Consider the following 72,089-nt stretch of genomic DNA (forward strand, 5'->3'; position numbering starts at 1 on the left):
AATGCATGAGCCAAGAACAGAGAAACAAGTCCGTGGTTTCTTAGGGAGGTTGAACTACATTGCAAGGTTCATCTCTCACCTAACAACCACGTGCGAGCCAATATTCAAATTGCTGAGAAAAGATCAGGCTATCAGGTGGAATGATGATTGCCAAAGGGCTTTCGAGAAGATAAAAGAGTATTTGCAGAATCCTCTTATCCTTATGCCTCCAGTCCCAGGGAGACCGCTGATTATGTATTTGATAGTACTAGACAATTCCATGGGTTGTGTTCTCGGTCAACACGATGAGACAGGTAGGAAAGAGCATGTCATCTACTACCTGAGTAAAAAATTCACAGACTGCGAGTCGAGATACTCAATGCTTGAAAAGACATGTTGTGCACTTGCATGGGCTGCTAAGCAATTGAGACAATACATGCTGACTCACACAACCTTATTGATCTCCAAGATGGATCCAGTCAAGTACATATTCGAGAAGCCAGCTCTCACCGGAAGGGTTGCTCGTTGGCAAATGGTACTGACAGAGTATGATATCCAGTATACATCCCAGAAAGCCATCAAGGGGAGTATTCTGTCAGACTATCTTGCTCAGCAGCCGATTGATGATTATGAGCCGATGAAGTTTGATTTTCCAAATGAAGACATCATGTTCCTCAAGATGAAAGACTGTGAAGAGCCAGTTATTGAGGAGGGACCTGATCCAGACGAAAAGTGGACTTTGTTGTTTGATGGGGCTGTCAATGCTAGAGGAAGTGGAATTGGCGCTGTCATTACTACTCCGAAAGGTGCCCACATGCCTTTCACCGCTCGTCTGACTTTTGAGTGCATAAATAATGAAGCTGAGTATGAAGCCTGTATCTTGGGTATTGAGCAAGCCATTGATTTGAGAATCAAGACTCTGGACATCTTCGGAGATTCAGCTCTAGTGATCAATCAAGTGAATGGTGATTGGAACACCCTCCAGCCCAATCTGGTCCCTTACAGAGATTACACGAGAAAACTATTGACTTTCTTCACAACAGTAAAGCTGTATCACATACCTCGTGATGAGAACCAGATGGCAGATGCTCTTGCCACTATATCCTCCATGATCAACGTGATTCAGTGGAACCATGCTTCCAAGATCGATGTGATGCGCCTCGACAGGGTCGCGTATGTGTTTGCTGCTGAACTGGTAGTTGACGACAAGCCCTGGTATCACGGCATCAAGCGCTTTCTGAAGAATCAAGAGTAGCCTGCAGGGGCATCCAACAATGATAGAAAGACTTTGAGAAGATTGGCAGGCAGTTTCTTCTTGAACAAAGATGATGTGCTGTATAAGAGGAACTTCGACATGGTTTTGCTCAGATGCGTGGATAGACACGAAGCAGACATGTTAATGCAGGAAGTTCATGAAGGCTCCTTCAGTACTCATGCCGGCGGACATGCAATGGCTAAGAAATTGTTGAGAGCGGGATATTACTGGATGACCATGGAATCTGATTGTTTCAAATATGCTTGGAAGTGTCATAAATGCCAGATTTATGCTGATAAGGTACATGTGCCGCCAAATCATTTGAATGTGATGTCTTTGCCGTGGCCTTTTGCTATGTGGGGCATCGATATGATTGGAAAGATTGAGTCGACCGCCTCCAATGGGCATCACTTCATCCTTGTTGCCATCGACTATTTCACCAAGTGGGTCGAAGCAGCATCGTTCGCGAATGCCACCAGACATGTGGTTGCCCGTTTCATCAAGAAAGAAATCATTTGTCGCTATGGGATTCCCGAAAGAATCATTACTGATAATGGTTCTAATCTCAACAACAAAATGATGAAGGAGTTATGCCAGAACTTCAACATTCAGCATCAGAATTCTTCCCCTTACCTCCCTAAGATGAACGGTGCTGTTGAGGCGGCAAATAAGAACATAAAGAAGATTGTGTAGAAGATGGTCGTTACGTACAGAGATTGGCATGAGATGCCACCCTTCGCCTTGCATGGGTACCGTACTTCAGTACGTACATCGACCGGGGCAACCCCTTACTCCCTTGTGTATGGTATGGAAGCAGTCCTACCTGTTGAAGTGGAGATTCCTTCTCTAAGAGTCCTGTTGGATGTCAAGTTAGACGAAGCTGAATGGATTCGGACAAGGTTCAATAAGTTGAGTCTTATCGAAGAGAAGCGAATGGCAGCCATTTGTCATGGGCAGTTGTATCAGAGTCGGATGAAGAGAGTCTTTGATCAGAAAGTGCGTCCTCGATGCTTCCAGGTCGGAGATTTGGTGTTGAAAAGGATCCTTCCTCCTCAGACAGATCACAGGGGCAAGTGGACTCCTAACTATGATGGACCATATATTGTCACCAAGGTTTTTGATGGTGGGGCCTTAATGCTTGCAACTATGGATGGTGAAAACTTCACTTCCCCTATGAACTCAGACACAGTTAAAAAATACTTCGCATAAAATAGACCCGCTGGACAGTAAAAAGAATAGTCCAGGCAAAAATGGGCATCCCGACGAACCAAGAAAATGAAAAGGTTCGGGCAAAAATTAGGGATTAAAAATGAAAAGATCATACACCCGGTAAGTTGAAAACCTGAAAAGGCAACTTAGGCAAAAATGGGTATCCCGGTGGATTGAAAACCCAAAAAGGGCGATCCAGACAAAAGTTAGGGATTAAACGAATGACTGCGTTCTGAGTAGTTCTGAATCTCATCTCGTGTCAATGACTGGAAACTTTTGAAGGATAGGAAACAGTCCAATCACTCTTTTCAAAAAGCTGATCATCTGGAGGATCTTGAAGACGAGCAAGTCATAGCAGAATTGGAACCCAATAGAAATCCATTTCACATTGCCATTAGATTAATTTCTATTTTTATCTTTTGTGCGATTACCTCTTTCCAGGGATTGCTTCCTGATGTAAATGCCTATTCAGAGGCCATTCAATCAATAAAATCATGTTATTCAGTATATCTCTGTTTTCATTTTCATTTTACTGTTTTGTTTGCAAAAATGACGTCCGAATTTTTGATAAACATTGCATCATGAAACATAAGAGCTTTACAGGTACATGCTTAATAAACATTTAAAATTGTTGTAAATGTTAAGTGCTTTAGATCGTCTATTCAGAACAGGTACCCTCGGGGCATTTCCTTAAGGTTCCCAGCCGATGATCGCGAATGTTTTCCCCCAACAGTCGAAGTTGGTATCTTATCTCTGCAGAGCTGATCAGAGCATTGGATTTTTCGATCCCCAGCAGACTCTCACTGCTGTACCTCCCCCAAGCGGTTGTTTCAGAATATACACTCCCTAGTAAAGTTGACAGTGCCAGACTATATATCCCCAGCGGAGTTGACAGTGCCAGACTGTATCTTCCCAGCAGAAGCGGCTGCTCCTCAGGGTTCGATACCAGATCGATGATCTCGACGCCAGATCCATGGTCTCTTTCCTTGAAGCAGAATCTCAGTACCGTATCGGTGTTTGCTTCCCCTGCTAAGTCGTCTCTCTCGTAGATTATGGTTGCTAGAACCACTATCGCTTTCCCCAACAACAGGTTTTCAGTGCCGTTCTCTCCCCAGTCAGAGTCTCGGTATTTCGTCATTGCTAGAACACCGTGTGGCGGGTCATTTCCCCACAGAGTTCTTTGCGCTGTGCATCCCCAACAGCCTTGCCAGGGTCCAAAAGATGGTGATCATTTCCCCAGCAGATTCCCTTGCCTCGACTTGGCATTCTACCCAGCATTTCGTATCCCTACATGTAGAATCATATTGTATTGCATCCTCCCAAATCGCGTAGCATTTCCATTTTCATGGAGCATTACGCCATTGAAAAATTCAAACATACGCATGTAAGCATAAAACATTCTCGGTATCCCAAGTGATAAGCCAGAAGTTGTTTCTAGTACTCAGACTGGAGATTGTTCATGACTTACCTTTATTATCCCCAGCAAATGTCATTGGCCCATGCGCCGCCTCTATTATCTTTCCCTATTTCTGCCGATGCTGACAGGCATGAAGTTTTTCCGATATTCAGACCGAAGTGGCATTCAGGCCAATTTTCCGATGTTCAGATCGAAGAAGTTTCCGACATTCAGGTCGATGCAACTTGTGGCATTCAGGCCAGTTTCCGGTATTCAGACCGAAGTGGCATTCAGGCCAGTTTCCGGTATTCAGACCGAAGTGGCGTTCAGGCCAGTTTTCCGATGTTCAGATCGAAGAAGTTTCCGACATTCAGGTCGACGCAACTTGTGGCATTCAGGCCAGCCTCTCGGTGTTCAGACTGATATTAATAATCTCATATCTTCCGATGTTCAGATCGAAGTCATTTCCAGTATTCAGACTGATGAGCGACATTCAGGCCATGGTTATTTTTGTGTTACCATTTATTTTGGTATCCAGGTTAACATTCTTTTTCGGTATTCAGACTGACTCTCACTGTACCAGACAGATTCTTCTTTCAAGACCACCTCTTTGCCGATTCTGACAGGCATTGTTACTTCACTTCACTTCAGTGCAAATTTTCGGGCTTTTATTGTATTCAATCCCTTGATACCTCGAAAGTGCGAAAGTCGCTGCTATCTTCTTTTCGGGTCTCCAGTTGATTGAATAGGGGCAGCTGTAATACCTCAAAATTTGCCCCCCTCATTCATGCATTCATTTTTAGGTCATTTAACATTTCATATTGCATTTCATCATGTCAATCGGAATTAGATCCAAGAAGCTTGAATATCATCCAAGACACTTTGTGGATCCTATCTGGGTGATCAGTCAACACAAGGGAATGGCTTGAGATACTTCCAACATGTTCAAATGGGGTCTATTCATCAGTCAAAACGTTAATCTTGAAGGAGCAAAAGTTTGTTCATGAGCTGTCATGCTCGCTAGGCGAGCATAATGGGTCGCCTAGCGAGTCCCAAGAAAAGCCACCAGAATCACCTACGCTCAGAGGAATTTCTTGAACTGTCATGCTGGCTAAGCGAAGCCCACGCGTTTTGAAAATAGAAAAAAATAAAAAAAAATAAAAAAAATAAAAAAAAATAAAAAAATAAAAAATAAAAAAAATAACAGAAAAAATTTGGACTTGGACCTCTCTCACTTGAGCCCACAAAGCCACGAAAATCAGGTTATAAATTCTAAAAAAAATTCAGTGGAAAAACCCTAGAGAGATTCTAACTAATTCAGAGCAACCTCCAGAGACTGAAGGGAACTCATCTGCAAAGAACCAATTCCCTCTCATATAAACCCTAAGATTGTTCTGCAAAGCCAACGGTGCAATTCAATTTCAATCGATCCTCCCCAATCAGGGCTCAAATGACTCCTGAAAGGATAGCTTACTTGGCATTCCACTTTATTTGTGGAATACCATTTGGAGATTTATTCCGATTACCTGTATTGACTTGCTTTCTTTGATGGTGCCAGCTCGAGGGATCTCTGGGTTTCTTATTTCTTTAGTTGTTATTACTTCGGATCTTTATCCGTGTGGTAGATCTCTTGATCCTTTATCTTTCCTGCATTTTATCGCTTTCTTAGCTGGAAGACCTCAATAGGAGGCAATGTTTTCTTTTGTTTGTTTACTTTTGTGCCCAAAGACCTCCAAGAAGAGGCATCAGTGCTAAAGACCTCCCTGAAGAGGCAATTGACGGATAAAAGGGATTAGTAATCAATCCCTTGTTATTCAGTGTGTCGTTTTTTATGCTCGCACTACGTGTCGATGCTTCAAAACAAAGCCCAAGATCTTTTGTCCGGTCAGTCAGTGGAGAGGGTTCCACCTTTCTGAATTCCCACTTTTTGTCATGAGCTCACCCTGTCCAGGGTTAAGAGTTGTGAGGTCTTATCCTCATTACCCTTTTGATCTGCTCACCCTGACGTTCAATGTCAGTGGTTAAGAGCCCGTTTGATTACCTATTCCATGGCTTATTTGTCGAGGTTGATATGACCCCTCTTGACTAAAGCCCTACCCATATATGTTTGAACCCCCTTGTTGGCATTTTACTTTATGCATGTTTGTTTTGTATGGTGTGATCGTCTCCCGATAGGATTGCTAGGTTTCGTATAGTCTCTCGTTTGCATGTCAATTAAGGTAGCATTGTTCCTTCGTCTAGGACTTCCTTTTTTGCATGAGCATTCCTAAAACACAAACAAACTCATTGATTTTTCTTCTCCTAAGAACACGTTAACTCCTTCTACTACAGACGAGTAAGTCTCCAAAGGTCGAGCATCCGGTAGATTGCGTAGTAACGTCGTTCATCTAAAAAACATAACCCTTAACCCGTAGTTAGCCGAACTACGGCTTGCTCTGATTCTCATTCCAGATGAGATACGTAGGCATAAGACGCGATGTCTTAGCGAGCACACTCCTCTTTAACCCATAGGTAGCCGAGCTACGAAGACTCTGATTCTCATGTTCAGATGAGATACGTATGCAGTGGATGCGACATCCGTGCGAGTCATTTTCTTTTGACCCTTCTTTTAGTAGATAGTACATTAGATAAACCCACGCCCTTTAGACAAGAACAACAAGAGTGGATCCCGTAGAGTACTACGAATGCGTAGGGGTTCTAATACCTTCCCTTCGCATAATCGACTCCCGAACCCAAGATTTGGTTGCGAGACATTGTCTTTTCCTTTCCCTTTTCCAGGTTTACTTCGAGCGTTTCCTTTCCCTCCTTCGGGATAAATAACGCACGGTGGCGACTCTTCTGTCATTTCTTTCTCGTCGGTTGTTTTTTCGCATCTTCTTTTTCAGGTTGCGACACTAACCAAGAACCTATGAGATTTTATAACAGGTTAATCTCGAACCTAAGTTGGAACTAAATCACACAATCCCAACCCAAAATTTTTAACAGGTTTAACTTCTAACCTCAAATAAATTCCTAATTGGATAATATTCAATCAATGTGTATACAAAAGATTCCCTTGGTGAATTTAAAACTCTACCATTTCCTGAATTACAATAATATCCTCACTCACAAAATGATTTTTCTCACAAAAACATTTAGGCTAAAATATTAGTGAGAGAAAGTTAAAGAAAGTTTAGAGAGAGAGAGAGAGAATATGTGTATGTGTGTGTGTGAGAGACTTGAAAGCGTCTAAACATAATTTAGGATAAAATGAAATGAGAAAATGGACATCTATTTATAGGTCAGAGGTTGGCTCAAAAAGGAATTTCCAATAAATGCATTTTATCACTTTCTAATCGATTGACAAGATTTTACAACCGAATGGAAGCTTGAAATACAATCAATTGTAAGTTCAAAATATGAAGGAAAATATATCTAGTTGTTTCACATTATGAAAGACTTTTCTCAATCGTTTGTGGCTCAATTTTGAATTGATCCAATTGATTGGGAAAATGCTCCAACCGATTGGAGAAGTCAAAATTTCGCCTATAGCTATTTTGACAGCTCCTAATTTAACTGGAACCACTTCAAGATATTTTCTTTGACAAAATCTATTTTGAAAAGCAAATTAGTTTGGTGTATGCCTTTATCCACACGCTTTTACGATAAATCCGTTTTTCTTTACAATTCACTCACTCACTACTAAAATAGAAGGTGTCATACTACTTCAAGATTTTTCTAGATGATTTTTCTTATGTGAGCACTTACATGAGTAGCTTGATTAGCTTATATTCAATTTAGATTGCCATAATCGGATAGTCAAGTCCATCAAAACTTAGGTTTGCATCTTTATCTGCTTATCTATTCATGCTTGACTTAGTCGTCATCATCAAAAGTAGATGTCCTTGTTAAAAGCATATCGCCTGCACAATAAGGTTCCACGTTCTCGCCATTTTTGATGATGACAAAACATCTCTCAGGGTTGGTGGTAAAAGAAAATAATACATATATATTTGGAGTGATTAAACTTCCGCTGAATTAAATAGAGAGTATATCCTACTCTCCATGAGAGTATATTTCTCCTCCTTTGTTGAAATAGAAAAAGAGGGTAAAGATGCATTGCAAAAAATAAATATGCAGACAAGGATAATTTAGGAATTTAGAGAAAGTAAAACATCACACTCATATTATTTAGGGAATTTAAACTACAAATGGATATTTTCTTAATTTAAAGTACAAGGAAGAAAATGTAAGAACAAGAACATCTAAAGAAAACACTTAGTTCATCTCAACGTCATCATCCTCACTAGAATACACTAAAGATATAAGATTTCTTCTTGCCATTTTCTCAATTAGCAATTTAATTTTTGCATTCATCTTCCTTTTCTCATCACGAATTCCATTGTAGGAGTTGGATGAAGGAGTGTTTCTACGCTCCCTTCCTCTTATTGGTTGATAAGGAACAAATTCTCCATCTTGATTTGCATATCCCATTTTGCTTAAGACAACTTGTCCTATCTTTGTGTGTTTGTAGATAGGTTCTTATTCTATAAAGGAATAGCCGGTGTAGTGAAGGATTTTTGTGATCAGTTCGACATAGGGTAGGATGTCGTTTTTCTTTTTGCTATCAAGCATATGGTGAAAAACTGCATCTGGCCAATTTTTGGGGACATGATTTTCTAAGAACCAGATAGAAGAGATGTATGATTTTTGAATGGTGCTATAGTTACCCTTCCTTGGGAACAAAACACAACTTATAGTTTATTGGATTAATCTGATGTTGGGGCGAATGAGTCTAACATTGAATGGAGTTGGAATAGTGGAGGCAGGATTTATGAAGAGTGAATATGCAAGAAAGTCAAAGTTGAATTCACTACATATCATATCATCTTGATCATAATCTTGTTCTATGAAAGGTAGGTTTTAAATTTAAGAAAAATCTTCAAGAAACAGGGTGATGGGATGTTTCTTGGCTTCGGAGTTGATGATTCCATTTGTGTATGAGAGATTTGCATAGAACATTTATACCAATTATGGGTATCTCTCTTAGGGTTTCTCAAGAACAAATTTATTCAACCCTACAACAATGAGTGCTTCCGTGAAGGATCAATTTTTGAAGAGGTCTTCATTAAGGAAGTGAGAGGGGAAGATTTATTTATTAGAGTAGTAAAAATTATAGTTGGTTTCTTGAACTTGAGAGGTGAAATCTTTGGAGAAGTATGAGGATGAAGGGTGAGAAGAATGGGTTCTTTTGGTGGGAATTTTGAGTGGATGATGATGAGTGAGAAGGCTAATGTGTTTCTAATGCAATAACCAAGTTGGAAAATGATGTGATGTGAAAAATGAAAAGTTACCTCTATTTATAGATTTTGTCTAGTCAATGTGCCAATCAATTAGAAACGGTAAAAAAATAATTTTGTCTATTGCAAGTATCCATTACCGTAATTACTCACCCATCTAGTTGTTGTGGTGAGCTCCAAAATTTAAATTTTTAAATTTTTGAGCATTCAAATTGATTGGTCAAATGTTCCAATCAATTGTTTTGGCAAAAATCAACATATTTTGTTTTGGGATTTGTGTTTAGTACCCATACCTGGTTTTTATTTGCACCAGTTGTACTGATATTCCAAAATGCTTGGGTTGTGGGTTAGAAAATAATTTAATTTGGATGAGTAAAAACTTTAAAAATATTATTTTAATGGATTAATAAGATTTCCTTGATTATTTCAACCTTAAAATGAATTTTACCTTTTATCAAGAATTCTTGATAACTATTTCCCATGAGGGAAAACACCAAATAATGTGTCCTCCTCTACACATTGTTGGATGCTAGAGTTGGTAAAGCCATAAAATGAATAAGCCTGGTACAAACATTTTCATTCAACTAATCACTATGGATCATACTCTTAAGATATTCTCAAATGATTTGCTTTGATCACTAAGGTTTGTCATCATCATTTATCCTCAGACCAGAGACTTTATAAAGATTATATATTTTGGAAGTATATTGTTGCTTTACACAACTTTCCTTTAATAATCATAAAAACTCCAAGCTACAAATCCCACCTACAAAGCACTAATGTTTCACCTCCATACATACTAAGGCATGCCCATAGATTCAAGAACCATTGTGATAGAATATAGCAGAGGTTGTTACTTTTTATGCTCGACCAGTTCCATGACGATACCTTCACTTCTTCAAGCATTTTATCCAAACATTATTTAATATTATGAAATATATTTCCATTCCATGCCTTCCAAATTCTCCAGATACAGGCAAACCAAACCAGATATACTCGTTGAGAATAGATTCTGCCACAACTTATCAATCCCATGAACTGATCAAAATGCCTTAAACTGTTGTTATGGAATATCGTTGTCACTCTGAACCAGTTACAGACTTTGCTCCAAATATATGTAAAAGTTTGGCATTAAAAAAATATGCGACGTCGATTCTTCCTATCCACAACATCTCAAGCATCGGGTATTTTCTTGGCTAACCATTCCTCTCATAGCTAAGTTAGCTTTAGTGGTTGTTCTATCTTGAAAAATTATCCACGCCAACAATGACAGTTTTGAATGAATTGATTTATGCCAAACTCTCACGCAATTTCAGTTGGACACATCAGATAACTTGGATATTAAAAATTTGTATGCTTTTTTAACGGTATATATATTTGACTTTCCATCTAGGAAAATCCATTTATCTTTAACCCATTTTTTCACAACTACACTTTCTAATGGACTTACTAGTTCATTAAAGGATTCTCTTTCTTCCCCACTCGAATCTCTACTCCATTTCAAAATCCACTTAATGACTTGATTATCTCTTCTCCTAATCTCACTGGTCTTCTTTCATTTATCTAAGTACAAAGTGAATAGGTTCCCATAACTATTTTTTAGTTTCCCTCAACAAATCTACCGATTGCACCAAAAAACTTATATCGTTCTCGTCACCAATTTCTTAAAAAAAATCAACTTTTAGTTAAATAATATATCTAAGATTTAGCTAATGTCTATATTCACTACAAGTGGCAGACTTAAAGGTAACCCATGTGACACTAGTGTTATAGTAGCTTGTATGAAAAAAGTTTTTTTTGTAATAAAGAGGGCTTAAACCCAAAGGAGAATGAAACTACAACACAACTAGTCTTAGGAAACGGGTCCCCTTTACATCAATATCTGACAACCGCTTAATAAAAACCAGTATGTCTTCTTGGAAAAATATATCTTCGTTGTTGTCAGCCATAACTTTTGCTAGCACATCCGCGCACAAATTCGTTTCCCTATACGAATTTACCACTTTCACTTTCTTGTGCATCTCCATGAGATTGTAAATCTTTTTGATCAAGGAGTACCCATCAATATCTGTCAGTTTTCTAGACTCTAATATTTTAACAATGACATTAGAGTCCACATTCAACTCTACTTTTACCATGCCTAATCTTTTAGTCAGGGTTAAACCTTCATAAATTCCCCATAATTTCTCCCGAAAAGCATTACACGTCAAAATATTTTTAGACAAACCGTCCTTACGCTCTCCACGCATATCTCTAATTATGCCTCCACAATCCAATGCCTTGTTAACTTTATACGCCTTATCCATATTAAGCTTAACCCAATTATCCTTAGGTGACTTCCATCTTAATATATATGCAAATAAATGTATGAAATGATGGAGAACAATAGGTGTGAATGAAACATGTTAGTATTATTTTTGTTGAAAAGTAAAAGAATAAATATCAAGTACATGAGAATAAATAGATTTTTTAAAATAAGAATTACATAATAAAATGAAAAATGTGATACACAAAAAGAGAGGGGATTAGATCAAGATCCTCTCAAAAAGAGACAAATCTAAAATAAATAAAAAGAAGACAAATCAAACTTATTTTTTACAAAGTCATTTTTAATTCTCATTGAAATTGAGTTAAAAAAGTTAGATTTTGATAGTTGTAACCTAAACTAACATTATATATATATATATATATATATATATATATATATATATATATATATATATATATATATATATATATATATATATATATATATATATATATATATATATATATATATATATTCTTTCAATTATGTGATAATATAAGACAAACTCGTAATTATATTTTTAATAAAGGTTTAAATAGTCTTTTTGGTCCTTATAAGTTGACGTGTTTTTATTTTTCATCCCACTATCTTTTTTGTTTATAGATAAAGTCCTTAAATGTTAAATTTTATTTGATTTTAGTCCTTAAAGTTAAAATTCGCAGAAAAATCCGCTGAGATTAAAACCAAAAGGAATTCAACATTCAGGGGCTATTTTTCAAAAAAAAGATACATAGAAGAAAATATAAAACACACAAATTTATAGGGAACAAAAGGCTTAAAATAAATATCACCATCTACTTTTTAATTGTCAAAAGAAAAAAAAATTTAAAAAGTTTGGACTACTATAAAAATATCACTCTCAATCAATCTAGAGATTAAACCATATATTATCTTTATCAATTTCAATTTCTCTTAATACATATTCTTTTCATTCTCTCTAATAAATAAATTTTGACTTTTAAATTTATTGAATAATTAATATATCTGATCCATATGTATTTCAAATATATTATTTATTCAATAAGCTTAAAAATCAAAATTTATTTATAAAAGAGAATAAAGAGACTAAGAGAATTCACTGATTGAACAAAAACCAAAAATAAAATTACCTATGTAATCTGTGAATAGATCCCACAACCACTGGATTGAGAAGCAAGAACACCAAAAAATAGCCTTTGTAAAAGTATTATTTAAAAGAAATATTAAAAAAACATATCACAATTTTATATCTCATTCAAAATGTCACCTCCCTAATCGTTGTCAAACAATAGTTAGTATTAGAGCAAGTGTGAAGCCTATCTCAACAAAAAAGCAAAGCAATAGCCAATAGTAGCCAATAATAAGCAATAGTCAACAAAAAGCAAAAGGAATATAGCCTATCTCTTCACTATTTGATTACTAACAACTTACTATATAATTAATACTTAAAATAACTTTTGGTAAACAAAGCCAACATAACTATTTAAATATTAATGTATCCACTAAAAAAAGAAATTCAACATCAAGGTGTGTATTTTTTTCTTCTAAATAGATTTTGTTATATGTTTTCACCAACTAATGCAGTGTGTATTGGAATTTATTTCAGGGTAGTGAAAATTCATTAGATGATTGTGCTTAACATTTTGTATGTCCTTGTTTGTTGTACATTATCCCATATTATTTTCATATTATTTTGTAAATTCAATTTGTGTATAGTATAATTAAAGTACTCTTGCTTAGTATTGATTTTTTTTTGTTTTGTATTTAATATGATGCATGAGTCTAGAACATTGAACATTGGAGATGAATAATGTACATAAATGTACAATTTGATCAAGTTGTGATAGATAGAAAGAAAACATCAAACATAAATTAAACAAAAAAGAGACACCAAATTGACATTCTCGTTTCTTATTTCTTCAAATATGATGCTTCTCATGGTGAGTGTAACACCCCAAGTTTAATTAATTAATTTGAATTATTTAGATTTTTATATGATTAATTGATGTTTTAAATTAATTGTGTATGATTGTTGGGTAGGTATCCTTGAAATAGAAGTATGAAGGGAGTAAGAGTTTGGTATAGTTGTTGATAATTAATTAGAATTTTAATTAGTGATTGAAATAAATAGTGTTTTATTCAAATTAATTAAATAAATAATAAAATAACTAGAATATGAGCATCTTAATTAAATAATGAAATTTAGTTATTTTACTTATTTAATGGGGATAGTGTTAGTTGTAAATTTACGTGTCGGGTTTTTGTTATCGTATCCACAGGGATTGTAAGATATCACCGCCGTTCGATGGTTGTATTAATCTTAGCTCAATGTAACAATAAGGTTTTGGTTGGTTGTCACGTTATCTTGCATAAAAAGGTAATAAATTGCGGTGAAAGTTATGGTTTGAATAAATGAGAAATATTGCCAAAGTTAGGGTTCGATGATCACTTTGCATGTATTTGTTCGGTCAACAATCTTATAAACTCCTTTAGATGATAAATCATTTCACAAAGTCCTCCCAATATGTTTCTCTCGAACACACATTGTGAGTTTTCCCATTTTGATCCATTGTTTCTCTCGAACACAATCTATCAAAATGACAACTTTTTGGTTCAACCTTATGGTGAACAAAATCATTCATTACTATCTCTAGCTAACAAACAAGATTGGATGAAAACCTAGGTCAAGAGTTGGTAAACATCTCTCGATCATAAACCAACACAAAGAGTTTTAAATAGAAACAAAGTTTTCATCATATATTCACCATTAAAGAGTTTACACATGAAGATCCTTACATTTACACACAAAGCTAGTAATCACCTACATCTAACCTTGACAAATGGAGGACTTAGCTACTCATTTTCATGGTAGCTTGGTCGGCAAGTTTCGGAAGAAGGTTGATCAACATCCAAGTCGGATAATCGATGTTGGATGGGAATCCACCTTCTTTTTGTAGAAGATGGTTACAAGGTGAAGAGAAATGAAATTTAGGGCATAAAAGATCCCAAGAACAATGCTGTAAAAATATCTAACAAAAGTACAAAAGTGGAAAAATGCTGTAAAAACTAGGTATGGTGCTCAAAAGTGGCACTTGCTACTTATAGACCTGTGATGGGCTGTCATGCTCGCTAGGCGAGCAGAAAGGCTCGCCTAGCGAGGGTCTAATTGTGGCACACAAGGCACCTGTGCCCAGAGAAACAGGGTCTGTTGAACTGTCATGTTCGCCTAGCGAACAAACCTTCGCCTAGCGAAGGACACGCTCCAACCTTCGCCCCAGCGAGGTTGAGAGGTTTTGCTACTGGAATGCTCGCTGGGGACTCGCTAGAGCCTCGCCTAGCGAGTGAGTGCTGGCTGCGCTTTTCACCAAAACTGAACGAACTCGCTACCACCTTCGCTAGGATCTCGCCTGGCGAATTTATTGGCATTTTACTGGAGCTTTTCGCTGGAAACTCGCCTAGCGAGGCCTTCGCTTTAGCTCTCGCCTAGCGAGCAAGCTGATGAATGCAAATTCTCTTTGGTTCCTTTGCCAACTTCTTATGTCTTTCATTTTCTATTGTTTCATGCCTTCTACCTGCACAATAACACACAAATCAAAGGTACCAAGATCGTTTATCAATGTATTGCATTTCATGTTAGAACAAAGGTGGTTTTGACAAAAGAGCAAGGAAATAGAGTGAAAAATACCCTTAATTGATAACTCAAATAAGCACTTTTGGGTATCTAACAGATAGTGAGAATTTTTAATAATTAGCCTATAACTATTTTATTTAATTGGTTGGAATAAAATAGAAGAGTAGAAATAGTAGGGAGAAAAAAAAGAATATTATTAATATTATTTTATTAAAAGAAAATTAGAGTCAAGAGGGGTATGATGGTAAATAAGATGATAAGTGAGGGCAATGGTGGAAGTTTATAATTGAGAGAGGATTCGGTTAATGATAAAAATGTTAGTAAGAGAGTTTCGAGGGTTTTAAGTAAAATAGAATTTTGTGGTGAGAAGAGGCAAGGGTTAGGGCTAAAGGAAAACTCCATTGTTAGAGCTTGAAGTGTGCATCTTATTGAAAAATCTAAGGTAAGGGTGATAACTTGTTTCAATAATAATGAGTATTGTAGAATGGTAGAATGGAGAAACTTTAAACCTCCTTAGAGTTGAGTGTTTTGATTCATAATTTTGAATTTTGATGCTATGATGATTATTATATGATGATTATATGATGAATTTTGTGTGCCTTATATATGTGTAGTTTTCTGTTTTGATGATTGAACTTATATTCACCATTGTTACAATTTTAAAGGTTTTAGGCATAATCTTAAAATAATGATTAGATGATTTAATTGTGTTAAAACTGTAAATTAACTTTATATCATTAAAGTATTGCATGAATTATAATTTTCTGAGCGTTTGGCTTTTTACGGAATCTAAATCGGAGGTCGGAAGACCTCCAACGATGAAAGACGCAGAAAATTATGCATTTTGTCCGTCACAATCGCGAGCCTTTTTTTGTGTGTTTTTCGGTCGAAATCATTTTGACCATAACTTTTGATCCGTAAGTTCAAATTGAGTTCCGTTTGAAGCGTTGGATATCTGAAATAGAGGGCTATAACTTTGTTTCAGGGATAAAATAATTCTGGTAATTATTTCATGGACGTTTTTGGGATTGAAGAAGATGAAAATTGTGTTGGAAATTTTAGAAAACAATAACTTTTTAGTAACGCCTTCATGCACGGTTTTGATCATAACTTCCAACTCGTGAATCATTTTGGGTTGGGGTTTAAAGTATTATAAAACTGACTCTAAGAGATATAATGTAATGGTGATAAGTGAATTGATTGAGTATTATTCTTATGCTTACTGTGTTGGTGAAGTTTTTGTTCATATGTTAGGTTAAGGAATTGTTGACACATCCCGACGATTTTGGTCATAACTTTCATTTCGTAAGTCCGATTTTGATGGCGTTTGAAGTGTTAGAAAGCTAACACTCAGACCTATAACATGGTAGTGATTGTTGAGATGTTTTAATAATATTCACATGCCTACTGTGTTAATAGATGTATTGGTTTATACGTTTGGTTGATGAATCGTTGCATTGTTGTAATATCATTGTGTGATAATTATGTTGCTATGTCGATGATGTTAATATGTTGACGAGTTGTTGTTGTTTGTTGATATTATTCATGTGGTAACATGAATTGGTTGGTGCATGATGAATGGTGTGATGCATAAATGATGAGATATGTGTGAGGATCCTTTAGGTGAACCTTGTTATGTTAATGCGTGTTATTTGAGAGTCATGCATCTTGGTGTACGGGCTTCGGTCCAATTTTGGTGAGCCTCGATTCTATGGTGATGGATCGGGTGCGAGTAGCTAATTCTTATTATGGGGTATTAGTGAAGTGTTACCTATGTTGATGATATCGAGTTTTTGTGAGCCTCAATCTCATTGTGATGGATCAGGTGCGAGTAGTTAATTCCTATTATGGGGGATTAGTGAAGCGTTACCTATGATGATGTTAGCGATTTTGGTGTGCTCCGGTTCCAAGAGGGAATAGATCCTATGGTGGGGATCATGGAGTGAGATGAACTTGAGTGTTCATATTTGGTACCATGTGCATGTCGAGTCGGTGTTGAGTACATTGCATAAGTGTTGCATTTGTATTGGTTGTTGTTAATGTGTTGTTGGATGAGATATTGTTACATATGATGTTAATGATAATTGAGATATGGTTTTGTATGATGTTGATAATAATTGAGATGCTGTCGTGTATGATGTTGATTATGATTTGGATGTAAGAATGTGATATATTGTTGTACATGATTGTGTAGATGTTTTACTCTATTATTCATTTTATATTGTTATTATTGAAATGAATTCTCACCCCTTCTGTTTGAATGTTGTCTTTACATGGGCATCGTGCAGATACTCAAGAGTAGTATTGCTGAAGTAAGTGGAAGGTAGCTCTTGGATTACTTCTTTATTTTGTCGCTTTTACTAGTGGTACCTTGCTATGATCATGTAGCATCGGGTTGGGTTAAACGCTTATTTTATTCCTTATCTCTGATTATTTTGAAGTCATAAGACTAATTTTGTTGTTGAGAATTCTTAAGATGTTGAGTTGATTGATTACAACTCTCTTATTTTGTTATTACAATTGAAGTTGGGACTAGATGTTATTACTTGTTTTATCTTCCATAATTGTGATGATAATTCCGCTGCGATGATACTTTAAAATGGAAGTGAGCATGCAATGACAAGTTATGAATGTCTTATTATGTGAATATATAATACCAATCAGATGAGATGGATGTCATGTAAACATCTCAGGTATGATTCAGATAAGTGGGATGTCGTGTAAACATCCTTATTACAAATGTGTGTATTGAAATTTACTGTTGAAATCCATGTAGGTCATGTGTGTTATGAATATGTGACATCCTATGTGGTTTTATTTTATATTTAATTTATGCGATAAATTATGTGTGGGGTTTAGGGTGTTACAGTGAGAGCAAGAGAACAATCACAAGAACAATGAACACAAGATAATATGTGAACTATTATAAAATGATTTGATTTGAAGAGATTTAAGAGAAAAGAGCCATGGAAATGAGTGAAAAAGCTCAAACTGAAATATATAAATGAAATAGAAAAAAAAAGAAAAAGAATGAATTAAAAATAATAAACAATTTTATAAATTTTCAATAAATTGAGTGTTTGATGCACCTTTATTTTAAATTGGAATGTTACGTAAAAACAAACATTAAATTCATAAGCATAAAAGAAAGCACGGCAAAACAACAACAAAAAACATGAAAATTTGAGATAAAATAAACTTTTATGCTTTCAATGAGAGTTGAACTCATGACCTCCCGCTTACTAAACGGGTGCTCTAACCAACTGAGCTATGAAAGCTTTGTTCCTTTGTTCTAGAATTCACTTTGTAAGCAATTTTCATCAGTTTTAATTAATATGATAAACATTTGGAGATGAACAATGTACAAGATGGTACTTGGCATAGAAGAGGTGACACAAAATGCATAGTTTTATGAAAAAAGTAAAATATACCTTGAGATATTTCCTCCTCCTCTTGTCTCAGTCAAATCATAGTAACTTGAATGAGAATGAAATTGTTTTAAATCTTCTGCATTGCCTTAGAACTTAGGAGAGAGATATTGATTTCTCATGTATATAATTGTTTGTTATTATCAATAAACATGAGCTTAATTTTCCCAAAACCCATGTGAAAGAATTTTACAAGTTTTCAATAGATTAAATGTTTAATGCACTTTTATTTTGAATTGGAATGTTACATAAAAATAATCACTAAATTCATAACATCAAAGAAAGCAAGACATGTCTCAGCTTCTAAAGCTACACAAATAAGGCAAGAAAAAAAAACATGATAAATTGAGATAAAAAAAAAATTCTTGCTTTCAATGAGAGTTGAACTCATGACCTCCCGCTTACTAAACGGGTGCTCTAACCAACTGAGCTATGAAAGCTTTGTTTGAAAAATTTAAAATTTATCATCTTTCTCTCTCTCTATCTATCTATATATATATATATATATATATATATATATATATATATATATATATATATATATATATATATATATCTATATCTCTCTCTCTATATATATATATATATATATATATATATATATATATATATATATATATATATTCAGTTATTAAAAAACATTTTTTAACCTACCAGTTCAGATTTTAATTAATAAATATAAAATTATGTTAATATTGATAACTACGTAGTACGTACTATAGATCAATCACATAAAAATCAAATTATTAATTAGCTTCTTTAAAATTATATATGGCTTTTTAAGAATTCGTTGGTCTGAATGAGTAAATAAAAAAGTGAAAAAAACATTTCTTATTGTTCTTACACATTTATGTTAATGCATCCCCGTCTAGTATGTTTTATTTAATTTATTTATCAATTATTGATAATATCACTTTACACTAGAAGTGATCGAAGTACGATTCTAATTTAAAATAGGGAAATGATATATGATCATGTGTATAAAATGGTTTGTCTTTCATCAAACGGGATTATCATAATCACATTTTTTTATATAATTTTTACCTCTAATTGTAACATGGTTTATGCTTTTATCAAATTATGACTGGATGTCAAATTATAAACGTAAGTATATTTTACTGCAGAATTGAATGATAATTTATTGATTTGAAATATAGTTAAATATAAATTTAAGTGAAAACTAAAACAATATAAGAATCACTAATCCCATGTTTAACAAATTCTAATAACATGAGATTCTTCTAAAGAATTGATAAAAGCAAAAGACTTTTTAACGAGTAGAAATTTATTAAAGAAAAAAAATACTAAAAAACTCCACATCTTTCCTAAATTGAAACATATCTATGAATGAGTTTGAAAACTGAATTTGAACAAACTCTGAGTAATTCAAGTAGCTTTAGAAAACTCATTATAATATATGTTAATTGGTCTTCACTTTATCAAATCTATGGTTATATCACTAAACAAGATCACTAAGAAAATTAAAGTTTAATAGTTGAACTATTATCATAATGAATCACAATTGGTTTATCTTAATAAAAATGTAACTCTTCAATCTTCTTGTTACCTAAATGGCTTAGCATGCTGAAATTGTTATAGTTAGAACTCCTCTATGGACAAATTAGTAAACTATTATTTCTTTGATGCCCATGATACAATAATTGATGTTAGGTCATGAGAATAGAACTAGCATTAATATTGATAATCAATGAGGGATTCTAACTCACATTTAGGGATGTGCATGGATACCATTTAATAGGAACCAATTCATTTTTATGGTTATGGTTTATAAATCAAATCATCTTTTATAAAAATTAATTTAAAATTCTAAACCTGTTCCGAACCGATTTAAAACCAATTTTAAATTGGCTTTGATTTTAATCAAAATTATTTAATTTAATTTAAATTTTATTTTTTTAAAATTAATATTAATTTTTAAAATTAAAAACATAAATAAATTTTATGAGGTTTTAAAATAGTTTTTCTTTTAAATTTTAAAAAACATACAAAAAAATATAAAAAAATAACAAATATTCAGAAAAAAAATATAAAAAAATTAAAAATAATAAAATTATATTCTGAAAATGAAAAAAAAAATTGAAAATTAAAAAAAAAATAAAAAAAATAATTCCAAAAATTAAAAATAACTGAAAAAAATTTATTTTAAAAAAATGGAAATAAAAAATAAAACAATTCTGAAAAATAAAAAAAAAATCTGAAAATAAAAGTTTTTTTGTTCTGAAAATTTGAAAAAATAACCTTTTTGAAAATTAAAAAAGTTATAAAAAAATATTTTTAAAAAATCTAAATTTTTTTACTGAAAAAAATACAAAATATTTTTGATAAAAAATATTTTTTTTATTTAGAAGAAAATAATAATTTTATTTGAAAAAAAATATCAAATATAATTTTTTCGATAAAAAAATTTCGAATATAATATTTTTCGTGAAAAGAAAAAGAAAAATCTGAATTTTATTTTTAAAATAATTTTTTTATAACTTTTAAAATAATTTAAAATATAAAATTAATTTATAATGTGATAAAACATGAAAATAGACAAATATAATAATTTAAGGCATAGTAAATTTTGGATACCCAATAACAAAACCAAATTTTTATAATGGATAACGATTTATATTTGGATAACAAAATGGATAACCAAAATTTTATTTTAGCATTTGTTTTGTTTTTTTAAAAGTGGAACAATTTGGACATCAATTTGGTTATGAATAACCGGTTTTTTTGCACACCCCTACTCACACTTGACTTATTATTCTTAACACTCCCCCTCAAGTGTGAGTCCACAATGCTCTCCCTCAAGTGAAAACTCTTTTGTCCATGTACACTTATGTCGTCGTTGACACATATTCTTGGACATTTCGATACACATCTTCCTGAACATTTCAATTTCAACGAGACACCTCTTCTTGAGCATTTTGATATAAGTAAATTGGTCCATTAACTCGAACCAGGCTCTGATACTATTTGTTAGGTCATGAGTAAGAACATCAATATTGGGCTAAGAGTAACACACAAATGAGAGAGATACCACATATTCACCAAAAACCTTAAGGTGATAGATGTGTGAGTTCTCTCACTTATAAATGTTTAAATCTTCACATTTATAATCAATGTGAGACTCCAACTCACACTTAACGTATTATTCTTAACAGAAACCAATCATAGTATATTATCCATTTTTCTTATAGAAAATATCAAAATTTGTTGTTCCTTTCAAGTAACAAAACACCTTTTTTACAATTCTTGATCTTCCCGTATACCTATTAATCACACACAAAACATCCATAATATCATGTTTAGTGGTTGTCAAAGTACATTAAACTTCCAAGAATTTTTTTAAGTTAGTATTGTTTGTGGATCTATGTATTTGTAAATACAACTGTCTGCAAATATTAGATAATTGTGTTAGTTTTGATGATGACAACATTGTTGGAACAAGATCAAACTTGTTCAAGGTGAATCAATGGTGGAAGTTGTTATTTTGGTGGTAGAAAGGTTAATTGAGGAAGATGATGAAAATAGAGAAATAAGAAAAATTGAGATGAGAATATTGAATGGAATTATCTGAAGGCATTAATCATAAATATTACAATTGAGGTCTATTTATAGTGTACAAACCACTAAACAAACAGACTAAACAAAGCATCCAAAACTGCCTAATAAAACAAAACTGTTTTTTCTGTTTTGGCTTCAGGAAATTGCTATTTCTGCAGCAAATAAGAAGTCTTCCAAAATAGCTTCTCAAATAAGCTATTCTCCAAAAACACTTCAAAAGCCAATTACACTGCATTTGAGTTATTCTAATCATCCAACACACCACCTTAAGTCAAATGCTCAATGTTCGTCATGCCTAACCTCACCACGAGTCGCTTGAAAACATCATTCGTAACCGCTTTCGTCAACAAGTTTGCGACTTGTTCTTCACTTCTGCAGTAGCTCAAACGTAACTGTCCAGAACTCACTAAATCTCTCAAGTAATGGAATCTCATCTCAATGTTCTTGCTCCTCCCATGTGCTATGGAATTCTTAGCAAGATTGATGGCTGAAACGTTGTCCACCAACAACAAAACATCTTCTCTCGTGCTGCTGTCCAGCTCACGCAGTAAGCTCACAAGCCACACAGATTGGCATGCACACAATGACGCTGCAATGTACTCTGCCTTGCAAGAAGAGAGAGCAACCACTGGCTCCTTTTTAGAACACCAAGAGATTGGTGCTCCACCGAACATAAAGACATAACAGCCGTAGACTTTCGATCATCTTTATCTCCGCACCAATTGGAGTCGGTGTATCCAAGTAAATTGCACCTTCTGCCCGTGTCACTTGCCGGAAACAAAATTCCACAGCCAAGAGTACCTTTCACATAACGAAGGATCCTCTTAACCACTGCCAAGTGTGATACCTTTGGCCTCTCCATGAACCTACTAGCAATACCGACACTAAATGCTAAATTTGGTCGCGTATTGCACAAATAACGTGTCATACGGTGAACTGACTTTTTGTGTTTTGCTTTGGAAAGCAAATGTCGCGGTTAGCAAGAGTAGCCACCGACTTTTCTTTTATCCAATAAGGAAAGGTGGAAAAGAACAGGAAAGACCTTAATTAGATTTTGGGTCCGGGAGGTACATTATACAAAGGGAAGGTGTTAGCACCCTTTGTATCCATGGTTATCCATGGGCTCTTAATTGCTTGATCACTTATGTTTGTCTGGAAAAAGTGGTTGTGAATTGTTTAGAAAATGTTTTGAAAAGAGAATTTAACTTTGTAATGATTCGTGTAGGAATGTATACAAAGTGGTTATCTCGTTCAGTTTTGAAAGTTGTTTAGAAAAATATAACTCGATAATGATTCTAGCATGAATGTATACCAAGTGGTGATTTTCTAAAAGATGTTTTGAAAAGGTGTGAGGTGTGAAAAGTATTTCGATTGGTGAGTAAGCAATTAAGAGTTATACCTACCCAAGGTCTTGATGGGCATTTCCTATCCTTGTGAGGGTAAAACTGTCCTCGCTATTGAGAAGTAAGTAGTTTTATCCTTTGGATGTAGAAGGGTCATCGATTGGTCATTGAAGGCAACATTTGTAAGGATACCTTAGCATTCGGAGGGACGATCATCATTTAACCGTAAGCTACACCGAAGGGTCATCGAGGGACAAAATCATATATTCGAAGGCAACATCCGAGGGACTATGATTTATTTTATAGGGACATGATGATTTAATCGAAGGGTCTTTGCTAAGTGTATCCCCACATTCGCGGGACATGACCATAATACCGTAATACCGTAAAGCAACAAAGAGAGGTCCAAGATCACATATTCAAAGGCCGTATTTTACAATCAATTAGGTAATTAGGAGGAATCCCCACATTAAAATTAATACATTAAGATCAATTAAGCAATTTAGGGTGGATCTTTGCCATAAAATTAATACATTAAAATCAATTGAGTAATTCAGGGTGAATCTCCACAAGGGTATCCCACAAATAAAGTGGAATACCTAACAAGCAATCTTTTCCTGGGATATGTGAACCTTTACAAAACTCAACAAAACATGTCAGAACACCAAATCAGGGTGCAATCGAGGATTACACCAAAAAGAAACAACAGTAAATAGGGTCGGGTAAATGATGCATGGCTATGATAAAAACATGAGTGAAAAATCAAAACAGAAAAGTCAGCTACTGTCACGTTCGCCCCTGACTCGCCTAGCGAAGGCTTAGCGAATACTCGCTGCATGCTCGCTTAGCGATGTGCTAGCGAGCGACTGCGTATTCTGGTTTTGATATCAGTACAATTTCAGCCAATTTTATGCCTTATGGCTTTCATTACAGCAATTATATGGTTAATCATTTAAGGTATTCAGGTACATACTACAATTCACATGCCAAACTTAAGATATTTTCATAGATGTAATCATAATGCCATATGCAAATTAAGAACATAAGGCAATAATAGCAATGTAAACCTGTTTGCAATTGACTTGAGACTTTGAATCGGCAAATCGGGTTGAATTGGGCAGAGGTAAACCTTGATGCCGCCGAGTTCCTTCAGGGTTTGCCTCCCGTGAGTGTTAGAGTCTGCTTGCTAGGGTTCTCCTTTCTCCGTTTTCCTCTTTTTTTCTGACTGAAGCTTGGCTATTTATAATGCTCTTGTTGTGACCTAATGGGCTCAGAATGAAGCCCAAAAATTCTGATATTCGCAGGTTTCGCTAGGCGAAGGATTTGCTCGCCTAGCGAGCAGGCCATTTGTGACCTAATGGGCTCAGAATGAAGCCCAATAATTCTGGTATTCGTAAGCTTCGCTAGGCGAAGGAGTTGCTCGCCTAGCGAGCAAGCTAGTTTGGGCTTTTTTCTGGATTGGGTCTGTTGTGAGCTGGGCTTTGTTCCTTTAAGGTCAATGCCTTGCAGAATAAGTTGGAGTACTTCGAGAAATGTTTTGCAAGATTAATGGGCAAATTTTGGGGTATGACATAACGCAATGATCCAATCAATCTCCGGTATTGAGTCGGATCCACATCTTGCTCTTCCTCGCTTTTGGATAGTTGTGACCGTGCCTCGGCTGGAGTTATGGCAGCATTACAATGCTCCATATCACACCTCTTTAAGATCTCCAAAGCATACCTACTTTGATGCATGAGCAGCCCCAACTTTGTCTTTTGGAACTCTATGCCTAAGAAGTACTTCACATACCCAATGTCACTCATTTCAAACTCCTTCATAAGCTCTTCTTTAAAGCTTGAAATGTACTTTTCACAACTTCCAGTAATCAACAAATCATCCACATATAGACAAAGTATGATTACTCCTTCGCTGCACCCGATTTCACATAAACACCATGCTCAGACACACACTTTTTGAAACCAATGTTATTAAGAAAACCATCTATGCGTTTGTTCCAAGCTCTTGGAGCTTGTTTCAAACCATAGAGTGCCTTCCTCAACTTGTAGCCCCTTGCCTCTTGATTTTGAACAACAAAACCAGGGGGTTGTCCAACATACACCTCCTCATCCAATGGACCATTCAAAAATGCCGATTTGACGTCCATTTGATATAACGACCAACTATTGTTATTTGCTATCGCAACAACTAACTGGATGGTTTCATGTCGAGCAACCGGAGCAAATACCTCATCAAAGTCTATGCCTTCCTTTTACAAAAATCCTTTTGCAACTAATCGAGCCTTATGCTTGATTATCTCGCCTTTCGAATTCGCTTTCACTTTGAAGACCCACTTCACACCAATTGCCTTTTTACCTTTCGGTAAGTCAACCAACATCCAAGTATTGTTTTTCTCAATCGATTCAAGCTCTTCCTTCATTGCATTCATCCACTTTGGATCGCTTAATGCCTCCTCCGTATCTACCGGTTCAGATTCGGCCATTAAAGCGAAATGAATGAGATCACCATCATTATTGATATCACTATCACGGAATACCTCACAATCTCGGAGTCTTTGAGGCATACCTCTCTTCCTCGCTGGTCGTCTACTCGATTCACCATTCTCCGTTGCGAATGGTTGTTGTCCAGCATCATTAACAGGCTGAAAATTTAAATTTCCTCCCAGGAAATCGATTTCCCCATGTGGTAAATCGATTTCTGGGCCTGCATTTCGAATCTCAGCAGCTTCAGGAAGTGTAATTTCAGGCTGGAAATCGATTTCCCCTTTCTGGGAATCAATTTCTTGGACTGGTATAGCAGAAATTCTGCTGTCAAAAGTCCGAATTTCATCCATGATCATGTCTCGACTAATCATGATCTTCTTGTTACTCATATCAAACAACTTGTAGCCTCCAGTAGGATGATAACCAACAAGCAACATTTTTTCACCCTTGTCATCTAACTTCTTTCGAAGTTGACCCGGAATATGTCGAAACGCTACCGAACCGAAAACACGCAAATGACTCAAACTCGGTTTGAATCCGGACCATACCTCTTATGGAGTAACCTTTTCAAGCTTCTTTGTAGGATACCTATTCAGCAAATAGGCGGCAGTAGAAACGGCTTCACCCCAAAGCTCTTTCGGTAAATTCTTCGCTTTCAACATGCTATGCACCATGTTCATAATCGTCCGATTTTTCCTCTCGGCAACACCATTTTGTTGAGGCGTATAAGGTGGTACAACCTCACGCACTATACCCTCGTCATCACAATAACTCCTAAATTCACCCGACGTAAATTCGCCTCCACCGTCGGTTTTGAGAATTTTGAGTTTGTGACCTCTTTGTCGCTGAACCATGGATTTGAACCGTTTGAACACTTCAAACACCTCATCCTTCCTCCTAATGAGAGAAATCCATAACTTCCTACTAAAATCATCAATAAACGTGACGAAGTATCGGTTGCCTCCATACGAATTGACTTGCATTGGTCCGCATACATCGGAATACACCACCTTAAGGTGATGCTTGGTCCTATGACCCGCATCCTTGCTGAAATTACTCTTGTGTTGCTTCCCTTGCACACACTCATCACATATTTCAGATGGAATATTAATCCGTGGCAGCCCGGACACCATACCGTGCTTATGTAACGTGTCGAGGTCTCGAAAGTTGAGATGATCGAGACGGTAGTGCCATAACCATTCTTCACGACTTGCAGCAGTAGCTAAGCACCTATTCTCCATAACTTTCAACTCAATCTTGAAAGTTCTATTGGCAGCCATAGGAGCCTTAAGGATCAAAACACTGTTTTGGTCCAAAACACACAAAACCTTGTTTTCCATGCGAATCGTGTAATTCCTTTCAAGCAATTGGCCAATACTTAAAAGATTACATTTGATTCCAGGAATATACAATACATCTTTGATCAAGGAATGACCACCATCCCTTCTCATGATCAAAACATCACCGACACCGTCGGCCGCTAAAGTCGTGTTATCTGCGAATCTCACTCTACTTCGTGTGGCTTGATTGATCTTCACGAACCAATCCTTTCTACCAGTCATATGAGTCGAACAACCAGAATCCAAGTACCACTCATCACTACCTTGAACTCCATCTCAAACCGTTACCAATGCGTTTTTCTTCGAACGCGTTTTCTGCACTTTTTCGGTACTGCAGTAGTTGTTGTCCAACAACTTTCTACTGCTGTCCATGCCATTATTCTCCTTCGTAATCACCACAAGAAGCGTATTTTCATCATCTGTTTCTTGCCTAGCTACCTTAGCCTCATCCGAATCATTTTCCTTGCGTTTTGAGCGACATTCTCTCGAAAAATGCCCAAACCTTTGACAATTATAACACTTCATGGAACTTTTGTCGAGTGGTTTGTAGGCGCTTTGATTACCCTCTTTGGAGCTTCCTTCACCCTTTAGCCCCTTTGAATTTTGTGGATCTTTTCCACCAAAATTCTGGAAATTCTTATTACTTCTAGAAGACCATTTCCCTTTCGATCTCTTGTTCTTTTTATTTAAACGAGCTTGCAAAGCCACTTCCGCTTTCGCCTTATCGTTTCCTCTTTCATCCATCCTTTGTTCATGAGCTTCCAATGAGCTTTGAAGCTTATCTTTGGTCATAGTCTTGAGGTCCTTCGATTCTTCAATCGCAACGACAATGTTATTGAATCTAGGTGTTAAAGAACGCAACACTTTTGATACAATATTCTGCTCTGAAATAACTTCACCGCAAGACTTCATTTGATTCACCAAACGTGTAACACGCGTCACATAATCATTGACCGTTTCCTTTTCTTCCATTTGAAGTAACTCGAATTGACGTTTGTGAGTTTGTAACCTCACAACCTTTGCTTTGTCTACCCTGCATAAGCCTTCTCAAGAATCCCCCAAGCTTGCTTTGCCGAGTCATAATCGCCAACTTTCTCAAAGTTGTCACTATCGACGCAAGAATGTATCAAGAAGAGAGCTTTGTAGTCTTTCTTCTTCTCTTCTTTGTGAGTAGCTTGCTGGGCTGCAGTAGCCTCTTCAACAAGAGGAGTAACACTGGTGGTAATCACATCAAGCACATCTTGATAACCGAACAAGACTTTCATTTGCTTGCACCATTTGTCGTAGTTCTTCGAATCAAGAATTGGAAGGTTGGTGGGTATTTTATCGTTTGAAACGGACATGATTGCAGCGGAATAGGATCAGAACCAAAGCTCTTGATGTCAAATGTTGGAACAAGATCAAACTTGTTCAAGGTGAATCAATGGTGGAAGTTGTTATTTTGGTGGTAGAAAGGTTAATGGAGGAAGATGATGAAAATAGAGAAATAAGAAAAATTGAGATGAGAATATTGAATGACATTATCTGAAGGCATTAACCACAAATATTACAATTGAGGTCTATTTATAGTGTACAAACCACTAAACAAACAGACTAAACTAAGCATCCAAAACTGCCTAATAAAACAAAACTGTTTTTTCTATTTTGGCTTCAAGAAATTGCTATTTCTGCAGCAAACGAGAAGCCTTCCAAAATAGCTTCTCAAATAAGCTATTCTCCAAAAACACTTCAAAAGTCAATTACACTGCATTTGACTTATTCTAATCATCCAACAAACATGTTACTCCAAATAATATTTTGTGAAATTTTTATATATCAAGACAATTCAATGGTCAATATGTTCTTTGTGAAATCAAATGTCCACCTCTACTCTGCCTAAAAATTATTCCAGACAAAAGAATAATAATAATGACAAATAATAAATTGTAATATCTTATTGACCGAGAGTTAGAATTTCAACATGACTTTGAACTAATGTAAATACAAACTCGCATATATATGCAATTTAATAAACTATGGAAACACTATTTTAAAAGAAACTAATGAAGAAACAAGTTAAAAAAAAATTACTATATAAGACAATATATAGAGTCGGAAAAGCCAAGAAAAATAGTGCTTGTAAAGTTTGAAGAAACTAATTAAAAAATATTTTAATTATATAATAGTGTAAGTTTTTGTTATCCTTGTTATTGTTCTTATTGTTCTTGTTGCTCTTATTGTTGTTCTTGTTATTGTTCTTATTGTTCTTGTTGTTGTTCTTATCGTCGTTCTTGTTTTTTTTTCTTGTTGTTATTGTTGTTCTTCTTGTTTTTCTTGTTTTTCTTGTTATTCTTGTAGTAGTTGTTGTTGTTATTGTTATTGTTATTGTTGTTGTTTTTGTTGTTATTATTAATATTATTGTTGTTATTGTTCTTGTTATTCGTATTATTCATATTGTTTTTGTTGCTGTTGTGTTAAAAATATTTAATATTATATATTATGATGAAAATTATCAATGTAGCTAGACAAAAATAAAAAATGTTGAAAGACTTTTCACCACGGGTATTTAAAATAATTATGGTTACAGGTATTTCCAGTTTTCTACCACGGAGACTGGATTGTAGTTGTAAATAACCCACGCACAATCACACCCTACCTAACAACGGTTGATCAACCGTTATTATAAGTCTTTCGTAATCGTGGTTATAAGTATTTTTCTTAGTAGTGGTTCGCCCTCACTCTGTGCTTAATCTACTCTTAATGGTTGTCTATTAAAAATTGGTTGGTCTTCTAATATGATTTGTAACAAAATTACAAGAGTTTGTACAATCACAATATCCAAAATAAACGCTGAAAAATAAATTTCTTCTTTCTGGATCTTTGACTTGTATGTAATCTATGAACTAAACTCTATGTGAAATCTTTACTCGAATTCACTTCTTCAATCTTCCATCCCCAACAACCCGCTCCTAAGTCTATGTTCTGCATAAATCTTTACTTGATTCTGTTGGTATCTTGAGTGTTGGTCTATTTGAATATTGAGAAGAAATTCTACCCCGTCTGTAGGCTTCCACACAACACTACGAAGGCCAACCTGGAGAGAAGAACCTCTTTCTTTTCCACAGGAATTGTTAGAACCATTCACAACACCACACAATATTATGAACCTCTGAAATCTTAGACAAATATTCAAAGAAATGTTAAATTCAAAATTGAATATCCTCAATAATCATAAATATTTAAAGATAAGATTTAGATCCATGCAACAATGAAAAAACAATGAGTTAGAAGATGAAAGAAATCATTTGCAAGGGTTCATAAAAGATCCAAAACTCTTTTGAAAAATGAAAGAACAAGTGATTTGTGAGTTTTCAAATAAATAATGGAAGTATGTGTTTTCTAACATTATGAATGATTTAAGAAGAAAAAAAAGGATTTATAAGTGCTAGAGATTAAGCGCAAAAGATAGTGAAAAATCATGCATGATTCAAGTTATGAGCACTTATGTGATTTGATTTAAGTGGGGAAGTAGTTTGGAACAATATCTACACTTATGAGAAACCCATTTTTGCCATGATTCAAGTCAAGGCAATGTTATGATTCAAGTCACACATGGCTTGATTTGAGTCAAGAATAAGCTATGATTCGACTCAAACAAGACAAAGGTAAACCATGTTTTCATGATTTGATTCATGAACAAGGTGTAATTTGAGTCACAAGATTCATGATTCAACTCGTGCACAAATTGTGATTCGACTCACAGAGTTCTAATTTCCTTTTATTTTCTTTGATTCAACTCATAGGGTGTGTGATTCGAATCACACACCTATAATCTCAAAATTTTGCAATTTTGAATATGTTTTTAGATTTAACTTATGTCTTAACTTGAACCAATCTCAAATATGGTTCTTAATCCAAAACTCAAATAATTGACTTAAAGCATAATGATCATACTCAAACACAAACAGTTTGAGTTAAGCATGCTAAAACATGGATCTAAAACTTGATCCAAAAATGTGCAATTGATTAGGAGACTCAATTATATAAACTAAAAACCAAAATAAAGCTTAAGAGACAAGTAACAGAACTACATAGCAGAGGCATGCAACTTCGGTTTCCCCCTTTTTGATGCTTGGTAAGCTTTGACTTGGAATTGAGTTGAATTCAAGCAAAAGCAAAGTGTGATCAATGTTTTCCTTTAGTTGCTTGTACTCTGATGGATAATTTACTAGCAAGTGTACTAGTGTTGTTATCGAGTAATAAAATAAATTTGTCTCCACAAAGATTGCAAACTTAAAACAAGAGATATTTTGTGATGTAAATAAAAACAGTAATTGAGGGGTTTTAAGCTTGCTTTGGTAGGAAACACAAGAAGATATTTGTCGCACCCCAAATTTTGACCATCTTTCTTCTAACCTAAGGACTAGGTCAATGACATGTCCAGAGTCCATGTAAGGCATCTGATCAACCCCAGTGACCTAAATAGTCAAAGGGAGACCATTTTGAATTTTTAAGTCTCTAATCCATCTTGATTAACTGTTAATTTAAGTCTGGGTTTTAGTTTAACATAACTAGTTGTTAGTCATTAATCATTAAAACTTCAAAGACTTTGTTTTTTTATTAATTATAGTTCACTAGTAGTGTGTTAATTATATTTTTGATTAATTTAAATTAATTAGATTTTATTAATTGAATTAATAGAATTGGGTTTTTGGTTAATTAAATCATTCTCAATTAAGATTAATTAAGTTAATTAGGATTGGTTAATTTAATTAGATTAATTAATAAGTTTTTTTTTGCTGATTTGTTTTTGTTTTATTTTTAAAAAATTTGGATCCTGAGTTGGTTCATTGCATCTTCTTTTGTTGTGGCCCCTTTTATCACATTTGGTACTTCTGTATGTAATTTCAACTCTCCTCAATCTTGAACCACCCTCACATAATTTCCTAAACTTAAATTTCTTTAGTCTGCCAGGTTCTTTCTTGTACAAAGGAGGGTGTAAATCATATGCATTAACTTCATGCCACATATCTATTCCATTTATTGGACTTATAACAAAACTATAACAAAGTGCATACATTTCCCTATAGTAGAAATCATCCAGAAAATCCTCTATTTTTGTGTGTGTCTATAGCTTAATGTTGCACAAACATGTCTACAAGGAATGCCTACCAAATCCAAAACCTACATGTAGATATTCTTTTGCATTCTATCCTCACCCTATACCTTTTATTCTTGACAAATATAATTTTCATTCCATTTAAAATTGACCACTTTATTATTTTATCCTTGAAATCACTTAAGGAATTCAATTTCATACCTAACTTAAACTCATAGTCCTTATATAATATATCCTTCCTAAATTTTTCATAGTTCAGAAGTTTTTCATCTTCAAAGGCATCTGAATTTGAGTTACCCAGTTCATCACTCACATATTGGTCTTCCCCATCATCCACTCTTTGAGATACTTTGGTTTTATGAGTTTTGACTATCCTAGCAGGTGCAACCAATTTCAATTTCTTCTTCTTTGGGTTAATTTCTTTTGGGGTGACTTAGTGTCACAAACCTTAATCCTATATGACTTCCCTTTTGATTTCAACTATGTTTGTACCACCTTTGGGTCTCTTAACTTCAATTACTTCAAATTCATCATCCAATATAGTTGTTCTCTCATCCTCAATATCATCAAACCTAACCCTTTTTGCATCATCATCACTTTCAACTAATTCCTCTTCTTCGTCACTTGATTCAGTACATTCAGTCAAATCAATATATTGAGACTCAACACTTTGACATTGATGTCCTTCACATTGTGTTCAACATATAAATGAACTTCAATATGGTTTCCAATAGCATAACTCGCAACATCTACAACTCGATCATCCTTGTTAACTTAAAAAAAAATCATTTATACCGTCAAGTTTTTGCTCTAAACCCTAAAGTCATTTCTTTCATTACCCCAGTCTGGAACCAATTTCAACACTTCTGAGACACCCCATTTTTCAATATTTTGATCATTTACAGTGGTTTGAACCCCACTCTTATAGAACATTTTTTGTCTCTGACAAACTCCCCCCGTAATGGAAAACAACACCGAATATACTCATACTCAATTTCAGAACGACATGCATCAGAGTTAGAGTCTATTACACACACAAAATTAATAAAATAAGAGGAAATAAAAATCTCTTTGTTCGAAGTTCTTGGACGAATTAAACTAACAAACCAATATAGACAACTTCCTTCAACATTTTTCAAACCAACTCTCTTCTTCTCCTTTGTAAGTTTTGTGTTAAACGGAGTTTATTTATTTATTTCTATGTTAGGTAAGTTTTGTGTTAAATGGAGTTTATTTATTTATTTCTATGTTAGGGAAAAATAGGGAGAAAAAGTATAGAGACTTTCAATTCTATTTATTCAAATTCAATAAATAATTCAATAATAAAATATCACTTAAAGTTCTAAACTTTAAAAGAACTTAACCTTCAACCTTCATTTAACAATGTTCAAATCTCTCTTTCTCTGTATTTTTATATATAATAGAATAATTAAATTACCTCCACACATGTTTTTTATAAAATACAAATATATATATTTCTTGGACTTTTGAGCATCATACATAACTGAAAGTGCTTCAGCCAAAAAAAACAAAATTCAAAGTGCATACACAAGCAACCATTTCCCCAATTAAAATGAATTACATTAAACACACTAATTAAGAAAAAACAGGTCAATTATTCGGCGGGTTGGTGCCCCGACCCATTCCAAACTCCGTTCCACCTCTTTGCGGTTCATCCCCACCAGTCACTGCCATTGCATGGTAAACCGGAACCGGACCTGGGTTCGGCACAGCTTGATACACTTGTTGTTTCAAACCGTCACGAACCACCGCAGCCGTGGGACTGTAGGGCTGCACTGGGGACACATGCCTCATCCCTGCACCATACACTTGACCCGAACCCGGAACCATATGATGATACCCAATTGGAACCTGAGGTTGCATAACTGCATGATAAGGTTGTTGAACGAATGGATAATGAACCTGTTGGATCGGCATATTTCCGGGTTGAACTGAACCCGAAATATAGTAAACTGGAACCGGTTGTGCATGATGACCCGAATATGCAGCTTCTTGCGCCTGTGAAGCTTGTGCTTGTGGTTGAGGGTAGTGTACGGCAGGGTTAATCTGGTAAACATTCGGTTTCAATTGCGGTTGAAAAACCGTTTCGTTTTGATTTTCTTTGAAATCAGAAACCGGGTTTTCGAGTTTGGTTTTAACCGGTGGAAGATTCGGGATAGAAGGCACACTCAACGCTGATGAAGTTGAACAAAACGGTGAAGAAACAACCGGAGCAGGAGAGCCCGGATCCGAATTGGAAACATTATCATGTTGTTGAAGAAGGTGCCGTTCCTTAGGTCGTAATTCGCGGAGGTTTTGGTTTGTTTCTTCGGAGTTATTATCCAACCCGAATAAATAATCTGGTACTTCAGAAAGCATAGAAGAAGCTTCTGAGCGACCTCGTTCGAGTCCTGAAACGCCACCGTTTAAAGCGTCCATGAACCAGTTTTCTCTTTTAGTTGAGCCGTTTAAGAGCGAGCTTATGCTGTTGGCTCGAGAATCTTCGCCTTCAGGGAAGAGGAAGACACGAAGCCGAGCCGCTCGTGGGTTTTCATTCTGTGAGACGCGGTCGTACTCGTCTATCATGTTCTCCACGTCTTCGTCTGTTGTTACTGTGATCAACGCGTCTAGGTCTTCGTTTGGAAGTTGGTACTTTGCCGTTATGTTGCTCATGCCTGCACGCGATCAAAATTCAAAACCACCATAGAAAAAAACTATAAGAAATTGAGAAAATTGAAAAAGGGAAGGTTTGGAAATTGTTACCGCAGAGTTTAGAGAGTTTGTGGACAAGGGCGGAGAACGGAATAGAGCGATTGACGGCGACGATTCGGGTGTCGCCGCCGACGTAACGGAGTTGATTGTCGGAGGGACGGGGGAGGATCTTGCCGCCGAAACTACACATGAAGCGTACACGTGGCGGAGCGTCTTGGAAGTGATCGGAGCGAGGGGAAGCGGAGACGGAATCATCGTCTAAGTGTGGGAGTGACGACGCCATTATCCACAGTGGCGGGGAAAGGAAGCGTTATTTGATGAAAATAAATAATAAAAAAAATTAGAACATATTTGGATTCGGTGGTGGGAGACACGTATTAATTGTCCGCTGGCATTGGTTTGTATGCTCTATCAATCAACGGAGTATTTATCAGGGACCGCCCCAATCCCACACCCACTTGGTCTCTCATTCGTTGGTGCCAATTGCAATACTTTTATATATAAAATAAAATAAAAGATAATATGATGTCACACCAATCATAGCATATAAATACATGATATTTTAATAATGTGAAAATGGAGATGCACATTTAACAGCTTTTTTATATAAGAAATAAATAAAAAAATGATAATTACCTAGATTATATTTATTTACTATTGATTATTAGTAAAAAGTAAAAACCATGCTACCGGCACACATAGTTGCAGTCAAATACGGAAAAATGATAATGTTATCTTTTTTTTATATATCTTGGTTAATGCATTAGAGTCGTATGGTATCTTTATTATCAAAATTTAATATTGTATTATGTTTAGATTAGATAGGCTGAAGAATCTGAAAAGTAAAAGAAAAATTAATATACAGAGATTTTAAGCTAAATGTTTTGTTTTATAGCATCCGAAAAATTAAGGACCGAAAAATTAAGGATTTAGGATCATAGAAAATTTAATTTCGACTTGTTTCTTTTATATAATAGAAAGAGATAGTAAGAATTGTGTTCGTAATTTTTTTTTTTTAAGTGGAAGATGATCCTAAAATTTATAAGGAAACAATGGTTTCAAATGACTTCTCTTTTTGGAAGGATGTTATCCAAGACGAAATGGATTCAACATTGTCAAACCATACTCGAGAACTTGTCGATCTACCTAAGGATTAAGAGTCATTGGATGCAAGTGGGTGTTTAGAAGGAAGTATCATAGTGATGGTACATTAAACACCTACATGTATAGATTAATAGCTAAGGATTTAGACAAAATAAAAGTGTTGATTATTTTTACACATATGCACTGGTAGCAAGGACGACGACAATTAGAGTATCATTTGCATTAGCTTCTTTATATGAACTTACAGTTCATCAAATGGATGTCAAACGACATTTCTAAATGGAGATCTTGATGAAGAGATTTACATGGAGAAACTAGAAGGTTACGTGCTTCCTTGTAATGAACAAAGAGGAGACACACAACTTAGGGGGAGAATTTTCAATCATTATCAAAACACAAATTCAAAGAGTTTGTCATCATCAAAAAGGGGAGATTGTGAAAAATATATCTTATGTCTAGTTTGATTTTAATGAAGACAAAGATTATCAAAGAAGAAAATGATCAAAAGTGTCATGTGCATCAATGATGAAGTTAATCAAGAAGATTTAGCATAGAAATTCAAGTGAAGATTTGATACAAGTGTACATAAATAAGGTGCTCATTGCAATTTATACCATACTACTTTAAAATTGCTCATAATTTCATCTCTCACTTCATCTAAAAACCTTATTGCAACATCTTGCATGATCATTTAAAAACCTTCTTCATCTAATTATTGTGACAAGTGTTTGTACACAGTTGTGTGAGAACATTGTGATATTCCCTTGTCGCTATGTTGATTACATGTTGATCATTAACAACGAGATGAATGGAATTTTAGAAACAAAGAGGTTTCTAACTTCTACATTCAAGATGAATGATCTTGGACTAGTTGACACACTTTTGGAAATCAAAGTAAGGCGAAATAGTGAGGATTATGGACTTAGTCAAACACATTATGTTGAGAAAATTATTGATAAGTTCAAACACTTAGTTTCAAGAAAGTGAGTACTCTATTTGATGCTAGTGATAAATTTTAAAATAATGATGGAAGATTAGTGGTTCAATTGAAATATGCAAGTGTAATTGGTTGTCTAATGAATTTGATGTAATGTAATAGACCAGGCATAGCATTTGCAGTTAGTAAATGAGTAGATTTACTAGTAATCTAAATGATGAATATTGGTAGGCCATAACTAGAATTTTCCGTTATGTTTTAAAAACCAAAAATCTTGGCCTTCATTACGGTAGGTTTCTTGCCATTCTAGAAAGATATACTGATGTGAGTTGGATATCGAGTGTTGGAGATTATAAATCTAAAAATGGATGGATATTTATATTAGTCGGAGGTGAAATTTCTTGGAATAGCAAGAAAAAAACGTGTATTACTCTGTCGACCATGGAATCGGAGTTTGTGGCTCTTGCGTCCGTTGGACAAGAAGCGGAATGGTTGAGGGACCTTCTGTTGGAGATTCCATTAGCTAAGGACAATGTTTCAAAAGTGATGATACATTATGATAGTCAAGCCACCCTAGCTAGAGCATTCAATGAAGTATACAATGGAAAGTCTAGGCACATAGGTCTTAGACATTCTTTGATTAAGGATGGAATCATTTCACTAACATATATACAAACAATCTATAATTTAGCTGATCCGTTTACTAAGCCACTAGGCAGAGACTTAGTAAACACTACCTCGAGAGGTATGGGATTAAAACTCCTTCAATAAGGGTTCCGACAACAACAACAACTCAATCTGAAGTTAACAAACACTAACATAAGATTCAATGGGTAACAATAAGTCGTTGACTTGGATGTTTGTGCAACATTATGTGACAATATTGACTATTACATATTGAGGGTTGAGTTTTTTCAAACTCTTAATGAAGTTATATATCGAGGATATGTATCTTAAGAAATAGATACAAAATGAACTTCACCTATATGAATTTTGAGATGGTGTCGTCTCAAAGTGAGAGTTGGAGTTTCTCTCATGAAAAATTCATGAAAACATGAAAAAACACATAGCCATAAATAGTGTTAGGCGAGAGATGTAGGTGAAAAACCATTAAAGAATGTGTATATGGTAACACCAATATAATCATAAGGGATAACGGTTCAAAGCATAACTACCTAACATTTCGATTAAACTTTGTGCTATCCTTATTAAGGTTAAGTTCAAATCGAAAGATACTTAACTATATTAGTATTATTTTCCTCTCTTTTTCTTGAATTGGTCTTGTCATTATTAGAACAAGTGGGGGATTGTTGTAAATTATTAATAATTAATAATCTTGAGTGTATTTCAAAATGACAAGAAAATATGCATGTGAAGGTTAATTTTTGAATTCAGAAATAGGAAACATTTGTGAATTGTTGCAGTAGGCAGTTTGTATTTTAAATTTGAAAATAGGCAATAATTTGTACAGTGTTGCAGAATGCGAAACAGTACAGCCTTTAAAAACTGTTGTTGTAGGCAAAACAATGCAACATTTGAAAAATGTTGATGTAGGCGAAACAGTGCAACATTTAGCAAAAGTGTTGTTGAATGCGTGTGTTTCATCAAGGGTCACATCCTTATGAAACAACACCAGTTTGACCTATAATTTGAGCATTTCGGATTCAGAAAAATCATAACAAAAATGCATATCCTCTAGAATAAATTCCAGACACTCTTCTCCACATTCGAGTTTTCGTCTTATGCAAACTCGAGAAGGTTGAATTATCCTAGGTATTCCTGCGTAGAAACTCTAAGACAATCTGAGAGTGCTTGAAATACTATAAGGAAAGTGACTTGTTCATTATTCTAGCCTTGATCCATTTGATTTAAAATAATTTTCTAACATTTAATACCTAAAAGAAACCCCTACAACTTTATTAAAATAACATTATAAATTCCATGATTCCGCACAATCTCTTTAATTAAGTGATTGATGAGTTGTGAATGATACCACCATTATCATATTAATCGTGAAAAATTGGTGTTAATCTTCAACCCCAATCGAGGTTTTGTCCAATGAAAATTCCCTAGTAATATTATCATCTTTAGAAGCGAACAGACGACTAACCTTATTCTCATTATGATAATTTGTGTTGACAAATTTCAAATTTGAGTACCAAGTTTAGTCTTTCTAGAAAAAATTAGGTTGTTGCAATCATTCCAAAAATACCTAAAAGAAACCTAAAAAAAAGTAGGTCAATTATGGTGCTAACTCCAATGATATGTCAAGGTTGTATTTCACTCCAACCACACATGTATGTCGAGGTTAAAAAAATACCCAAATTGTCCTCTATGATAAATTGATTCAAATACTTCTTCACATCCTTGGAATCTCAAAGCATATGCATAATTATTTCAGTTTGAGATTGATATTAGAGCCTAGACCATTTGATTTATCTTACTCATTTTGTCTTTACATGTCACGTACTTGAGAGACTGTGAACCGTTATGAAATATCATGACCTAAGCCTACATGATATCAACAAAACTTGTCCCAAGCGCCCCCTCGATCACATGAGATGCATAAAGAGAACTTAAATAAGGATATGCAAGGTGACACATTTTTCAAGTCATAAAGGAAAACTCACCATATCATGCTACATCTTTAAGTATGATTCACCCACCATGTCACATAATGGATCGGGGTTATATGAGTCATAGTCGAGATGTTAGCCTCAAGGAATGATGTGTTTTCCAAATCATATCATGATATATTTCTAGTGATGAGTCACTCACCATTTTCTGTGATAGTATAACCCTAATATCCCGCACATTTTGCTAGGTTCAAAGGTATATATATATATATATATATATATATATATATATATATATATATATATATATATATATATATATATATATATATATATATATATATATATATATATATATATATATATATATATATATATATATATATATATATATATATATATATATATAAAAGTAGAAAGGTTAGGTTAGATCATCATATGTCAGAACCGTAAAGACCTCTTACTTAACATATCACAAGCATGGTTATCTTTATTGTACATATAGTAAGTACAAAACTAAATATCATCATTTTTCATAAGATGGGGGAATCTTTGTGCATTTGTGATCAAGATTCACGGATGACTTGAGAATCAAATGGATTTTGTTTTGGACCGGTAAGAAGGCCTAATAATTGCAGTCGAGAGAAACGTGATAATTCACTAAAGTCACTGGTGGAGCATGAACACTATAATGGACTAGAGCGTAGGGGATCCGGACCCATGGTCCATTTAATAGATCTCAATATCCCACACATAAAGATCAACAAACTTTCATAACCACCGTACTATATAAAGATGAAGCGTGTCATTCTCTAAGGACAATTCAAATTCAAATTGAAACTTCATTCACTTATTTTGCTCTCATGTTTACTTGAGTGTTAGATTGATAACCTTGCAGCCTAACTCTAATCTCACTATAATGAAAGTTCAAGTCCTCTGTTGAACTATGCAACCTTCGATCTGCGATCAATTCTGGTTCCCTAGCGAAACATATATGAACAGGTCCCTTCCAATGCAAAAACTTTCTAAATGAAGGATATGGATTACTGATATCCATATTCTAATAACTAATATAATTATAAGCTCATTTTAGTTAGAAAATTTCATCAATGGGCATATCCCAATTAGGACTATCATTGTTTCCATTGGTTACAACCTTCAAATCAACTATTAAACCTTAAATAAATCCATGGAGGAAAGTCCCAATCATGTTCAAACTCCATTCATTATTCACCACATAATTGGAAACTAAGTACTCATTTTCTCTAGGAGGAATGTAAGTTGCATATTGATCTTCAAAAGATCTAAAATTTGGGATCCAATAGTCTCTCCAAAATGGATTATGACTATTCTAATGTGAGTATAAACATGATCCCATGATTTATAAATTGCTCTCTAATTATTAGGTGAGTTGTTTTGCACATTTATGAGAGGGGTGAAAATGTTTTCCAATTAAGTTTGACTCTTATAACTTGCACCCATACTTGACCAGGATCAAACACTAAATACCTGGAAAGCTTGTACTTACAAGCTTGATTTAACATGCAAATATTTCTAAACCCAATGCCACCATCCTATTTAGGGAGACAAATATTCTTTAAGGACATTTAGAGAATATTTTAGAGAGATTCTTAGGATCTAAAAGTCTCTCTGAAATTTATTATGACTCATATAATGTGAGTGTTAACATGATCACATGCTTTGGAAATTTCTCTCCAACTATTAGAAGAGTTTTTTTGCATATTTATGATAGAAGTTAAAATATTTTAACAATTGTGTTTAGCTCTCATAACTTTTACCCATAATTGATCAGCATCAACCATCAAATGATAAGAAATCGTGTTCATGTAATCTTTATTTACCATGAAAAGGAATGCACTACTAAGGAATTGCTTACCTCTATAAAATAGAGGTATACAATATCTGATAATGTTGAGTCTGGACGTCTATTGAAAGAGTTAATGGACATGAAATATGACAATATTAAGGATGTTAGAGATTTCATGCTGAAAATTGTTCATTATCGAACGAAGTTGAAAACCCATAAGATTTACTTTAATGATAAGTTTATAGTAGTACACACCTTGAATTTCTACCCTTTGATTTCATCCAAATAAAGACTTCTTATAACACCATTGGGATAACCTTATTACCAAGAGTGTGAATAACCTTATTACCAAGAGTGTTGCTAAGGGAGGGAAACTTAAGAATAAAAGTGTAGTAGCCTTACTATATGTCTATACTAAACCTCAACCTCATTTTGACAAGAGTAATAGGGAAAACAAAAACTCGTCAAATTCTTCTCACAAATATCAAAATTTTAAGAAACTACACATAACTTAGCACAATTGTAGGAAGCCCCATGTAAAATGCTTTAAGAGATTTAATTGGTTCTTTTTGTGTAAGGATAAGGGACATAAGAAACTTGATTGTCCAAAGCTCCAAACTTGGCTAGATAATAAGAAAAAGTCTAGAGGTAACAACTTTGCCTTTGTTTGTTTGGAGTCTTATCTAGTCGATGTTCCTATAAATTCTCAGTACCATGATAGTGGTTTGATTACCCACATTGATGTGTATGTACATGGGTTTAGAAACATGATGTATCCCAATCTAAGGGAAAGAAATATGAGGGTAGGAAATTATCTAGTAGTAGTCGTGGTGTCGATGAGAGATGTCAACATATTTTTAGATTATAGTTTTAAACTTGTTTTGAAAAAATACCTTTATGTACTTTCCTTTACGAGAAATTTTATTTCTATTTCTTTGTTGGATGAACTTGGTTTTAGTTTTCCTTTATGTAGTAGGAAAATAAGTATGGAATTTAACTTCTAAGTTGTTGGTTATGGATTTTTATTTGATGGTTTATATAAATTGTATTTGGCTTCTAAAAACTTTGTTTCATCCTTTATTGTTGAAAGTTTTGTTACTAAAAGGTGAAAGGTTAAGGAAAAATCCATTAATTTAGGGCATTAGGGCTTGGGTCATAATTCTAAAGAAAGGGTTGAGAGATTAACCAAAGAAAATATTATACATTCATTAAATTTCGATGATATAAGTACTTGTGTAGATTGCATTAAAGGAAAATTTACTAAACCAAAAGAAAAGGTGAAACTAGAAGGTATGAACTCTTAGAAATTGTCCATATTGATATTAGTGGGCCACAGACTCCTATAATTTATGGTAATATATATTTTATCACATTTATTGATGACTTTTTCAAATATGATTATCTTTATTAGATTAAAGAGAAACATGAAGCTCTTGATAAATTAAAATAAAATAAAATAATGAAGCATAGAAATGATTGGGAAAAATGATCAAGATTTTAAGGTCTAACTGTGGTGGGGAGTATGGTGAATATGGTATCGCGTGATAATATATGGGACCATTCGTTTCATATTTGCAAGATTGTATAATTTTCCCACAGTATAACATATGGGAACATTCGCTTTATACTTGAAATATTGTGGAATTTTCCCACAGTACACCATACTTGGAACTCGTTAACAAAATGGTGCGGTCGAAAGGCGTAACATGACACTTAAAGATATGGTGAGAGGCATAATGAGTGAGTGTAACTTGCCATAATATTTTAGGGGTGAATCCTTTAAAATAATCATTTGAATTCTACCAATTATTCCAAAACTCCTTTTGAAGTTTGACAGGTAGAAAATCCAACCTTAACCATCTTCGAGTGTGGAATTTCCAAGAAAAAGTAAAGATTGATAATCTCTTGCAAAATAAGTTGTACCCCAAGACAAGTCATTACTTTTTCATTGGATATCTAGATCATGCTAAAGGGTAGCAATTTTTTGTTCTTAAGGACATGCAAGAGTTTTTGAGTGTATAAATGCAAAAAGAGTTGGAGCTTGATATGGTCGATATAATTGTTCCGTTAAATTAAACAAATATATCACCACCACTCGTGGTTAGTTTGTTTCTACCAATTGTTTCAATAAAAACAAATATTCATGTTGAGAATATAGATATACTCATAATGATGTTGGGATTAATGCTCCTGCTATAAATGATGTACCACAACCTATTGATCCAACTAAGTTTGTTCATTTAAGAAGGTCTACTAGACAAAGGAAACCTGCTATTGAAGATGAATTTATGGTGTATCTCGGTAAGTATGGATTTGATATAGTTGTTATTGTTGATCTAAAAAGGTATAAGGAAGGAGTGACTTGTCCTCAATCTAAGAAGTGAAGGCATGATATGAATGAAGAAATGCAGTCTATGTCAATAAATGATGTTTGGGAGCTTGTTGAGTTACTTAGAAATTGTAGGGAAATTGGTTATAAAAGATGTTAATAGCAACATTGAAATGTTTAAGTCTAGACTAGTGACAACAGGTTCCAAATAGAAAGAAGGTATTGACTTCAATGAAATGTTTTCACTAGTATCTACAAATGATTCTTTTAGGATCATTATGGTGTTTGTAGCTCATTATGACTTGGAATTACATCAAATTAATTTGAAGAAAACATTTCTAATTGGTGCTTTAAACAAGGAGTATACATGCAACAACCTAGAGATTTTTCATATGGTAATGATGATAATTTGGTTTGTAAGTTGAAGAGATTAATTTATAGCTTGAAACAATCTTATAGACAATGGTATCTAATATTTGACAAAGTCGTCACGTATTTAGGATTCGAAGAGAATATAGTTGATCAATGCATATACCTAAAGGTAAATGGGAGTAAGTATGTCCTCCTTGTATTATGTGTAGATGACATATTGTTGACTTCTAATGACCTTGATATGCTGTCTGAGACAAAATGCGCATCGACTATATTTTTTTGACATAGAGGATCTTGATGAGGCTTTATTTGTGTTAGGAATCGAGATTCATAGAGATAGGCCTCTTCACACACTAGGGTTATTTCAAAAGGATTACATTAATAGAGTCTTAGAGAGGTTTAATATGAAAAATTGTAAATCATGTATATTCTTGTTGTTAAAGATGAAAATTTCAGTAAAGAAGAATGTTAAAAGAATATAGTTGAACAAGCAGAAATGAAATATAGACCTTTTACGAGTGCCTTGGGAAGTACTACCTCTGATCCTATTTATAAGAAAATGTTTACTTTTTAGATTCATTGAATAACTAAAGTATTTGGTCTATTATTTGTCCAGATACATTGCTTATTCAATGAATCTAAAAAATAATCTTTTTCTTATAAATTGGACCAGAGGGAGTATCATGCTCAAGTTTGTACTAGACTAGATATCATCTTCGTGGTTGGTGTCTCAGGTAGATACTAGTCAAATCCTGAGAGTGATCATTGGATGACTTCAAAAAAGGGGATGAGGTACTTACAAGGGACCATAAAGTATATTTGACATATAAAAGAGTAGACAACTTGAAAATTGAAGGGTACACATATTCAAATCTTAGTGGGTGCCCTAATGGTATAAAGTCAACTTTTGAATACATCTTTATGTTATCCGGAAGTGCAATATCTTGGAAGAGTTAAAAAAAATACTCTTTTTGCATCTTCTACTATGTAGAAAGAGTTCATTTCTTGTTTTTCTTCCATTACTCATGTTGTGTGGTTATGGAATCTGGTGAAAAGACTTTGTATTATTGACTCCATTGGCAGACTGATGAGGATCTTTTGTGATAATAACGTTGTAGTTTTCACACAAAGAACAAAAAAAAAATTAATGGATCAAAGCACTTGGAATTAAAGTACTTGAACGTCAGAGGTCTTGTGAAAGATGGTACTATAGTGGTGAAACAAGTTTATAAAAAATTATATGTCGTCTCATCCTTTAATAAAGGAACTCATGCTCATTATTTTCAAAAGTCACATTGAAATAATAAGCATTGTGAGTTATTTATGTGATTGGTTAGTGGGAGTTTTAAATTTTATGTTGTATTTTCTATGATCTTGAATTTATATTCCACTTATTAAATTTGATACCTTAATGTCAAATTTTATTTGAACTTAAGTTATTATTGCTCGTGAAATAAATTTTATGAAATTATACATATGTGCATATATCAAATTTGAAATTAGAGCTCATTGTTGTTGGAATCACTTTGTCGGTGATAAACATTATTTTGGAGTTTAGGCTTTATGATAATCAAATATACAATTATAACTTAGTATTGTTGGGATCATTAAGCCGATGGTCAATACTATTTTTGAGCTAAGATTTTATGGTGTTTTACCATGTGAGTTCTCTAACTTTGAGACATTCGAGAGAAATTGAGGGAAGACAAAAAAAATTATAGTATGGTTGTTGGATCACGATGACATGTCATTTTTTCTATACTTTACATGAATGAGTAGTCGACAGAGTTGGTGGTATTTGTAACCATTGAAGGTGTTGTATCAATAAGGATATAATTACTATAATGATTCAATATCATTTAATTATTGTTGTATGAAGGCTTAATTAAGTGTTGCATCTTGAGATTATTTGTTTAGTGGTTGACCAAATTAGAAAATGTGTTATCAACCCGAGAGTCGTTTTAAAAATATTTTCTTTAATATAAAAATTACTCAATTGATTTTCCTAAGTGAGAAAGTGTTAGAAATATTGCATGGACTACAATCAATTGTGAGTTTTGATTTTACATAACGGGTTGATGTTGTAAACTTGAGCATTTAACTTGTCATCCCTCACTTGTACCTGACACTTTCCTATTTATAGCACTTTTATCATTATACCCTTTTGTAAAAATTGGATTTTTTTTAAAATTTATCCGTTTTAACCGGAAATTTGCAGTATGTACTAGAAAATTTTGAAATTTCCATTTTTTTACCGAAAATTCCAAAATTTATGGGAAAAAAATATGAAGAATACCAAAATTTTCAAAAAAAAAAATCCAAAGATTTCAAAAGAAAAAGAAATTTACACTATTGAAAATTTCGAAATTTATTTTAGTTGAAATTTCCGGTATAAAATGGAACATTGAGAATTTCTGGTAATATTTTTAAGTTTACGTAAATTTCAGAAATTCCGATATACAGGAAATTATAAATACACTACCGTAAATTTAGTGTGTATCGGAAATTTTGATATGCCTACCATAAATTTCATACGAAAATTTGTTTCAAATTTTTTTCAGGGACAATTTTGAAATTATGAAACTATCGGGGGTGTCAGATTCAAGTGGGGGAAGGGGAGGCAAGCTAAATGCTTTGTAAATTTGATATTATCGAAGATGATTAAGCCTGATAAATGTGATCAATAATAATGGACTTTGAACATAATATTGATTCCTGTAGAATACAAATTTACACTAAATTTCCGATAAACTACAACACTTTTCAAAAAATTTGGTATTGTTAAATTTTTCTTTGCTTATTGAATATGAACTACAAATTTTTTTAAAATCTAGAAAAATAAGGCAGATACCAGATTTATTAACCTTCTAATGAGGGGGTGGCAGGTTAAATGTTCCTCGACTTTGGAGGAAGTGTTTTGAACTATGTTGAAGCCCAATCCATCATGAACTACGCTCATAACATACAATCCAAAGACCATTTAACCTTTTTTTCTCATCCCCGTAATGGTCATTAGAAGAAAAAGACAAAGACAAAAGGCCAAACACAAGACAATAATGACACAAACAAACAACTAGGGGTGTATGTTGGCCGATTTGGGCTGGGTTTGACCAAACCCAATACCAAATCCATATAGAACACTTCGTTTTCGGTGAGGTAAAATAACTGGTAATCTCTTATGACACCCTATATGTATCTTAGGCACCATGCGAAGATATTAAAATGTCCCCCAATGTCCGGAGATTCATATCCGGATGCACCTAATACACACTCAACATAGACCATTCTAATTGATGTCGTATAAGTTGGATTTTTTTAATATCGGAGATTCATCTTCGAAATTTTCCAGAAATATATTCATAATTGATCAACCCAGTGGAAATTCCGGAGATGCATCTTCGGAAGTTTGAGGCGGGATTTTGAAAATTACTATCACCTTTGCATGTCAGTTTTTTCTGAAGATGCATCTCTGAAATAATATGATATAGACATAGTTGCATGATCATACATCCATACTTGTCTTTGACAACAAACCCTCACCAAAAACCTTTCCATTCTCATTCCCTATTTTGATTCCAAATCTCCAATCTTCTGGTTCATCACATCAAAGGGAGTAAAAGAAGTTGGAATTCCATGTAAAGATAATTTATTTCAAGTCTCATTGCACACATTAATCTTGTTTTTGTCTGAAAAACTAGCTATTTTTTCGGAAGTGTATCTCTGGAACGACTAGGAACTTCTCCGGAAATGCATTTTCGATAACAGCCCATGCTCATTTTCCAGCTTTGTTTCCAGCAGTAACGCTTATTTACTGTTTTATGGTAATTGTTTTCATTATATATGGTGCACCACGATATTTTTCCCCTAACAAGTTGTGTCTCTGAATGTTAAGGTGTTGTTGTAAAGGTGGTAGATGTTTGTAACCAATTTAAAAATGAGTAAGAGTTTGAATGTCGTGATCAAATGCTTCAATGGATTCGTATGGAGGCCTCCAAAATAAGATTCAGTGTGGTTATCAAAAGTTCCTTTAATGGTTCAGATAGAAGATGTGCTTTTATGACAATGGCGTGCGAAGGAAGCGGGAAATATAGAACTTCACTCTAGAATTTTAAACGAGACGACACCAGTTCAAGAAAATGTGAGTGTCCCTTTAAGGTGTGTGGTCATATGTTAGCAAACAATAACTGGATATTTAATGTCATATGTGGTTTGCATAACCATGATTTATGTGAAAAGTTAGTTGGCCATCCAATTGTGTTTCGACTCATGCTGGAAGAGAAGGAATGTGTTGCTGACATGACTTTGAATTTGGTTCAATTGAAAAATATACTTGCAACTTTGAAACATAAAAGACCCAAAAATATCTCAAATATCAAGCAAGTGTACAATATTATGTACCAAACTAACAAGTCGCTTAAGGGGATAGAACTGAAATTCAATAACTCTTGAAACTGTTGGATGATAATAGTTATGTGTCTAGTTACCGAACATGTGAGGATGGAGTTACCGTTTGAGATATATTTTGGACTCATCCTGATTCCATAAAGTTGTTCAACATATTTCTTACTGTGTTCATGCTTGATTCAATATACAAGACCAACAAGTATAGACTTCCATTATTGGAGATGGTTGGTGTTATCTCAACTGAGAAGACATATTCTTTCGGGTTTGCATTTCTAGAGAGCGAGAAAGAGGAGAATGTTACTTGGGCCTTAGAGGTGTGTTGGGCAATGTTGAAGGACCAACATAAGAAGCCTAAAGTGATTGTTATCGACCGTGTTATCGCCTTGATGAATTTGGTTGCAAAGGTATTTCCTACTTCTTATGTATTACTTTATAGATATCACATAACAAAGAATGTTAGAAGTCAGGTTAAACCCGTGGTTGGGACGAAAGAGATAGAGTCTGAAAATGAAAAAATGGTGAAGGCGGATGTGGTTGTGGAAAAAATAATGGATGCATAGAATCGTATTGTAAATTCTTACTTAAAATAATTATATGCCGATTTTGTTATGCATTTCAAGAAAGTGTGCAAAAAGTATCTTGATTTGTTGAATTATGTTGAAAGCACAATTCTTGACCAGGTGAAGGAGAAGATTATTTATGTTTGGACCGATCAGATTAGACACCTTGAAAATACAACAACTTACCGAGTTGAGTCTGCCCATGATACATTGAAGAATTGGTTGGGAAATAGTAAGGGAGATTTGTGTAGAGATTGAGACTTCTTGAACCAAATGATTCAGAACCAGCATAATGAGATACATACATCATTAGGTCGAAGCATCACTATTTTGGAACACGGATTTAAAGACAGCAATCTTTATTATCAGTTGGTCGGCAACATATCTCGAGCGCGTTTGAATTATATTTTTCACGAGGCTAAACGAGTCGATGATGTAGGCTCCGATAGCGCTAAGTGTGGATGCATAATTATGAAAAGATATGGTCTCCCATGTGCTTGTTTTATTGCAAAAAAGGTGAAACTTGGTAGCCCGATAAAAATGGATGAGGTTTGCACTCATTGGAAGAGACTTATGTTTGATGATGATGGTGTAATTAAAGACGGTAAATCGAATATCTCTATTTTTACTGAATGGGAATTGATACAAGAGAGATTTTTTAAAGCCGGTGATAACATGAAACTCCACATCAAAGAACAATTGAGGAAGATTACTTATCTGGAAACCACCGATTTGAAACCACCCTCACGACCAGTAAAAATAAAAGGTGCTCCAAAGAAGCTCAAACCTACACCGAGTGACAATTCAACGACATGATTTCCTTCGTATTTTAAACATGTTGAGAAAGTTTTTCCGGACACACTAATTCCAAAATCTCAAAAAAGTGTTTTTAAAGGAGCTAGCATTAGCAAACCACCTCCTACGCTGCCTCGACCAAAGATTCCATTCATTGACGAGATGTTAGTGTTTATGCAAAAATACATCGAGCGAATTGTCAATATTGAGGGGGAAGGTAATTACGGTTATCAAGTTGTTTTGGCTTTACTCGGTAAAGGAGAAGATAATCATACACTTGTATGCCATCAACTTATCAAAGAGTTGAGGACTCCTAAAGAATTATACACATGGTTGTACGAAAAGAAAGAAATTCGATGAAGTTTATGAGTCTCTTGTTACTTGCCTTAGTGGACCGATATCAGAGGCAAAATGGACGCGCTTCCCTGAGATGGGTCACCTCATATCATGTGGGTATGATATAGTGTGTGTTGATCTGACACGATATAATATTTCAGAAATCTCCCACTGTGTACCGCCTCACCTCAAAATCTAAATGATCGTATTATGTATATTTAATGGCTTTCAAAATCACGTAATTTTATTCAAGTTTACTTGAAATCGGGATGCCTATACCACTTACATCACCAGAGTGGACGACTCATTCAATAATAAAATCGAGACTTGCCGAACCATTTTATAGAAAGGATGTAAGAGTTCATGAAATTGAGCAATATTGAAAGAGAATAAAATGCACAAAAGTCAAATGGGGTATCACCCATAGATTTAGCCGGCGACAAATGTTTCATTTCATTCTAATTTCTTGTTTAGTCGGATAAATAAGTGTATGTAATTGTGTATCAATATTAGTGTTTGTAATTGCGTCAAAAGATGTTTTCACTTAACTTCTGTTTTCAAGAGAGGTTCCGGAGATGCATCTCCGGAACAAGATAATAAGGTGCGTAACCGGAGATATATATCCAAAATTAGCATGCGAGGTTTTGAATTGTCCATATTTATCTACAACTTCTATAAATTAAGGTGCTCTTGTTTTTGATTTCACACAAACTGAAAATGTCTCAAATGTCACAAATAAACATTAATTGGTATGTCGCAAATGTCTCCTTCTCCGGCGCGACCCCGGGTGGAAGTTTAAGCTCAACAAGTACACATATCTTGCAGATATTAAATATGAAATCCATCATCTTCTACCTTATGGAGATAATCGAAGAATTGTAAATATCGAGTACCGTTCACCGTCTATTAACAACAGAGGGAAGATTGAGTTCACCAACTTTGAGCTCAAGATGGATGCAGATGTAAGGGCTATGTGGAATATATTTTTCTGTTTCGAAACAAAGTTTCTGCTCGAGTTGGAATTGAAGATTTCAAGATCGATAGAATATATTGAAGCGTCCACTTGAATATTGAAGTGTAATGTTGCATTTTATGTTAAAATCATCTATGTAACGCCAGTTTTATGTTATGAATGTTAATTTTATTTTGTAAAATTACATGTTTTTGATATCTGCTTCTGCTGCTGGTGTGTAAATGTTCTGGAAATGTATCTACGGAAATATAACGGAGATGCATCTCCGGTATTTAAAAAACCCAATTTATAGGACGTCACTCATAATGGATTATGTTGAGTGTGTATTAGGTGCGTCCAGAGATGCATATGCGAAAACTAAGGGGCATTTTAGTATTTTTGCGAGGTGCCTAAGAAACATATAGGATGCATTAAGAAATTCTCAAATAACCATCGTTAAATCAATGATCCGTTTGGGCAAATTCACTCATTTTTGGGTTGGTAGTGAGTTGCCTAAATAATTTTCTATTTTATTAATATTAAATGAGTAAATGATGAATCATCATATTATTTTTATAAAAAAATACTCAACATATTTATCTTTTTAAAATAAATTTGCTAACTTATTTTTACTATCTTTTAACATCATAAAATAATAAATGATATCATCAACTAATAAAAATTATCATAAAATACTAACAAATTAAAATTGAACATAAAATTGTATTAGCCTCAAAATAACTAAAAGTAAAACATTCAAAATTATTTAAAGTCATAGTTCACTAAAATAGTAAATGTTAAGAGACTAAAGTTGCAACAACTAAGTTAATATCGTCAAAATTAATAAAATTGTATAAATAAATATTTGATTAGTGGGTCAATGAGTTTTTTTTGCGTTTGAGTCCGATCTTATCTGAAATCCAATTTTTTTAGTTTTAAACTCATATCCACCCAATTATCTGACTTAACTAACTTTTTTGAATTTTTTAGATAGGTTTAAAAGGATTTACCAATCCATGTACACTCTTACAAACAACCATTATGATTTTTGTCATGACTCGGATATGTGCATAACATCTTTATAAGAGCTCTAAAATTAGGAGAGAAAGAAAAAGTACACCTACCAAAAAAAATTATAGATTTATTTCATCAGCCCACAAAGTCGCTTATTTATTCGGTGTATTTAAAAGCAAATTTGTCACTTTTACTCACTTAGTACTTATTTAAAATATAAATTAAGATAAATATTTTAACATCTTATCCAAACTTTAATCATGATTATTATCTCTATAATTTTTCTTTGAATTTAATTATTATGCACTGACAATGTAAAATAATTTTACGTTGTCATTCAATAGAAATTCATCAATTTACCATGTCATAACATTAACTTAAAATTTATAGTCTAATGTAGCGAGATACATAATGATTATTGATTGACATGGTAAAATAATTTTACACTTTCAATGCATATCTTATTTTCTCTTAATTTATTTATATAAATTAGACGATATTTACAATTTTTATTTATGAATTAGATAAATAAAGATATAACATTTAACTAATAAATTCAAAATTAAATAACAAAATATTACTTGAGTTATGTTTTTCAGTAAAACAAATAAACAAAGTAATTAGATGAAACACTATGATAATTGACAAGGGTAAAAATAGACTCGACCGAATTATGTTTTGTCAAATTTATTTTTGTTCTGTTAAAAAATTCAAAGCCTAATTTTATTTGTAGTTTATCATAAATTTATTTTTAGACTTGAGTTTAACCTTTTTTTGAAGGAGTGATTGATCTACTAGCCTATTTAAACATCTATTTCATTTGAAAAATTCTAAATAAGTATTTCAATTAATTAAAGGCTAACAAATTAAAAGATCAATGAAACTAAATATTTATTATTTATTTATTCAAGTTGATATAGTAGCATAAATTTTGTAATCGGTTTGTTTGAGAGAATTTATAAAAATAATTTATGATATTGTTCATGAGATTTTTTCAACCTATTTTCGTAAGTTCTTTAAAGTAACTAAATTTTATTTTTTATTTTAATTTAAAGTAAAAAATATGATAATAATAATAATAATAATAATAATAATAATAATTTGATAAATTAAAAAAAAAATTTAAATAACCTAACATTTTTAACTAAATAGATCAATAAAAAAAACTTTGTGACCTAATATTTTTAATTAAATAGATTAATAAAAAAAGCTCAGATCTTTTCTATTTAAGAAAAGTTTTAATATCCATGTTAAAAGAATTATTTTGGCCCCTTAACTTTAAAAAGATTAATATTGATCTCTTAATTCTTCAAAAAGTATTATATTAGTCCCTTCGTCTAATTAACAATAAATTTAGTATCAACTTTTGAGATTTTTTGTTGCTAATTAAAAGAAAATGACTAATCCAATACATTTTGAAGAGTAAGAGACCAATATGAATATTTTTTAAATTAAATGATCAAAATAAATTCCGGAATTAATCTACAATACTAAAAAAATATTAAACCTTAAAAATAGACTAACCTGACCTGAACATGTGTAAGTTAGGTCGTATGTCCCTCTTAATTAATCTGACTTATTTCTAATGTTATCATTTCGTGATACTAATTTTTAATTTATTGCATATTTTATATTATATTAAATATCTTATTTTGTAGTATTTTTAATATATATATATATATATATATATATATATATATATATATATATATATATATATATATATATATATATATATATTATATTTTAAATATAGAAAAAATAATATAAATAAACCCATTAAATTAGATCGGATTAGATCAAAAAATTTATTCAATAGTTCAAATTAACCGGACTATAAAAAAAATAATCTTTTAATTCAATTGATTTAAACTGCACTGATTCAAATTAACATATTAAATTATTCTTTGTTATATTTAGAGATTGTTAAAAAATTTAATCTACTAATTAATTAGTGAAAATATTTGTCATTTTAATTAATTTGTATATGTTTTTTACAAAAAATATTTTAATTAAAAATATACAATAAATAAAGTAAATTTACCTAATTGAATTGCGACAAATTTAATATATACCCCATATATCAATTGTATGCTCAAATTTAGTTTAAGGTAACCCATTTTAGAAAAACAACATGAAAAGATTAGTTAACATATAATTGGTTAGGGTTGTCTTGATTAAATCAATTCAAATAAAAACCTTAAACTAATCTAAAAAATAAAAATCTCAAAAAGTTAAATATTATAGAGTGTCTTTGGATGTCATTTTATAAAAATAGTTTAGTTTGAATTAAATTTTAGAATTATTTTTCAAATTTGACTTGCGAATTATTTGGTGCTATTTATTTTTTATTAGTATGATATATCATGTTAATTTATTATTCTTTGATACTTATTATTTTAATATATTTATTAATTTAATTTAATTTTTCTTATTATTTTATATGTTTCAACCATAGATGAATTCTCAATTCATAATACTAATTTTTAATTTAAAACGTATTAAATGTTATATTAAGCTTATTATTTTTTAATGCTTTTATAATATTAATAAAAATATATATTTTTGTATTTTAGATATTTAAAAATCAAAATAAATTAAATCGAATGAAATTGGATTGAATTAGATCAAAATATTTTATTCAATAATTTAAATTAATTAAATTACCAATAAATTTATCTTTAAGTTCAATTAATTTGAATTGCACGGAAACATGTTTGGTGTTTAGATATTTTTATCAATGATATTGAAAAATACTAATTTTAACTAATTAGTTAGTGATTTATATTTATAAATTGTGTCACAAATATAAATATTTTTGTTGTTGTTATTTACTATGTTAATTGGTTGAAGTAATTGATGCAGGTATTTATCTAACTATTATATACTATGATATAACAAAAAGATATATTTTACTATTAAATGAATGTATTATAAAGAAAATCCTTAAAAATTACTATCGTGACAATGTTTAGGATAGGAAGGCAAATGATGTTTTAAACATTCAGTAGTAATTTATTTTCTCAAGTCTATAAAACATATATGTTTTTGTCAAAAAGAATAATGATTGTGGAAAACTTATTTATTTTTTCGTTTAATTTATCATCTAATTAATAAATTTAAAAATACTTGTCTTTTTATACTTATCAAATAATAAATTTTTAATTTTATTTATGTAAATATATTTATGAAAATATTTTAAACTAGATTAATAAAATAATAATATTATATTATAATCTAATTGAATGTATTTTTTAAATATGAATGAAAAAAGGTTTCTATTGCTAGAAAAGGACAGAAAACAGCTTAATATAAAATACTAGTACTTTTTTTAGTATAAAATGAAACTTATAAAAATGTCGACAATGGGAAACAGGGATTCCAGTTTCTGGTAGCTGCTAAGAATGTCTGGCTTATATCCTTTCAAATAAAAGTGTGGCTATAAATGATGGTTCTGATTGATAACATCATCTAGTTTTGGATATAAAATAAAATAATATTGGCCGGCAAATTAAAGTATTATTAATAATATCAATACCTGATATTGATATTGGAATCTTTATCAAGAACACAAATATATGTTTATATATTTTTTTTGGATCTAAACCAAGTAAGTTAGGTAGAGGCGGTACTTAACAATTAAGGTAGGGTATATGAGTAACTCCGGTTGACGTTATTTGTGGTTTTCTTGATATTTAAGAATTATGTATTTATTGGATTCATTATAATAATGGAAAACGTGATAGACACATCTAATGACAAGAAAAATGTTATTTTGATAGAGACATGGTATAATACTCTTGTGAAACATAAAGTTAATATCGACGATATAGAGGGTTAGTTATGAATTTTTGACTTAAATAATCTATTTTTAAAAAAAATAATCAAAATAACCTATTTTTTAGATTTATTTTCACGTCACTTAAAAAAAATTATAATATAGGTGTCAGATGAATTGACGTCTATCCTTAATTTTAAAGAGGGGGTGCCAATTGAATTGACTGCCAATCCACTTGATGTTCATATGTAAAAAGTGAAAGGAGATGTCAATTGGTCTGACGCATTCGTGTATTGTGTAAATTTTTTTTTTGTATAAATAGAGGTGTTATGTGATTCATTTTTCTACATCTCTTTTTATTATATTGCAAACATGTTTCGTCTTCGTCGCTGCTATGGAAAAATGATATATTCGAGAGACACACCTCCGATGAAGATGTTGTTCTGGAACATCTGTCGTTTCGAGCAACTAAAGAGGGAGTTGGTTCGTTGGTTAGACGGAAACATACCCGAGAGCGAAAAAATTAGAAGTATTGAGAGACTCGATGTCATACGTGGATGGGTGCGAGTAAAAAATGATAAGGATGCTAGGGAAGTGACATTTTGACCAGATGATATCAGTTTGATTGTTATAATCAGTTAAAAATGTTGTTTTTAAATGTTGTAGTTAAGTATTTTTATTTGTTTTGATATATGTTGTTTGTGTTATTTTATTCAGATCTATTCGGTTTTAAGTTTGTTTAAGTTGGAGTGATGTTTGTTGTTAACCTTGTTGTAACAAAAAATATTGATATATCAAAATCAAAGATTACAAAAATTGAAAGGAAGTACTAAATTATGATGCAAAGGTTGCTCCAAGATTGAGACATTTTTTCTTATTGTGTCTGGGTTAACGATATATATTACATAATCTTATCATTTTATTAGTCGTATCCATTTCTGTTCTAATACGCGTGTTGTTTGGTTGTCCTTTTTTCTTTCTTCGTATCTCATTGTTGTGTCAAATTATGTCTCCTTGATACGGAGGTCAATATTCCTCTATTGCTAGCACTGAGAAGCTTTTGTTATAGACATTCATGACGATAATGGTCTTGTAAACATCAGATAGATGGATGTAAGCGTCTTGACAAGTATGTGCGCATACCGCAATGACATGGGAGCAAGGAATATAGAAGGCCTGGAACTTTCCACAGTCGCACCAACTTCTGATTAGTCTGACAACATAGGATAAATTTGACCTCCCCTCATTATGGTTCATTATTTCATGTACACTGAAATTGTGCCTATGACAGTCAAAGATTGTAACCGCATGTGTGCTAGCTTTGATAGTTTCCTCTTTCATCACTTTCATAAAACATTCATTGAATACTTGACCTGACATTAACACTGCACTCCATCTTTCACCTCTGGTTGCGAAGGTCGATGCCAACCTAAAATAGGTTGTTCTGACCAATGCGATTATTGGTAGATTTCTAATGCCTTTAAATACGTCGTTCATGCATTCCACGAGGTTTGTTGTCATGTAGCCCCATTGACAACCTCTGTCAAATGCCCTTGTCCACTGCTCTAATGGTATGCTATCCACCCACCTTCATGCATCTATATTAGACGATCTAATTTTGTCACGGTAATGTTGAAATGACGGTTGCGTTAGAGCATACCATGCATTCACCATTTTTTTTATGAAGGTTCTTGTCTTTGGTTGCACGCATGAAGTTTTGTGCGATATGTCTAATGCAATAGACATGGGTAGAAGGAGGATTATGTCATCCCTTATCATGGTTATTGTAAGCACTCTCAATAGCAGCATGTCTATCTGAAATCAAACAGAGTTTGGCTTGTGGAGCGACATGTGTTCCGAGATGACTAAGGAAGAAACCCCAACCACCAACGGTTTTCACCTTCAACCAGAGCAAAGGAAATGGGAAAAACATTATTGTTGTCGTCTTGTGCAACAACCATAAGCAAAGTGTCATTGTATTTTCCGTATAACCATGTCCCCATCAATATTTTCACTGTATTACCCAGTATCTCAATCTCTTGGATCACCTTCGATCAGGTGTATTATCATTAACCTAATTAATTTGTAATATATTTTTTTTAATATCACCCACTTTATAATTTAATATATTTTCACATTTCAGTTCATTTGACGTCCATATCTAAACTTGGATCATGACCATGAAATCAACAAACAAGATGCAACCGTTTGGACTGCATGCACATCGATCATAAGATTCACCACTATGGAGATGCACCATAGTGATCGTGTTAAATTGCAGTTCGGTATACTTTAGCACATCCCAAATCCCCCAACCAACCTCAGAGAATGGAATCTACGAAAAGTGAACCCTTGGCAAAGCTTCGCTAGATCTGAGTGTCGAAAATGGAAGCACCGACAAGACCATGTCTTAACTGACGTTGTGATGCCAACCGAAGAAAAACCAACTCATAATTATATGGCTTGGTACAGATCGGTTGGATTTGAGTTCCTCGCCAAGGATATATACCTATACGACCCACACCAAGTAACTTACACACATGAAGGTTCAACATCTAACCCCTAACAACATTGTCAAACTGGTTACTCACAACCCCTTATCCATCAAATTTTTTGGCCCATTAATAGACAAACCTACGACCCTAACATGCCAAACACCCAACCCCAATACCAATAGCATACCTCATACCACCACCAATAAGTAGATCATCATCAAGACACCCAACATCGATATGCACCCAACACATCACCCTACCATAGCCGTTTTAGCCAAAACACTCAGCGATCATTTAACACTAACCGTCCCTCCTCTTACTATAACGAAGAAGTCCAAACATCACAAAACCAAAACATGCAACAACCATATGGCTACCAAACACCACAACAATCACTTCAACAATCACACCAATGACATCCTTCAATCGTCATGGTCGCCCTCCAATAACTCAAACACAACCCAACTACTATGGCATGGGTCACAAACTCAACTATGGCGGTAGCGCTTCATTACATACACAAGACTACGTTGTCTGAATATCTTAGGCAATCTCCTAAAGGTGGTCGTGATGTTCCTGGGCCCTTAAATCCTCAAACACCTGAGGTGAATCAACAAATAAAGTGTGTTAACCTTGATGCTTTTCTTCCATATTTTCAAAATTCAGTGTATCTCGACCGCTTTAGCAAAGGGTTAGATAGTGTGAAGCATTTCAAAAATTATTTTTTCCTGGTCACTCCCCTCAAGGAAGAGGCCCACGATAAGATATGTTTTATATACCCAGAGCATCCTAATCAATACCTAGGAATATTCTCCAAGTTTTGGCGTGAAATCCACCTCTTGTTAGATTTTGAGTTTTGTGTTTACAAGATGGATGACTTGTCTCAAGAAGACATTTTAATGAAGAGGAAGTTGGTATCCTTTTTCGAGGATCTAGGTTATGTGGAGGGAGTTGTCCCACCTAATACGACATTGAAAAAGAAGTTGAAGTGGTTCATAAAGACACATCTATTGATGGATGAAAACTTGAAGCAATCCATTAAGGTTATCATTGGTGAGTGAGACGATGAAACCTATCCTTCTTGAATATTCTTTTAGTGATTCCTTTTGTAATCTATATGTACTTGTTCTAAAGATAAGATGAAATGTGAGAAAACAATGAAACAAATGAGGAGGACTCTCCTGATCGACCCTATCTTGGAAGGCGCTAATAATACCTTGGCCATCATAGAGGATTCAACATTGAAGGTCTCTACTATTTCAATTACCAGGGTCATGCCTACTCTGATGCAGGTGGAAATTCGGGATTTATCTGACGGGGTTATGGTGGAAAATATTTTCTTCTCGTCATATCCCGAAGATGAGGGAAGTATATTTGATTCCTAAGCTTGAAGCGCCTAAAGTAGCAGGATCGTTTGTTAAATCTCCTTGGTTGCTACCACGGAACTTAAAGAGGCCTAGTTCTCGAGAGGTCCTGTGTTGATTCTGACAGAGTTTCCCTATATGGTTTTGGCTTGCCCTAATTCGTTGACGACTAGGGAGTTTCAGGCTTCTATCTCTAAACAAGATTAATCCCATTTCTTAAACAAATTTGAGTATGTTCGTCAAGAGGAATTACTGCATTTGGATTATCATACGTGTTAGGCATCAAGCTTTTACATATGTCAAGCTCGACAACCTATAACTAAACTTTTATTAGTTTTATCTTTCAACCTTTAACTCCATTACAATTTATGGAACCATGTGCTTGCATTTATAATCAAGAAGCTTATGAAAAACAAGACTCAATAAGCAAATGATTATCCTTGATGATATGATGGTTTTGATAATGACAAGACTTGATGTTGTAACAACACTTGAAGTAATTGAATGGAATTATAGATCAAAATTTCATACAATGGTAAAGTCAACATAGAATCCAATAATATAGAAATAGGTACATCATAACACAACCTAACCTAGAGGAACTTAGCTACTCATAATGCAATTAACAATACCTCAATTGATAGATGAAAATAACACGTGAAATCCCTTGAAGTAATAGCCTCCAGTGGCTTCAAATGCTCGAAGAATCAACACTTATGCTCTCAAAACCGTGCCTTGATCTTCCAATTTCGTAACTCTTGTGAAAGTACAGAAAATCCCCTTTTACATGCGTTAGAATGGACCAGAACGCGTCAGAAAAGCCCAAAAATAAAATAATAGGGTTATCAAAGAACAATAAGGGGCATATATAAGCATTACCTAGGAATTTAGAAATTTGTTCTGGGTTGTCGGCCATATGTAGCAAGTCCTTAACTTTCACTACTCGGAAAGCATCCAAAACGACTAAGGCTTGGATTTTTAGGGCGTTCAACTTATCATAATCAAAACCAAAAATCAGCAATGGGCTATCCGACCATAAATCGGGAAACAATAGTTCTCGTCCAACACATGCATAACTTGGGGACTCATTTCCCACTCTTCACTTGAAGGAACTTGTCCTTGAAACCCTTATAGTTTGTAGTATAAGCCTGAAGGAAGGTCTTCCCTGGAATTCCTCTAAGGGAGACCCAAACGAGTTCAAAAGCTTTGATAAATCCCCAACCATTTGGGCGTAAATAAGAAGGGTATATAATTTAGGGTTTTTAGGAGTTCATGTTCAAAATCAGTAAAGAGTATACAAACTTTAAAGTCCTCGATTACCCCTGAGTAGAAATAAAAATACTCATCATGTTGTCCTTTTGGTCGAGTAATACAAACCCTTTCACTAACCACACAATGTTCTAATACAACATTCTCCTTGTTCCAGGTGGAGGAAACTGGATTATTATAGTAAAGCTTCGAGATATAGCTATCGTCGATGACACTGTGGTCATAGCTTAGAACCTTTTCATAAATCAAAGATCATATTATCTCCATCAGAGTATCCACAAAGCCTGATGAAGAAGACTCTAAGTCAGTGTTCCTACTAGGTGAATGGATCTTGCCATAAACTTCTCTAATAATATGGTCAAACTCCGCTCTACTTAGATGACCCTCACATTCTTTCATGCATTCACTCAAGATTTTATTTCTCTCATTAGTACTAAGGGAAATCGAGGACTCTCCTGAATAGTCAAAATCTTATATTATAACTATAACAAGGAATGGAAAAGAGAGAGAGAAGGAAAAGGAAAACAATACCTGGGGCTTGAGCTTGTGGAAAGAGTGAGTGGTTGATGAAGCAAAAAGAAACTTGTCAGCAAAAACTTGAAGGAAAGATCATTAGCTTTGATGAAAAAATAAAGGAAGAAAAAGTCCTTTTATTTGAAATAATTTTGCAATGGTCAAGAATTTGTATCAAGCAAAAGTAATGATGTCAAATTTGGAGTTCCCATAAAACCATCACGATGAGGAAAGAGAAACGTTTGTCGTCATTAAAATCGTTGTCACACAGTAACTCTCTGAATAGGTGATCGGCTCAAGAAAGAAGGAATTCCAAGATTTTACTGTCTGAATACTTCAATCCTATTAGACCTTGTGATCAGAGGCTTATGTACATCCTGGAATTCCCAAAGGGACGAGCTTTTGTAGAACGAGTATAAAAAAGCAAGTAAGTCGGATAAACGTAACCATATACAAGTCAGAACCTGGTCAGGGCAAACATAACTACAAAGTAAGCATGTCGGAATCGGTCTCATAGTAACTCTGGTAGAGGAGTAAGTCGGATCCGACCTCATGAAAAGTACTAGGAAGCTATGAATAGTCACAAAGGACGGTTATGAAACTTCTCCATGATTGCATGTGAGTTATAAGAATTAAAGGAGGAGGCGTTACTAGTTAGTTATAGAAGGAAACATACATTACCAGAGTCATTGTAATAAGGGATATGAATAGGCATCCCTTTAAAGGCCATTTATGGGCAAGTGAGTGTAAAGGGGGACTTCCCCGACGAGGAAAAGGGACAAGGAATGCCTCCTAACAAAATAGGACGATTGTGACTTCACCTAGCTAGCTTCAGGGAAGTTTTACCAAATAGTGTTTAGAAAGAACACATACATATATGTTTTTTAGAATATAGCCAATGATACATCATAAGACTCTTATGAAGCACCTTCTCAAAGAATGGACTTTGATCAATGAGATGAAGTATACCTCAAAGCTTCAAAAGAAGATAACACCGAGGTAACTTCTTTAACTCATAATAAAAAATTTAAGCTTATCATTAAGCTCAATAAGAAGAATGATAAATTAGAGAAGAACATTATTGATCTTAATAATTATATTGAATTCTTAAAAAATAATAATAAGATTCTTAGTGAAGAAATTGCTAGTATAAGAAGTGAATCCTTAAAATTATATAAATTTAATGCATGCTCTAGAAGCTTGTTTCAAACTGTATAAATCCTTTTTAAGCTTGGAGACATGATCATGAAAGGTCGGGTTGATAAAATTTGGATGTTGATTAATAAACACTTTCTCCTAGATGTATCCGTTCAAGAACACACTCTTTACATTCATTTGGAAGAGTTTAAAATCCACGATGCAAGAAAACTCTACAAGCATCCTTATGGTCTCTAATCGAGCTAAAAAAATCATAGTTTTAATTGAAATATATACCCTCTTATTGATTGTATCCTTTCGTAACAAGTATTTCTTTGTTTCTAAAACTTTTCCAACTTCATAATGCTTGTTGTGAAAGACCCAGTGGTTCCCAATTACTTAATTAGCTGAAGCTTTAGGAACGAGTTCCCAAACATTCTTTCTTTCAAATTTATTTAACTCTTCTTGCATAGAATTAGAACAATATTCATCGACGAGGGCCTCATCAACATTTTTTGGCTCAATTTGGGAAACAAAGGCTATATGATTACATACTTTGCAAAAGGAGTTTCTATTTGTAAATCCCTTAGAAATTTCTCCAATAACATTCTAAATAGGATGGTCCTTGGTGGTCCTCCATTATTTGGGTATACTTTTATTTTATAAGTTGACTTCTTCAACTTAAGTCTCTCCCTTTAAACTCTTATCTTCCTTCCGGCTTGATCCTTACCTTTATCTTGATCATCATCTTCCGGGGATGTTTTCTCAAGGATGGTTGCATAGTCAACAACATATACCTCTACAAATAAGGGGTTGGATTTTCGTATAAAAACACACCTGGTATGATATAAATTTGCACTGAACTAGGAATTTATCACTTTTGGGGAGTGTCTCTGTAAAATTCAAATTTTGGGTGCCGTGACGGTCGTGAGCTTGCTGACAGGCGTCATCCCGGTGACAGTTCGACCGTCATGTTTCCAGAACCCTGGAGGGCGTCATCCTTTGCTGAAGGACGACTCCCATGACCATTTTCTGGTGACGACTGTCATGGCAATGATGTCCAAGCTATCACCCCTTTCAGGTCATCATTGTTTCGTCCTTTTGGTGATTTTTATATGCTATATTTGGGATCCTTTAACCTATTTAGCATGCAGTTTTAATCGAAATAAAGTTAGAGTGCTTAATTCTAAGAATATTAGAAAATTATTTTTGCTATACCATTCCTCGAGGGTAGCATGCCCAAGATCAGGAAAGATAAATAAAATAGTGCATTGTTCCTGGAGTGTAGCAACCCCAAAATGTAGGAAATATGTGTATGTATATATATAGACCCGATACGTTGTTCCTTGAGGGTCGCAATCCCAAAATAGGAAATATTTATACCTTGAGGGTGGAATTTCCAAAAGTAGCAAGGTAGTAAACAAGTATAAGAAGTAAATATGTTCGGATGTTCATTCCTTGAGGGTAGTAGCCCGAAAAGCAGGAAGGCGGATAACCAGAGGACCTTCCCGGAAATAGTCATAAACCCCAACAATATGGGATTTATGTGATTAGTAAAGGGATTGTATTTTCTTTTACAATATGTGTTGTATGATATGAAACTAATTAAGGTGAGAAACGTTAGTATAATAATTTGGTTAATCCATAATGATTGAGAGGACTCATAAGATAAGAGGACTCCAGTGAGATAGTTTATTCTCACCCATGTTATTATCAATGTCTTTACAGGTGAGCAACCTAATACCAAATGTAAAGGAAATATGGATTGATATGGAGTTTCTTGGAAGATTACTTTTGATGTTTTTCGTTGTACTAATATGATGACTTTGTATTACTATTATACTATTTTGGCATACCTAGTATCTGTATGCGAGACATGTACTTATGCACAATGTATTAACAACCTAGTTATATGATTTTAGACACACATTTATTGGGTTGTTATAGTTGGTATCATAGTAGGTCGATCCTCGACCCATCCGTCAAACATCAATAGTTAATCTTTCTTGTGCCTATGTATGTTATCGTTATGAGAAATTATGTCATATTACCTAGTGTTATGCCTGATTAACTTGGTATCTATGTGTATGATAGACGTTTCCATGGTTGAGAGACCAAGGATAAGAGAAAGGCTGAGAGAAAATTGTACCTAAAATGTGAACGAGAATCTTAGAGAAGAAGTAGGCGGGACCCAGTGGGAGCAACTAATACATATGCAACAAAAACATCAACTGCATATGCAATAGTAGCAGTAGGAGTTCATGATGCAAATGATGCTACAAATACAGGGTGCCCAAGCACCTCTCTAGCAAAATGAAGGATGTATGGGTTTGAGCCAAGGGCTCCCAGGATGATATTTTCTCTACTAAGAGGTAGAGCATAAAAGTCACGTCGAAACACCATAAATCCCAAAACTTATTAATAAAGGATTACTCGACAATTTAAGGTGTCACTTCGACAACCCTTCAACAAAACATAAACATTTTTAAAACACACAGCGGAAAAATAAACAACATACAACACATGTCATCACATGTTCACCTTCACCTAGGGTATCATCATAGAGGAATCACATTATCACAATAATAAAACATATCAACTTCAAAATTTGGGTCTTATAAAGACTTAACTTTTCGTAAATGATTTCCAAAAGGATTCCAATATCCCACTATCAACAACTTTGAAACAACGCAACATAACGGTTATTAAACTTTAAAAAATAGGCACATCAACATAAAACATAATAAACAAAACACCATTTCCCCCTAGTGTTACATAATCAGAGCATAGCGACTAAATAAAAGTGGTAACTAAAGAAAATAACTTCAAGAGCTATTTCTCACTCACATCAGTAACTCTACTTCTAAGTATCTGCAAAATCTCCATGGTGGACAACATCAAAATAAATGGGGTGAGAATTCACTTTAATAAATTAATGGTATAAACTGCAAGGTAGAATTCAAACATCTACTCATACAACAACAATCACACACCCAATTCATCAACATACACAAACAGTCACATGTTCATCATTTAAATTATGCAATGAGACTCACAACCCCAACTAGACTCATATGCATGTGGGTACCATATCATCCTTATTTGGTTCACTCAGGATTCAGGTTCACCTAGCTCGAACTCTTAATCCACCCTGCTCGGATTTGGGACAAGTCACCAATTCACCCTACTCGAATTGCAACTTGCCTCTTTCATCAACAACAACAATATAATGAATGCATGTCACAACACGTCAATGCCATAACATAATGTTTAAAGTCAACTTCCAACAATAAAAAAAAAAGAATTTTCCCAATGATAATAGTTTCTCTTCCGAACTATCATCCCATAACAACATACTTACAATTCAGCGACATAACTCATGCTCATACAATATCATATCACCATCACAACTCACATAAATTATCACAACATCATTATCACATATGCACATATCCATTCATTCACTAATTACTTCATATATCATTATTAACATCATGTTTAATCATTAACTCATACCAAATATCATTTAAAACAGTAGATAACAGAGTATACAATACCCAAAACACCCATAAATGTCAACAAATCAAAATCTGCCATTTATATCATTAAAAAAAGTATTTACGCATACTGCAGGCTCATGATGGGTTACTCGTCACAGTAGTGATGCCCGTCACCGACCCCAAAACTCCGAAACTTCATTCAGATGATGACCGACTTGAAACACAAGCCTGGGCAGCATGACGGGTTACCCGTCACGGTGGTGACGCTCGTTAGCGCCCTTAGAATTGCATAATTCTTTTCTGCTAATAGAATTCACTACAAAACTCCTATTTTCTCATCATATCCATACAAATTTGATACAAAAATATCACACATGTGTTATAATTCATCAGTACATCCAATTGCATCAATTCAACACTTCTAACTCATAGTTTTCATAACATTATGTTATTCCCAAAACCATCAAACACACAAAAATGGTGAAAGTATGTTCATTTATCAAAACAGTTTTTTTATCATACATCATGTACACTAATTTCATCACCAACATCATCACATACATCAATTCAATCATCTATAATAAAATTTTATTAAAATCCCAAAGCCCTATTGGAGGTTAAGGATTCCTCAATTCTATCCTTCGTGCTTATACCCATTATTGAGATAGTTTCCTCCTTACCTGATTATCCTAGTAGTAGTGCAAAAATTCTAACTTTGATTCTCTAAATTCCTCCAAGTTCCTAGATTTGCTCTTGCACCTTTTCTAGCCTCTTCTATATTCCCAAATTTTGATTTTACCTATGATAGAAAAATTCCCCTAAACCTAAGTTATCTCTTAGTTTATATAATTAGGGTAATCTACTTAAAATTATAAACTCACCTCTCACTTACTAACATTCTCACTTCTTCCTCCCCTCTATTTTCCATAATTCTTAATTCAACCATAAACTCTCTATTTTTCATTTAATTAATTTAATTAAAATAAAATATTATTATTTTAATCACTAAAAAAAATCCTATTACTTCTAATCCACTTCTACCCATCTCTAATTATTCATACACCCTTATCTCAAGTTCACACACCTCATCACCCAAATTAATTTAATTATTATATATAATAATTAAATTAAAAATAAAATTAAATCAATTAAAATAATAACTCAAAAATTGGAATGTTGTTGGCCCAACTGATACAGATGCTGCAACAACATCAACTGCATATGAAACAGTAGCAATTAGAGTTCATGATACAAATAATGCTACAAATGCAGGGTGCCCAAGCACCTCCCCAGAAAAATGAAGGAAGTATGGGTTTGAGCCAGGGGCTCCCAGGAAGATATTCGCTCTACTAAGAGGTAGAGCGTAAAAGTCAACCTTGAAAACATTTGTTTGAATCGTCAAAGCCACGCAAGCACATGGTCTTGGCATTGTGATCGTTACCCACCATAACTTTAAGAGTTATAGGTGCTACCAGTACCACCATCAATAATCACTATGACAGTGTGATTTGCGATTTTTCCGAGAATGCAAATGGTGGCTAATGTCGGGGATCCTGAAAGATCATGGAAACAAATTTGGCCGTTAAGGTTGGAGGTGATATCTGAGGGTAACTCTTTTGGTGGTGGGTCATCGAAAATGGTGTTGTCAATTATGGATTTCGGTTCGTCGGAAACAAGAAGGAAGGATTTTCCTTTATATTTGTGACTCGTATGAAGTATTCATCGCAGTTGTAGCAAAGTCCCTTTTCACATCGTGCAGACATTCAATCAAGGGGAGAGTTTGCGAATTGTACGTGGAAAGGGTTTGGTAATAGAGGTGTGGTAGTGGTGTTTGAGGAGGTGTGGGGATTGGTAATTGATTTATCTTTGAATCCTTTTCCGTGATCATCGACTTTATCCTCTTGTAATTTGGATAATGCCATCGCATGGGAAATAGTTGCAGATTGAAGGGCTTGTAAGGATACAATTGTTAGAAAATTCGGTAAAATTAAATGGATCCAGGACTGAATCGTGATTGAGAATCACTTTCCTTAAAAGTATTTCAAGCACTCTTTTATTATGTCTTAGAGTTGGAAAATGCAAGAACACTCAGGATAATATCAGCCTTAATTTCGAGTCTGCACAAGACAAGTGAAGAACCCGAAATGCAAGGAAGGTTTTTCTGGAATTTTGGAAGAGAAATACGTTTTTAGTTCTTATGTTATTTTTCTGAATAGAATCATATATTTATAGGAGATATGGATGTTGTTTCAAAAGTTTGCAACCTTTGATGAAACAACACCATTTCACCATAAAACACAATGTTTCATGTATGACACTATTTCATGAAAAGATATGAAAATTGAATTCAAAATTCAAACAAAACAATAACTAAATTAACTCTTTTGTCACACTATTAAGTCACACTTTCTATGTGGGACTTAAAGCAAAACATTAAATGCTATTTAACTCTTTTGTCATTTTGGAACTAATATTGCAAAACAATTTCCAACAATCCCCCACTAGTTCTAATAATGACAAAAATCATTCCAGATAGTGAAATATAAAAAGTGTTAATACAGTTAGGTATCTTTCGATTTTAAACTTAACCTTAGTGAGGATAACGCAAAGTTTAATCGGAATGTTTGGTAGCAAAGCTTTTAAACCATTAATCCATGGGATCAGACCGGCGTTACCTTACACACACTCTTTAAAGGTTCTTCCTTTACATATCTCGCTTAGCACTTATTTATGGCCATATGCTATCCTTTTCATGAATTTTTCATGAGAGAAACTCCAACTCTCACTTTGAGACGGCACCATCTCAAAATTCACATAGGTGAGGTTCATATAGCATCCTTTCCAATAGATGCTCTTCTTCGTTAATGAACTTCATTAAGAGGTTTTGGAAACCTCAACCCTCAATTCAACACAATCAACCTTATTTCCCAAATTCTTGACTTACATCCAATTCAACGACTTGTTGTTACCCATTGAATCTTGAAGTTAATGTTTTGTTAACATAAGATTGGGTTGCTGCCGCTGTCGGAACTTTTATTTAAGGAGTTTCAACCCCATTCCTCTCGAGGTTGTTCGTACTAAGTCTCTGGCCAGTGGCTTAGTAAACGGATCTGCTAAGTTATAGCATGTTCGTATGTAGGTGAGTGAAATGATTCCATCCTTAATCAATTTTCTTACGAACGAATGTCTAAGTCCTATATGTCTAGACTTTCCATTATACACTTCGCTGAATGCTCTTGCTAATGTGGCTTGGCTATCGCAATGTATCATCACTTTTGAGACATTGTCTTTAGCCAATGGAACTTCCAACAGAAGATCCCTCAACCATTCCGCTTCTTGACCGGCGGAAGCGAGAGCCACGAACTCTGATTCCATGGTCGAAAGTGTAATGCATGTTTGTTTCTTGCTCTTCCAAGAAATTACTCCACTAGCAAGTGTAAATATCCATCCAGTTGTAGATTTATGGTCTCCAATATTAGATATCCAACTCGCATCAGTGTATCCTTCTAATATGGCAGGGAACCTTCCATAGTGAAGACCAAGGTCCTTGGTTTTCAATAGATAGCCAAAAATCCTTGTAATTGCCTTCCAATGTTCATTACTTGGATTACTAGTAAATCGACTCATTTACTAACTGCAAATGATATGTCGGGTCTGGTACATTGCATTAGGTACATTAGACACCCTATTGCACTTGCATATTCCAATTGAGCCACTGATCTTCCATTATTCTTTTGAAGTTTGTTGGCATGATCAAATGGAGTGGTTACTTCCTTAAAGTTTAGATGTTTAAACTTATCAAGCATTTTCTCAATATAGTGGGTTTGACTAAGTTCATAACCCCCACTATTTCGCTTAACCTTGATCCCTAAAATTGTGTCAACAAGTCCAAGATCTTTCATCTTGAAAGTGGATGTTAGAAACTTCTTTGTTTCTAAGATTCCTTTTAAATCATTACTAATGATCAACATATCATCGACATAGAGACAAAGGAATATTACAGTGGTTTTGCACGTCTTTGTGTATAAACACTTGTCACAAGAATTAGGAATAAATCCATTTGAGAGTATTACAGAGTCAAATTTTTGATGCCACTGTTTTGGTGCTTGTTTTAGTCCGTATAAGGATTTGACAAGTTTACACACCTTTTGTTCATTTCCAGGAAGCAGGTAGCCTTCCGGTTGTTCCATGTAGATTTCCTCATCGAGATCTCCATTTAGGAACGCTGTTTTAACATCCATCTGATGGATTATAAGATCATTCAAAGATGCTAAGGCAAACAACAATCTAATAGTAGTTGTTCTTGCTACTGGTGCGTAAGTAATCTATGCCTTCTTTCTGTCTAAATCCTTTTGCCACTAATTTGGCTTTATAAGTGTTTAGAGTACCATCGCTATGGTATTTCTTCTTAAACACCCACTTGCATCCAATGGGCCTTGATCCCTTAGGTAAGTCAACAAGTTCCCAAGTGTGGTTTGATACAATTGAATCCATTTCATCTTGGATAGCATCTTTCCAAAAAGTCGAGTCCCTTGAAGTTATTGCTTCCTTATAAGTTTTTGGATCATCTTCCACTTGAAGAATAATCGGAATGCGTTGAACAAAGTTCTTACAATTTCCCTCAACAAGATAAAAGGAAATAGATTGAGAATCAATCTCATCTGGTCCTAGATTCTTTGTTTTCCGAATTCTCTTGCTTATCCTAGGCTCGGGTTGTGGTTCAATGATTATAGGAGTGCCTTCAGTTTGTATTTCTACAATCCGAGAAGAGTTATCTTCATGAGATTCTTTATTAGTGGCCGACTCTGATCCTTTATCCTTTGTGATAAGGTTTTCAAAGAATTCTACATCCCGGGATTCAACAATTACATTAGATTCTAGATTTAAGAGTCTATATGCTTTACTGTGTTGTGCATATCCTATAAAAGCACATCTTATTCCTCGAGGACCCAACTTGGTTCTTTTAGGGTCCATGTTTTTGTAGTATGCCACACACCCCCACACTTTAAAGTAACCGATATTTGGCGCTCTGCCTTTCCATGACTCATATGGAGATATACCAGTTTTCTTTGACGGAATTCTATTGATTATATGATAGGCGGACAATAATGCCTCACCCCACAAGTTAAGGGGTAATTTAGAATGCATCAACATGGCATTCATCATCTCTTGATATGTTCGATTCTTTCTTTCTGCCATGCCATTTTGTTGCGGTGTTCGTGGTGCCGAACATTCATGTATTATACCGTGCTCTTCACAGAATGCATCAAATTCAATTGAAAAGTATTCGCCGCCCCTATCACTTCTAAGGACCTTTATACTTTTATTTAATTGATTTTCGACTTCTGCTTTATAAGTCTTAAAGACATTAAATGCATCATCTTTATGCTTTAAGAGATATACATGAGTGTATCTAGAGGAATCGTCTATGAATGTAATAAAGTATCTATTCCCTCCACGTGTCAACATGCCATTAAATTCGCACAAATCTGAGTGCACAAGATCAAGTAATTTCGTTTTCCTTTCAACACTTTTGAAAGGCTTCTTAATCATTTTTGATTCAACACATAATTCACATTTTTTGAAATCCTTTATATTACATGAAATTAGTCCAGATTTAATTAGTCTTTTCATAGAACTAATACCACAATGTGCTAATCTATTATGCCATAAAGAAACGGAATCAAGCATGTAAGCGGAATTAGAAATTTTATTAATAATATTATCATTAGTACATAGTTTGATCATTCCCTCTGCGGAATATCCTTTTCCAATGAATACACCATTACGGTTCAAAATAAGTTTGCCCG

At 33.9% G+C, this 72,089-nt stretch overlaps 1 protein-coding gene and 2 non-coding genes across 3 annotated transcripts; all 3 read right to left on the bottom strand.

The window, feature by feature from the left end:
* Window positions 1–18,240: 18,240 nt before the first annotated feature.
* On the bottom strand, window positions 18,241–18,314 carry TRNAT-AGU (transfer RNA threonine (anticodon AGU)). Its single transcript has one exon. It is a non-coding gene; the product is annotated as a tRNA-Thr (tRNA).
* Window positions 18,315–18,830: 516 nt separating this feature from the next.
* Window positions 18,831–18,904, bottom strand: TRNAT-AGU (transfer RNA threonine (anticodon AGU)). Its single transcript has one exon. It is a non-coding gene; the product is annotated as a tRNA-Thr (tRNA).
* Window positions 18,905–33,710: 14,806 nt separating this feature from the next.
* On the bottom strand, window positions 33,711–35,489 carry LOC127103337 (uncharacterized). The gene is made up of 2 exons (XM_051040602.1): window positions 35,068–35,489; window positions 33,711–34,979 (listed from the first exon to the last, which is right to left on the bottom strand). The coding sequence occupies exons 1-2, from the start codon at window positions 35,297–35,299 to the stop codon at window positions 33,916–33,918; spliced, it is 1,296 nt and encodes a 431-aa protein (XP_050896559.1). The 5' UTR covers window positions 35,300–35,489; the 3' UTR covers window positions 33,711–33,915.
* Window positions 35,490–72,089: the final 36,600 nt, after the last annotated feature.

The sequence above is a fragment of the Lathyrus oleraceus genome, chromosome 7, assembly GCF_024323335.1.
Source record: "Lathyrus oleraceus cultivar Zhongwan6 chromosome 7, CAAS_Psat_ZW6_1.0, whole genome shotgun sequence".
NCBI classification, from domain to species: Eukaryota; Viridiplantae; Streptophyta; class Magnoliopsida; order Fabales; family Fabaceae; genus Lathyrus; species Lathyrus oleraceus.

Excerpts from the sequence above, each read along its gene's own strand:
- LOC127103337 (XM_051040602.1), bottom strand. The coding sequence starts at position 35,299 with ATGGCGTCGTCACTCCCACACTTAGACGATGATTCCGTCTCCGCTTCC. Across the intron at positions 34,980-35,067 it reads CAAACTCTCTAAACTCTGCG|GCATGAGCAACATAACGGCA; the intron begins GTAACAATTTCC and ends GATCGCGTGCAG.